The 69,544-nt window shown below is 30.9% G+C and overlaps 4 protein-coding genes across 5 annotated transcripts; 3 read left to right on the top strand and 1 right to left on the bottom strand.

Moving 5' to 3' along the window:
* The first annotated feature begins 16,315 nt into the window (after nt 1–16,315).
* LOC121113997 (integrin alpha-5) lies at nt 16,316–17,843 on the top strand. 2 transcript variants are annotated; one of them, XM_071887097.1, is made up of 5 exons: nt 16,316–16,582; nt 16,642–16,971; nt 17,038–17,406; nt 17,478–17,599; nt 17,656–17,843. In XM_071887097.1, exons 2-5 carry the CDS (start codon nt 16,676–16,678, stop codon nt 17,841–17,843), a joined length of 975 nt encoding a protein of 324 aa, XP_071743198.1. In that variant the 5' UTR covers nt 16,316–16,582; nt 16,642–16,675. The 2 variants fall into 2 exon arrangements, with proteins under 2 accessions (XP_071743198.1, XP_071743199.1); XM_071887098.1 differs by having other exon boundaries at nt 16,456–16,582; nt 16,630–16,971.
* Nucleotides 17,656–20,690, top strand: LOC121113996 (integrin alpha-PS4). The gene is made up of 10 exons (XM_040707804.2): nt 17,656–17,939; nt 18,004–18,250; nt 18,314–18,547; nt 18,604–18,788; nt 18,844–18,994; nt 19,059–19,297; nt 19,373–19,568; nt 19,641–19,977; nt 20,032–20,254; nt 20,313–20,690. Exons 1-10 carry the CDS (start codon nt 17,850–17,852, stop codon nt 20,478–20,480), a joined length of 2,070 nt encoding a protein of 689 aa, XP_040563738.1. The 5' UTR covers nt 17,656–17,849; the 3' UTR covers nt 20,481–20,690.
* An 11,666-nt stretch (nt 20,691–32,356) lies between these two features.
* On the top strand, nt 32,357–40,093 carry LOC121113998 (uncharacterized). Its single transcript, XM_040707806.2, has 14 exons — nt 32,357–32,773; nt 33,073–33,265; nt 34,400–34,652; nt 34,997–35,481; nt 35,547–35,811; nt 35,880–36,143; nt 36,205–36,504; nt 36,569–36,817; nt 36,867–37,100; nt 37,266–37,511; nt 37,582–37,833; nt 38,615–38,959; nt 39,033–39,247; nt 39,322–40,093. The coding sequence occupies exons 1-14, from the start codon at nt 32,692–32,694 to the stop codon at nt 39,575–39,577; spliced, it is 3,639 nt and encodes a 1,212-aa protein (XP_040563740.1). The 5' UTR covers nt 32,357–32,691; the 3' UTR covers nt 39,578–40,093.
* An 11,670-nt stretch (nt 40,094–51,763) lies between these two features.
* Nucleotides 51,764–63,991, bottom strand: LOC121114000 (uncharacterized). Its single transcript, XM_040707807.2, has 2 exons — nt 63,535–63,991; nt 51,764–52,558 (listed from the first exon to the last, which is right to left on the bottom strand). The coding sequence occupies exons 1-2, from the start codon at nt 63,638–63,640 to the stop codon at nt 51,882–51,884; spliced, it is 783 nt and encodes a 260-aa protein (XP_040563741.1). The 5' UTR covers nt 63,641–63,991; the 3' UTR covers nt 51,764–51,881.
* Between the last annotated feature and the right edge of the window lie 5,553 nt (nt 63,992–69,544).

The raw sequence follows: 69,544 nt of genomic DNA, 5'->3' as shown, positions 1-69,544 counted from the left end.
TAAGTATAAATGAAAATGACAAAAGATAATTAAATGTGCCAGATAGTTGTTCATTATTTTTGTGTTGATAATTTTTGATTGACTAATCGGATTTCACGGGCAACAAGCTACAATGCCTACTAAATGTTCTCTGCGCTCATTTGTTATGGGGCCATCTTGTTGCTAAGAAACAAGCTCAGGGCTCCCATTGATAAATCGTTATATGCAGTTAGGGACCACTGGATTAGATGTCTTTATCGGTAATATATACTAATCAAATAACTAATTAAGTAGTTGATTCAATTTTATATAATTCATTTATTTATGCATAAGGTTTTACGTTATGAGTTCATATTTTTCTCTTTAGATGGTGCGCATATTGTATATGAAACAATTTTAAATTGGAGTTAATCTTCTTATCTCTAAAATATTAAATACTATTACAATTAGTCAAATAAGCGACTTAATTTTATTTGATGTCAGAACATTTTCACGATCCTTATATTGTTTTTTTTTATTAGATATTAGGTATATAAGGAAATTTAAAGTTTAACTGAAAAAATCAATAAAGGATTGTTTTTAATCAATTGATATTATCTTTAATTTTCATTTAAATATATATTTATTTTATTTCAAAATATGCCTCTGAATTGAAATTATAATTAAAAAACGTGATTTATAAAAAGCTTCATAGGCCAAATCTAGTGCATTTGACTGCTTTAACGGTCATTTTCATGTTCTATAGCTAAACTAACAATAATAAATGTGAGTTTTAGTCAAAGTTAAAATGGTAAAGTTTCATACTGTAATGATTCCCCTGTGATAATTAACACTTAGTCATTCATTTTTAAGGCTTTATACTCCCTTTTGTTCTTTATTCTATCTTTTTTATTAGTATTATTATTTAGTTTTTTGCTCTTATCACACAGCAAAGTCCATTCCTCACTAAACCTAATAATAACGATATGTAGGGATCCTCCAACATGCTGTTGAAACTTTGGGAGTGTCGTATCTATATATTACTTTATCTCCGATCTCACCCAACAGTGAAATTGTGTATTTCATGGTTGTGAATATTCTATATTTTTTAAAAGGACAGCACAAGTAATAAGTTTATGTGATAAATATGTTCGATAAATTGTCTTTGAAAACATATTTGTAAATTTGATTAACTTTCGATGTAGATATTCTGTATAACTGTATAATAAAAATAAATTTATTTTATTCCTATGCTTTATATTAATGTTGTTCTTATGCGAAATATTTTAAATAATTTGTTTCTGACAATAAGATAAAGTATCCGAATTTGACTGTATACTAGAACATTTCTCACCAAGGCCAATTTTACCGTGAGAATTTGCCTGAGACATAAGTGAAGAAAATGTATGAGACATTTTCTTTCTTTATTTAATTTTTAATTCAATTCCAAGGTTAATAGAAATAAAAGCTCATACCCTAACGTGTTTACGATTGATGTTTGACTTTCACCACGCTTTTAATATTGACGTCATAGTACATGAGTGGTTGCGTGTTTTATCAAAATCTGTTTTTCCTGCACAACAGTTGGTACGATACAATAAATTGAAAATTCTAGCGATAGTGACGTCATAGAGTATTAGTAGTTGCGGGTTTTTGTCAAAATCATCCTGTCTTGCCCAGTAGTCGGTACAATACATCAGATTGAAAATTCTACCAAGGCTGATTACATGATGGTCTAACCTTGTATTTATATTAACCTTGATTTAATTCAAATTTTTTTACGAAAATAAATTTCGAGTTTATTTGTTAAAGAAAATTATTTCAAGTCCTTGTTTTTCTAGAAAGTAATTTCGCACAGAGTCCTCCTTTTTTTCGTTTATTTGTGGGATAATGGACGACGTAGCTCAATGGAGAACTCGTTTGCGAGAAATTATTACCTTGACTTAATGTGTGTTGGTTCGCGCCTTGGTTGTTCCAAGATAAGGAAGTATGCTGGACATAAAGGGGGTTTCAATAGGAACGCTTACGTTTTACGTTGATAGGTTTCGAAAACGACGTCATATTTGTTATTGTTTCTTTGACAACTGTGCTTAAAAATAATTGTTGTTTCATCCTGGAGCAGTACACACTCGAGCAACGCTCGCAAATTATTAAAATTTATTACAAAAGTGGTGAGTCTTTGATCCGAACTTTAAGAGCGTTAAAGCCAATTTATGGTCAACGTAATCGACCTGCAAAATCAACGATTCAACGTTTGGTGAAAAAATTTGAGTCCACAAACTCGCTACATAATGTTTCTGTGCCAGTGAGACAAAGAAATGTACGAAGTGTAAAAAATATTGCTGCTGCAAGTGCATCAATTCAAGATGCCCCAAAATTGTCTCTTACGCGCCGTTCTCAATCGTTGGGCATCTCTGTAACATCGTTGTGGCGAATTTTGCGAAAAGATCTTGGCCTACACCCGTGTAAGATCAAGTTGACACAAGAACTGAAGCCACTTGACCACTTCAAACGTCGGGAATTCGTAAAATGGGCTGAAGGAAAATCCGAAAATGATCCTGATTTTCAACGTAAAATCATTTTCAGCGATGAGGCACATTTTTGGCTCAATGGCTTTGTTAACAAGCAAAATATGCGCTATTGGGCCGGAAAAAACCCTCACGTCATTCATGAGGCGCCATTACATCCCCAAAAAATTACTGTTTGGTGTGGATTGCATGCTGGTGGTGTCATTGGGCCTTACTTTTTCGTCAACGATGACAATCGCCACGTTACTGTGAATGGAAATCGTTACCGTGCCATGATAACCGATTTTGTTTTGGCCTGAATGGAAAGATATGGACTTGGACGATATGTGGTTTCAACAAGACGGTGCCACTTCACACACAGCAAATGTTACAATCGATTTATTGAAGAGTAAGTTTGGTGAGCGTCTTATCTCCAGAAATGGACCAGTCAATTGGCCGCCTCGCTCATGCAATTTAACACCTCTAGACTATTTTCTTTGTGTTTACGTGAAACCCCTGGTCTACACCAATAATCCGTCTACGTTAGAAGAGCTCAGAACAAATATTCAACGCGAAATTGCTGCAGTTTCAGTCAATTTATGCGGAAAAGTAGTCGAAAATTGGGTTCAACGATTGGACTTCGTAAAACGTGCACGTGGTGGTCATTTAAACGACATCGAATTTTATTCATAAATTAACTTGAACGTATTTTAACGGCAAATAAAGAAATCGTTGATATTTCAAACCGTTTTTGTTTTATTTAAAAAAAAAATGTGAGCGCTGTTAATGAAAAACCCTTTATATGGAATTCAAAGACGATTTTTGACAACTACGTCAGATGGATTAAATGTAATGCTGTACTGTATGCTTATACTTAATCAGTGTAACTCCATCTGACCAATTAAAAAAACATTAAACAAAAATAGTGGGGCATGGGCGTGGCTAGTTTAACATAAACAAAGACAAAATGCGTGGCTCTTCCTTACACAACTAATATTTTTCAAGTAATCTTTTCTTCTAAAACTGAATTTTTTTAATGTAATTTTATATCATTTTATTACAAAAATATAAAATGGGCGAGTCCCTATACATACATATATATATATATATTTGCAATAAACTACAAGGGTAAATCAAGCAAGTGCTCCTAATACCCCTTAAAACTGTAAACGTGTATCATTAATATGCAAATATTGTTTCATCTGTAGATAGTTACCTCTTTTTCAAAATAAATGTAAATAATTCTTCCACAATCACTTGGGATATTAAATATAAATATATATTAATAAACCAAAGTTTGTCCGTTTGAATATGTGTATCTTAGGGTTGCATATCTAGGACAATTTTATATATTTGATCTATGAAATCACAATGCAATCGAGCGTGCCCGTCATATTAAAAAAGGAAAGATATTTATACAAAAATATGAGAACTGTAGGTAAAAATGAATGAAATCTAGAATGTATTAAAGGCAAGTCATATTTTATGCTCATAGAGGTGTATACAGTTTGACTTGAGGACATCTTTTTAACAACCAGTGTGTGTAGCTAAAGTTGATAAAAAGAAAAGAAAATTGAATTATATTAGTAAATAAAATTGTAAATGCAGTTTTAGACGAGGTTTAGTAACGAGCATGTGGAGCTAAAGCCAGGCCTTGGAGTACTCTATAGACTAAAGTACTCCATGGCCCATCAGCCATAACGTCATATTAAGACCTATTTAGAGTTTTTCTAAATTTCAAAAGCTATTTATTGATTTGAAAAGTTGACGTAATGTGCGTTTGTCTCAAGATAACTCATTTTAACAACGAGATTGTGAAACTAAAGCTTAAACTAAAAAAGAAAAGAAAAGAGAAGTACATTATATAAAATAGTAAATGTAAGCTATAAATGCTAAAACCAGTCAGTGAGAGCTCTATAGACTAAAGTACTCCCTCGCCCATAAATTGATATAACATCAATTTATGATATATTTAGAGTTTTTCTAAATTTCAAAAACTATTCATGGATTTTTCAAGTTGACGTAATGTTCGTTCATGTTTACATTAATAAAGCAACGTTTGTCAGTTTGTCTCAGGAGAACTTGTTTTTAACAAAGAGAGTGTGTATCTAAATCTAAGAGCCTCTTATTAAAAAAAGAAATGAATGGGAGTATCCCTGTAAATAATAAGCAATCTTTAAAGTGCAAGGATTTTGGTTTTTCACATTCTAAACAATTTTTTATTTTTCAAGTAGTTATTTTCATTTTTGAGGTGAGAACACCTAAGTATTGAGAAACTTCGTGTGAGTGTGGTAATGAAAAACGAAGAGTAACAGTGATGATTTTTTCAGAAGTTTATCGTCCATATAAATACAGCAATATTTTTCCGTTCGTTGACACCTGCAAGGATTTAGGCATCTCAGAATAACCAGGATAATGAAATTAATTGACTGTATGAATTACTAGATAATAAAACATGACATAATAAGAACGCATGTTTAATGTCAGGGTGTCAGTAAGGGGAGGACTAGAAGTGCTGTACCCTCCCAAAATTAAGGAATTTTTTATAATTGCAAGAAAATTTAATATTTAATTTTTATTTTTTTAAATTTAATATTTGAATTTTAAATAAATTTTTCAAATTTTTTCCCAAAAAATTTAATTGTCTGTAAATAACTATAGATTTTTGAAATTTTTCCCTCAAAAATTTAATATTTTACAATTTTTTGAAAAAAATTTTAAATTAATTTTATTTTTATAAATTTTTTTCTAAATTTAATTTTGGAAAATAGTTATAGATTTTTGAAATTTTTTCCAATAATTTTTTTCTAAAATTTAAATTTTTTGTGAAAAACTGTAGATTTATTATTACAAAAATGCACTTTTTGAAAAAAATTCAGAAAAATTGAATTTTTTAAATTTTTTTCAAAAGAACTAAAAAAAAGCGCCCCTCAAAAAAAAAAAAAAATATATATATATATTACTGTGGATGCCCATGAATGTTAATATGTATTGTGTTCTAATTTTTACGGTTAATAAGAATTGAAAAAACTCCATACTTTTGGAGAGATGTATCGGGTGAATATAATCAGTGATAATAGGTGATTATATAAGCAGATATGCAAAAAACTCAGATTTTAATCGGGCCTAAAGACTGGGTAATGGCAGATACTACCACTACTACATAAAACAAGATGGAACGACTTAGCTCAATGGACAACGCACAGAGGATAAATTATTATGTGCCTAGGTTCGATACTTGGGTGTTCTTAGAGAAGGAAAAATGTCTTACAGGGCCGTGCACAGGAACATATTTTGAGAAAGGCTTGTTTTTTGGAATCTTTTTAAAGAAAAAATCAAAAAATTACAATTTTTAGTGGAAAGAAATTGAAAAATTAAATTTATGTAAAAAAATATCGAAAATCCACATCTATTAAGAAAATATTTTAAAAAGGATAGTTTTTCCGATAAAATTAATTTTTTGGAAATTTTTTCAATTTTTCATATTTTCAAATATGAATTTTTTTAAATTTTTTTCAAAAATAGCTATTCACAGACAATTAAATTTTTGGAAAAAAAAATTAAAAGTTACAATATTTTTCAAATATTAAATATTTTGAAAAAACAAAAAAATTAAATATTAAATTTTCTACTCAGAATCAAAGATTCTTTAATTTTTTTCATTGGTGTGTGGGGGGGGGGAGGGGGAGGTGTCTATAGCCCCTCCAGTTCTCTTATTGCGAACGCTCTTATATTATTTACATGTACTTAAAATACCATTTCTAGGTCAGATGGAGTAATTGTAATACCGAATATTTACTTATACTTAACCAGTGCAACTCCATCTAACCAATTACACGAACATTAAAAAAAGTTTTATTGAAAAGTTTCATCCGATTATATTTGAGTTGCAGAAAAACATTGAATATAACTATGGTTTCAAAATGTATAGAAGGCAAGAAACTAGAGGAGGTGACAAACCAACATATGAAGAGGGATTGAGAATCATCAAAGTTTCCTATATGTTCCTTAATATGAATGTATAACTATCAAAACGATTTTTTTTGGGAAAGGAAGTAGGATTTCCTTTTGGCATCAGGAACCTGCCATAAATCAACACACCATTTTCCTCAAATCAATTAGTAGGTTCTTTGATTGATAAATGCGAAGGGAACAACCGGTGTTACTCCACTTAGAGTTTACATACATTCTATTTTGTAGTCAACTTTCGATTTTTCTACTTATCCTTTGAACAATTCTCAGCAATTATTAAATAATAATTATGATATTGGGAAGCATTGCCTAATTACCAGCTGATTTTTGTTAAGTTTTTGGGGGAAAGGTTGTAATATTGAAAAAAGATAACAACAGAAATTATCAAATACATTAGTCGTCATAACAAACATATCTACACACCAAATAAATCATATAAATTTAAATACTTTCATAACTTTTTGCAATTGAAATCAATAATAATATTCATAATGAATTGTAACAGATAAAAAAAATATAAATGACTCGACATATTTGGGAAAATAACATTAATAGAAAATATTATTTAAGAATATAAGACTTATTTTTTATAAACTACTAAGAAATGCTGATAATATAAGATTCAATTTTGATATTTTTATCTAGTCAGGTGCACAATCTTTCTTATCAAAGTTTTTTCGCTTATTAATTATTACTTGTAATTTGATCCTCTTGTCAGAGAGAATTTTCCCAGAAATGATGTTTGGTTTGTTACAGAAACTAAGACCAAGTTTACATTTTCCTTTGAAACAATTTATTATGTCTTCTTCTCAATAAAGATTAACTGCTTATCAAATTTATAATTTTCTTCATAGATTTTTAAAAATAAGTTAATTAGAACATTTTGGACGACTTCTTCGGTTCTAATTTCTTCGGTTCAATTTAGTCTTAGGACCAGTTATATTAACTGCCAGTCTTGAAACCGGTCCTTCACTGTCGGTTTTTGGAATTTTTGATAAGAAAAAAATGGTAAAAACCTCAATGACATTGCACATATTTTTTTTCATATAAAGAATGTATTATAGATTTTACCTTCTTTAAGGATCAACAAGCGGGACTGGAAGGGATCTAACTGGACTGCGTTCATCGGTCCTAAATAAGGACTGACACAACACTACAGAGGGATCACCACCCTCTATTACATATTTGAAGGAATACAGCATTATAGTTTTCTTGGTATTTGAGGCCTAAGTCTAACCAGTCCTAACTTTATTTATGGCTTTTATATATTTATCTTTCCTGGAGATTCGATGCAAACTTATGTGAACATAGTACGTATAGATATTCTGTTTTTTCATATCCCAGTTTACCTGTTTTATATCCTGGGCCAATACAATGATCTGAGATTTCCACAAAATTTAATGTTTAATACATTTTAAAGCTCTTAAAAAATATATTTGCTTATTCAATCATAGTTCATTCAAGGGAATTAGTATATTGAGCTATAGAAAACAAGAAGGGAATGGTATGACGATTCATGTATAGAACGTAGAAAAATATTTTCCTATGCTTCTTTTGTATAATTAATGCATAAAAAATTAACATGACGTCATAATATTGTAGGGATGAATAACAACAGTTTAGCTCTTCTAATTTTTAAATCTATTGGAAGAAGTTTCTAAACATTTTGTTGGTAATTTTTGATCAAAAACTATATCTCCAACATGTTATTGCTTTCAGTTTATTTTGGAGTCTGTGGTATATTTGAAAACCCTCTATATAGGACATTTTATTTTCCATTTAGGCAACTTTTATTGTCACCTTTATTGTATTCTTCCCAATACCATAATTATTGATTAATAATTTTTGGGAATTGTTCATAAAATAACAAATGCTAATTGGAATTCAACCAATCAACGTTCAGAACACTGATAATGATACAAAAGTCGAATAATTTACAGTTGACAACAAAATAATACAAAATTGATTTACTTGGGTAGTAACACTCTGAACTCCCTCAACCTTTAAGGATCAACCAATAAAATGGCTTATATTTGAAATGGTTCTATCATCTGATTGGTCTATTTGAAGAAATCTAATTTCTTCCTTACTCCATAGTTACTCTAAAAAAATAAATTCCTATTTTTTCTGATAATAAAAAATAATCTTTTCTTCAACAAGATACGAATGATTTAATCATATCAATGATATAACTCCTGGAATTCATTAATATATTTAAGTAGTACGATACATATGATTGATTTGTTACAGTTGATTATTATCTAAGAGAAGATTTCATACTTGATTACAAGGAAACAACTAGGTTTACTTCCGTCCTTATAAATTAACGTTCTTCATTTAATATTCCTATTTTTTTTCAAGGATGATTGTTTTGGTATATTAGTATTGTTATTGTGATATGTTCCCTCAAAAACAGGATGTAAAGAAATTCTTTTTGAATAACTCAATAGGGCATGAGCAAACTGAAAAAAATATATTATCAGCAAGGTGGTGGGACTTTCTGTATCATAAGGTAATATAAGTATAGCTTTCTTGAGGGTGCTGGTGTCTAATCATAATTATTAGTGATGAAAATTCTGTCTATAATGGGCATGTTAAAAAAAAGAAAACCAAAAATCAAAATGGGAACCATGACAATTTGACGAATGTTTTGGAGGAGATAAGCCGCAATCAGCTGTGACAAGTGAGAAGGAAATAAACAAGGACATTGACAAGAATTACTCCGATGTCAATCCCAATTCTACAAGGACTCTGAAAAATAAAAAATAATGAGGGTTACACTCCGTCTTTTATGAGCGCAGACAAATGTTTTGTGAGGTTTTTGAATATGATTGAATCTATTTAGAAAAGGATGTTCATTACTCGGGAATGAAATAATAATGACAACTCATAAGGAAAAGAAAATTATTCTTCAGATTACCAATTCCCAAAAAACAGGCCTGCTAAAAATTTTTACCTCACTAATAATCATCATTCAGGGAGTTGTATTATTTTTGCACAATACGGCACTACCTTCTGTCCCTCATTTATAGGCTAATATAAGTAAACAACGGTTATGTCCTGTTGTTATTTTTACCAATTATAATATAATAATATTATGTGCAAGGTTAATAGAAATACAAGGTTATACCACAACGCTTTTCCTATAAATATTTTACTTCTACCATGCTTTTTAATAGTGACGTCAAAGAGTATAACTGTTACCAATAGTATCTATATATTGCCTTTACTGACTGCTACTGTTAGAGTATCATTGTTATAATCTATGACGTCATATCTGTCTGTCTTGCCAAATAGTCCATATGAAACATTAGTTTGAAAATTCTAGGAAGCCTGATTACACGATAGCATAACATTGTATTTCTATTGACCTTATTCATGCGGATGTATTCCAAGAACCTTGGAAAACATTGTTATCATTTGATTTCCTTTTTAAACGAAGTTTCAGTATGGTAACACGGTGAAATATAGGATCAAAGTTTGTAACATTGAATAATAGCTGTAACAATCAAATTTCTATTGTTAATTCCTAGGCTCACAAGTTTTGAAATCTTTTCAGCATTATATTTTTAATTCTAAAAAGTGATTTCATTAGTGTAATGACGTCATTCACCGGTGTGCTCAAGTTTTTAAATAATCTATGATCACGACTAGCTTTTTTATCCAATTTTAATCTGGACTGAAAAAAGGGAAATGAAAAATTTGAAATAAACAAACATATTTTAGCTTGACGTAGAGTCAGCTGTTTTAAATCATGCAAGAGTCATCTCATGAAAATTAATGAAAACAGATGAAAATAAAATACATTACATTTTTTTTATCTAAAAAAGCGAGCTGTGAATAGCTCACGGATTTACCCATAAAGATAAATATGTAGAGTGATAATATGGAAAAAAGTATTTGAAACCATAAAAAATATATATATGTATTTGAATAAAACATTCGAATTGTAATAGTTTAGTATGTTAAAAACATAGAAGGCACTTCAAATATTTCAATGTTTTTAAATGTTTATTGTAATAATAATAATTCAATACTATAATTATATAAATTTAAAGATGCCAATAAGTTAAAAAAAGTATTTTAAAGCAGATTATTTTATGAAATATACCTATTAATATTTTATTCCAATTTAAAGTTTAAATATAATTTTATTTGCCTTTCAAAATATTAAGGATCCATTTGGGAGACTAGTATCACAATAATTCAATTGAAGAATCATTAATAATTATCATTGATTCTTAAATTGAGTACGATTCGTTAGTATGCTCCGAACCTTGGTCCCGTGAATTCTCTCACTTTCACGCGTTCTCGAAGGATATAATTTTATGTCTGCATAACATTTTGAAATTGATTCGGGAGATGAATCAAGTCATGATCATTAAAAGATTGAAAGGCCAAATTATTTTTTATAAAACCGATATTTTGCAAAGGTTTCCACTCTGCAGGTACAGTTATAGGGCACACAAATCGGCATGTTCAACTATTTAACGTGGTACTATACATATAGTACTTGTTTAAATAATATTTATGCGTGTAGTAATGATGTGTAAGTTGATGTAATGTAATGACCAATGAGGTAAAAATATGCCTTTCATTTTATAAAAGTGTAAGAGCTTATACCGGGAAATACTATTTGTTCTCTATTGCTTTGTCTCGTCTGCTGTCGCGAGGTCAAATAATTTTGTTCCTATTACTCAGTATAACCACTCTATGTCTTTACCTCAGTAAGAGCATGTTTACAGTGTACTTTTTTGTCAGCTGTTGATGTTTCTGCTTCCTCTTTCCCCTCATTTATATTTAAAACGTTAATTGCTTGGTTTCGAAATAGCTCTTGTTAAGCTGTGAACAGTGTCCAATAATTATTCCTTAGCAAGGTTAATAGAAATACAAGGTTAGACCTTCCTGTAATCGGGCTTCCTAGAATTTTAAATCTGATGTATTGTACCGACTACTGGGCAAGACAGGCAGATTTTGACAAAAACACGCAACTACTAATACTCTATGACGTCACTATTGCTAGAATATTCAATTTAATGTATCGTACCGACTGTTGGGCAAGAAAAACAGATTTTGACTCACAACCACTCATCTACTATGAGATTAAAAGCGTGGTGGAAGTCAAACATCAATCGTAAACGCGTTAGGGTATAAACTTGTATTTCTATTAACCTTGATTCCTTAGTAGGAAAGAATTGGCTAACTACTAACTGATTATGAGCCTCTTTTCTGTTTCTTTTTAAATGAAAGATTTGTGAGATACAATTTAAAGACGTGATAAATAACACAGGGGAACAATTAGGGCGGGGGGGATTAAAAAGCCTTGGGGATGAATATTTTTTAAATAGATATTTTTTACAATTATATTTATTGAATATTTTTTTATAAAATAAGCTGTGATATTATTCCCAACTATGTATTACGAATAAGTTATAAAGCTCAAAAGAACATTGTTGTTTTTCATTATTTTTCAGTCAAAAAGGGAAATATATCGAGTTCAGAACAAGGTACAGAATCAATAAAAACACTTTTTAATCATCAAAACACACTTTTACATAATTTTTATTAGTGCTGCTTTTAATTTAGGGATTGTTTTAAGGATAAAAAACAACTCTGAACGATAGTAGTCCCGAATTACTATAATCCCGGGTATTTAAGAATTCTGATGAGTAAGAGAAAAACTGAGATTACTTTTTGATTCTGCACTCAAAGATAAATTCCTTTTTTAGCTTGGATTCATTTGCAAAAAAATGGGTGTACCCCTGTGTAATTAATACAAATAAAAATATATATTGATTTCAGATTGAACAATAAACAACACTTTTGAGTTATTTTAAAGCCTTTTTGAAAAAGATGTGGGACTTTGATTTGAAACATTTTGGTTCTAAATGAGACATTTTGAACTTTTTTGATTGATGTTGGAGTACAAATGCGCCAGAAATACAATTTGGGCGTGAGATTGATTGGAAATGCGCGAGTCTTACAACAATTGTCTTCACTTTCATTTTAATTAATACACTTTTTAAATTTTGAATCTTACAATTGGTGTTTTCTTGAAACAATCTCAAAATATGATAACGAAACAAAGTTTTTATGACAAAACATAGGTATAGACTGTAGATATAATGGCCATTTTAGTTTTCATGTCACGTCTCAAGTAACGATTTGAATAACGAAATAAAGTTAGGAGGGGGGTTTACAACTGATTTGTTATAGACTAATCTTTTAAAAAACTAATAAAAACACAGTTCATTTTAAAACGGAATTTTAAGCCAAAACTAAGTGTCAAAAGTGGCCTTTTTCCACCCACTTTTTATAGCTCTCTGGACAGTCTGGTGTGAAACACCAAAATCTCTTTAATTGACCCACATCGACTTGAGTGGATTGGTCTGGGTTATTTTCTTTAACTCTTTAACGTTTTGGACTTACTATATATATCTATACTGAATTCATTCAATTTCAAAAATTATCTTCAATCTTCCATTTGAATAACTCATTTTCCACAAGACGAAGCATGTTATTGGAGTATCAATCCTTTTTAAAAATAGACATGGAATTATATACCAATATTAAATATTAATTAATTTTTTTTTTAATAATCCCATGAAATAAAGCCTTTACAAGTTTTTCGGAGTCACAAAGCTCAAACTTAATCTATCCTGGAGGACTGTACGAATACTGAAAATATTGATTTTTAAATATGGTCTATACAACGGGTTTTTTAACTAGCTCATGAAAAAAAGAAGATTTTTTAAAGACACATTCTGGGTCACTTGCAAATATATTCCGGTATTCAGATGATTAATGCAGAAGAGGATACAATCAATAGGCACGCCCACAGGATTGAATTTACGGGGGCTGGTTTTTTGGAGTTTTTGAAAAAAGTTGTAAAATTAAAATTTATTCTCAATCCTAGAATTTGATCGAATTCCCTTTTTTTAGGAAAATAAATCTTATTCATGTAACTTTATATTATTACTGCTTTACGAAAAGTTGGGGATACTCAAAGGTTAGGTGAAAATCCAGTGTGGAATGACCATGTTAAAAAAAAAAGAAACCGAAAATGAACATGGTAAACCTAACAATTTGAACAATGTTTTGAAGGAGAGAAAGAATAATGTTCATGACGTTTCATTAGATCAGCTACAATCAGCTGTGACAAGAGAGGAAGGGAAAAATGATATAAACAAGGACATTTTCTAGAATTACTCCGATGTCGATCCCCAATTATACTCTGAGTCCAACAAGAACTTACAATTATAACCCCGCTACAAATCCTCAGGGTTATGCTCCGTCTTTTATGAGCCCACACGGACGTTCAAACAGGCTATTAATATAATTGAATCTATTAAGGAAAGGATGTTCACTAATCAGGAATTATATAATAATGAAAACTGATATAGAAAAGTAAATTCATTTTTTATACTACCAATTACAAATTAATGGGACATTTTAATGAAAAAAATTGATCCTCTTAAATTTTGATAGGTTTATATTTTTTTAATACGTTATGTTCATCCTTTGTCTCGTGTCATTGTTAAGAATTTTATTTCTTATAAACAGCGTGCACTATAAAAGTACCATCCTAGTCATGTTTTGATCGAGGTTGTGTGCTTGATGAGCATAATTTAGGTACATGTTTTTGATAATGTAAATGATTCTGTCTTCTCTTTCCTTAAAGTCTCTTCAAGGCAAATCGTTACCTTATCGTATCACCCAACCTTTCTTCCGAAAAGTAGTTAGCCAATTCTTCCCAACTATAGAATTATTATTTAATAGTTGTTGAAAATTGTTCACAGCTTAACAAAAGCTACTTATAATTTAATTGCTACTTTTAGAATACAGATTAGGAGAAAAGAAGCAAATACAAGGACAGGTGACATCAAAATACATAGTTACTAGTTAAACGATAAATTTTTCCAAGCTGTGGAACTATTCTTCAAGTAAACAAAATTTGACTTTTCAAAAATATTTCAAATTCCATATTTAATTACAGTAGTACTAGACGCACTCATTACGAATCTGTAATTATTTTTTTTCCCCATCCAATCTGGGTTTCAAGAATTTTCAAATTGAATTTTTTGAGTATTTTTTACCCTTTTATTGGTTTCAACCTACTTTTTCGGGAAAAAAACCAGAAAGAATAATCTACATAAGAATTATTTATTTTCAAAACATAGTTTATGTTGATTTCAAATATGTGCTTATATTTTATATGCCTCAATCCAATCTTGAGAAAATACAATTTAAAGGTTAAAAAACCACCATATTTTAAGAGTTTCGTTTAAATAGAAATGCCACCTCAAACATGAGCGTTGTTTACTGATATTAGTTTGTAAACAAGGCCACAGTTAGTAGCGCCGTATTGCGGAAAAATTAATACAACTCCCTGAATAATAATTATGATTATCTAGCCAAGGACTATTAGGTACTAGCTAGAGAAAGATTTAAGACAAAATACAGTCACCTAATTATTGTGGTTTTTTTAACCTTTAAATTGCTTTTTCCCAGGATGGGATAATCTCATATAAAATAAAGCTCATATATTGATAAATATAATATCAACTTATAATCCAATTAGTTTTTATTTTTTTAAACTTGAAGCCTGTTGGAGGGGATGTATGATGATTCTATAAACAAGGGCAACTCAAATATTATGAGTAAAAGTCTAATTACTAATTAGATAATTTCCAATTTATTTATAGGTCTAAAAATCTGCACCAGGTGATTCATTCTACGAGTTGATTACCTTTATTGTATCTCACAACCTTTCCTTCAGAAAGAAGGAGATAAAATCAGTTGAGATTTAACAAATTGTCCAAAAATATGGGCTTATTATTCATAATTGTTAGGAATTGTTTACAACTTAAGATGAGTCAATTTTAACTCAACCAATGAACCTTAAGAACATTCATAAGAGGAAAAAAAACAGAAAAATCGACAGCTGTCAACAAAGCACAGTGCATTTTTGTATTAGTTATTTAAGACCATGTCTATTTTACTATATTTCCCCTTTTTGAGCCTTCGGTTCAACTATAACTCTCAAAAGGTCCAACCACGAGCCACCAGTTGTGCAGCCTTGCTATAACCACTCCCTCCATTATTTACGGCAAAGTCTGTTTCTATATATTGAGTTTCTTAGAAATAACATTATCAAATATTTTCTTGTAAAAACAGAAAATATTTATTATGAATCATTATTTTTGAATTTGTAGAAGACATCTGCTTGATTAAGAATACTGTTCCTTATAATTCATTAGTTTTTCCTATTAAAAGTGTGACAAATTCTAACTCTAACCTCAAAAATAACTAGGAATAATTTCGTTATTAATATAAATATTAACTAATATCAATAAAAACTCATTAACTTAGTTCTCATTAATTTCAGCTGAAACATTTCGAAGGAAAATTATGAAAATGATACAAGTTAATTAGGCATTTATATGATTATTTATGTATATGTTCATAAGTGAAGTATGTAAATTGAATCATTATATAAATTATACGTTATTCATTTTAGAGTTTTCTCAACGTATTTATCCAGTCTTGCCTCAAAATATTTTTTTTTGATCGTATAGTTTGTATTCTTATACCTTGTACCTCCAATATTAAACAGTACATATTTAATTTTTTTGTTAATAGATTTATTTCATAGTAAAAATCATTTGATGGGTTTTTACAAAATGTAAGACTTTTGAAAGAAGCTTCTTGAATTATAAACATTCTAATGGGTGAATCCAACTATTATATTTATAAAGAACCAAGGACAAATGAACAATAGATCTTTTAAAATACACAGATTGGTGGAGTCTTTAAACTTTTATAAGCTCGTAAAATTTACAAACAAAATACCACACAACCTTTTAGTGTTCTAATGAGATTTCTCTTCTTCATAATTTTATATCCATGTTGAAGTGTTTTTTCGTTGTAGTTATAATCACATGGAGCTTATCTATTATGTATATCTTATCAGTTTCCTGATAAATGAGTAAAAATATACACAAAATGAATGAACAATTTGCAAGAAAAATGACGTAGTTCAAAAACTAACAGACGCCAAAATAACCTCTTGGAATATAATGTGAACCATTTTTTAGTATTTTGAGATCTTTTCATTATTTCTCAAGTCGGCAAATTTAATAAATGTAAGTTTTCAACTAATTCTAAAAAATATTTTTTTATAAAAACTAAGTATTTTCTTTAGGTTATTGATGAGTGAATACCTATCTCTAATATAAATGAACTCCATTCTCCAATTTTTTTCATTGCTCTTTGCAACTTCTTTTCAACACATTCATTGCATCCGTCATGCCTCTGTCTTTGATGATCGCCATCCTCTTATAGTTTCCTTACCCCAAAACAATGAGGCAAATCATTTTGGTTATAATTTGGATTGGGTTAAAGAAAACTCTAATTTAGTCTCCATTTTTGTTGGAGCACCCAAAAAGGAAGAGGGCGGAGGTTTATACAAATGCTCAGTTGATTGGGAAATAGAAACAAAGGAGTGTGTCGATATATCACCAAATAATATGGCGTATGTTTCACATGGAATCCTGAATTAATTTTAGTTTAACGTATTATAATACCCTTTGATCTTTAGAGATCAATATAATGAAGATTGGAGTAACCAACTTTTAGGAATCACAGTTTCAGCATGGAATAAAGACTTTTGGTCATGTGCTCCTTCATTTCAGCGTCCACATGTTCAATCTTGGGATTCAAATTTAGTTCTTAACTATTCATCCTTAATTGGACATTGCTTCGTCTATGATGAAAGTAATGACTATAAGAATCCTCGCCGGGTCATCCCTCTTGAAAACTCTACCATGTTCTATGGATGGAAGAAATTCAAGTCTGATTATCCATATGGAGCATTATATGCTCAAGCAGGGATGTCTATTTTTCGAGATAATGAAAGGGTTTATCTTGGTGCGCCAGGAGCTTGGAATTGGACTGGATCCATAGTAACGTAGTAGATCGATATAATATTAAAACCATTTACCTCATTCCTGATATACTAACATTAATATTATCACTTAGGGTGAATAACAATGATTTTTCAGCCTCAACTTTACATCAACCCTGGTCCACATGGAATGAAGTAACTTTGGAATTTGATGGTCCGACATTAAATGATTATTCGGGATATGCTATTGATTCTGGTAAATTAAAATTAACATTTGTATCACGAATAAATATAACATTTCATAAAATTTAGGTTCCTTTTCAAAAAGAAACTCAGAAAAGTTAGTCGCCATTGGAGCTCCAAGGCATGGAAAAACCAGAGCTGGAGCTGTATTCATTGGCCATTACACTTCAGGAAAAAAGATATTGACTCACGATATCAAATTGATGGATATCAATTGGGAGAGTACTTCGGAGGATCAATTGTGTGCATGGATTTAGACGGAGATGGCGCTGATGAAATCGTTATTGGCTCTCCTTTGTATAATGGTCGATCCAGTAGAAAGAAAAGGCAGTCTTTATCTTATTTTTTTTGAGGCAAATTACATGTTTCCAAACATATTGACTTAATTGATGTTTTTATATAAATCCTTGAACACAGATGGAAGAACAGTACGATGTTGGGAGAGTATCCATTTTTACATTTGATGAACAATATAATCGCTTTATACGCGTTGCTAGCGTTTCGGGAGAGGTGAGTAGAGGACGATTCGGATCATCATTATTAAATGCTGGAGATCTAAATGGAGACGGAAATGAGGATCTGATTGTTGGTTCTCCTTATGAAGATGAAGGAAGGGGGGCCATACGGCTATATCTCGGGAATTCTAAAAGGATAATTAATCGAGGTAAGGTTGAAAATGACTATTGAAGCATAAGTATTTTAATTATCGCCAATTTTCAATGTTTAGACTTTGTTCAAACAATTAAAGCTAACTCCATGGATCGAAAACTCTTTGGCTTTGGTATTAGCTTCGCAAAAGCATTGGACATAGACGACAATTCCGTCAGAGATATTGCTGTAGGTTCAAATGGCAAAAGAGGGGAAGGAGGAAGTGTTGTAATTCTTCGTGGCCGACCCACAGGATATATTAAGCTCTATGTTGAACCTTCTGTAGATGAAATTGACTTTTCTACAACCAAAGGTAATGTTCGCAACTAAATAACGATTTGATGTATGAAAAATTCTTCGTATTTGCAGAACTTTCTCTTCTAATTTGTGTTGAGTTAAAGTCTCGTATTCAGTCGGATATGAATTATATATCCAAGGCCAAAATTTCAATTGAAGGTGATAGCAGAACTATCTTAAATAACAAACACCCATTTTGGTCCTCCAACTTTATTCGAGTAGAACAAAATTTAAAGCAATGCTTTCCGAAAATAACAGTATGTTACATTTTAAAAAGTAGTAAAAAAAGTTATATTCTCCTGTTGCTAACAGGTAAATTTATCTCCTTCATTAAACCCTGGCCCGGATGAGGATTCTCTTATATTTAATATAAGAGCTGAAACGGAAGAATGGGATGTATTTTGCTCACACTGTGGCATCACTGAACCGTCAAGAGATGTTTTAGAAATTCCATTCATAATGGGTAATAATGATTATTTAATTATTGGTATTTTAAATTAATATACGTTGCTTAAAATTGTTTTTAGATTGTTTTGTGGATGATGGGGGTACAATGAGATGTTATAATGATTTAGGTGTATCCGCGTATATTACAGAAATACGCTCAGAGCCTACTACCTATATAATGGGCTCAACAGATATTATCACATTGAATATTGATGTAACAAATAATGAAAACTCCGATCCTGCTTTTCAACCAATGGTGAAAATTTTATATCCTAAGGAGCTCTCACTTGTACGAAATTTAAATCAATGTAAAAATATTGTAAGTCTATATATCTTCATAGGATATTTATTTGATGTTAATTTTTATTAATATTCATCCTTCACTTTATTCAAGAAATCGACACACAAATTAGTGTGTTCTCTTAAAGGACCTATAAGGCCCGGAGGCAAAAGTTCATTCAAGATTGAATTTGATACTAAGAACTTAGTTGGAAGTCCATTTGATGGGCCTAGACAGTTGGTGTTTCCAGAAATATCTGTATACAGTAAAAGTTTGTATGCTGAAGACAATAATAATTCTAATAATCGAGGTTAGTTTACATAATATAAAATTCAAAGTTATTTTACTATTAAAAAATGATACAACCTTTATACATTTTCAGAAAAGCTAAGTATCGACTTAGTTTCTGAAGCTGATTTTCATATCCTGGTTGAAGATGAGGGGAAACTGACAAACTCATCAGTCTATTTTAATTCATTTAATATAAAAAAGAAACTCCAAACTCCCATGCATGAAATTCAGACAGAGATCTTAATTCCAGTGTCAGATGACAAAGGGAACCTTTTCGTATACGATGAGTTAATTAGGATTGAGAATCCGCTAGGAGAAAAATTGCCCTGTGACCAAAAGATTATAATGCAGAAAAATCCCGATTTAGTATCCAACAAGGCTAATACAATATCCTGCTATCAAAATTCGATTCGATGTCTTCAAATTAAGTAAATTTATTTTAATTTATCAATATAAAATAAAATATCGTTATTGAATTTTAGATGTCCTGGAATTAGTATTCACTCACAAGATGAGAGTGCTCATGTCTCGTTAAGATTTTCATTTAATGAACGTTTCATACGGACAATAATTAACAATCAACATGAAGGAAGCTCTCCTTTATATATTGAGATAGAAGGAAGAGTTCTTAGCGGATATTTAAAACAAGAACTAAATGTCTCTCCGGATACTGCGATCATGAAGGCTCTATTAACACCTCAAAAAGTATTATCTTGAATCATATTATTTATTTTTGTTTTCTGATTGATACCTTTATATTTAGACGATAAGGACCATGTTTCTTCTAATGACTGTTGGAGTTTGTGTATTTTTGAGCATTCTCTTTCTAATTATCATTATATTCATACTCTATAAATGCAAGGTATTTGATAGAAAGTCAATTGAACAAATGGAAGAAGAGGATGAACCCATGATGGATGATTTTAATTAGAATTTTTACTTACTTTGTAAATTCAGTTGGAAAGGTTTAGTGACGCAATAAAGTTCCGTCATCTTTAATATATGGATATAATACATATTATTTATTTAATAGAAGAAAAAAAAAAATACCTTGTTTAATTCTTTGAATCAAAATTATATATTTTATGTTGTGCAATAATTGATGTATTATATTTATTTGAACTATACGTCTCAAATATTACATTTTTAGAGGGTGATATATATTTATTATGGTACAAGGAAAATATCCCGCAAAAATATTGCCATGCGCAATATTGTCATCGAAAAATTGTCTACCAAAAAATTGCTTGCAATTATACTAAATATATCAAAATTCATATACCGAATACATATGTGAATGATCCATCTAAGGTTTCGTAGATAGTTTCCCCATTTGCAGAAAACCCTTAGAATAAAAGTAACGACCATCGAAGCTGCCATTGTAAAAAGTATTAGGAAATTAGAAGGAGTCACAGAGTCTCCCAAGTGTATTGCACAACCTGTTGACCTGGCACAGATGCAATTCTTTATTTTTTTTCTTGAAGTAGCAGCGGTTTTTTTTTAAAACTGTCTCTTTGCCCCACAGTTAACCTACACAGATCCCATGTACTTAGGGTGCAATTAAGTTAATTGGGAGGGCTGTTTTATTGCCGCTCATCTGCAGATGGAAAAACTATCAACGAATTAATGGATAGATCAGACCAATCTAATAATTCATTGATCACACCCATAGATCCCATAGATGGAACATATCGGTAGATGAATCACTATATATATATAATTTAATAACGGGCAATGTTTTACTGATGGTAATATTCCAGAAAGAAATTTTCTTGCTGACTATTCACTGCCTAGGATTTATTATACCCTTTAAGAGTAATGTATTTAGCTTATACTCAAGCAGAAACATAATTATATTTAATGCTTATTTATATCTGAAGTACACAGTGGAGTTGATTCACATCTTACAATCAAATAATAAACTATATTAGTGAATAATTAAGAATATTAATTAATCATTAATCGTCAACGAAGAGGTAGAACTTTTTTTCGTATATTTTTTTTTTTGCTATTTGGATTCACCTCAATTACACGAATGAAAATGCATTACAGTCAAAACTATCGAGAAAAGAGAGGTAAATTATCTTTAAGATTCTAGAATCATCTTCCACTTGTTTTCCAATGACTCAAGATGCACACAAGTAATAATAAATAAAAAAATCAAAGGTGATTTTCTTGAAGCGTCCAGGTAATATATTTATCAATTTAGAATAAACATCACAAACTACATCGTATAAATGGAATCTATATAAAATTCAATGTCATTGAGGTGAGTTATTTCTGCGTTAAGAAGAAAATGACTTCATAATTTCAACTAAGGATCAGTGAGTGAGAATGTTAACCCTTTCTGTTCCTCACTGGGTCTTTCAGTCAATAAATTTGTCTTTTTATATAACTCATTGGTTATTATAGAATTATATGATGACTCCGTAAAATATCTGGATGATTTTTGTGTATTTTGAACATAGAGACAATAACTCACGAGGTCAGAAGTTATTATGATAGACCTTAATGGGAAGGGGCATCAGCAAATGAACGATCCTTCCCTTCAAGAAGAGGAAATCCACCGAGTGATGCATCAAGAGACGAGATCCCTTGAACAGATCATCAAGAAAGAATGAGGAGGCGTGTGGCTAGGATATCAAAGTGGAAAAATTTGAAATCCTTGGAAAATTAATAGATGTAGATCCTATTAATTACAATCCAAGCGGAGGGGGAACTTTTTAAAGGCATTTGACATAAACTATATTCAATATTGGACTACCTAAGCGGCAAACTATAGTATTAATAAGAGAGAGATGTTATCATAAGAATGATTAAAAAATAATTAATAAAGAAGGATGAAGAGAACACCCAACAAAAGTTTTCCTTTTCTAATCTCAAACCATTTATTTATCGAATCTTGAAGCCAGCTTTACAAATGCAGGAAGGAAGAGCTGTATTCAAGTCCCCCTTTATGGAATTCCAGTCAAGTCAAAGTCCATAAAAAATAACTCGAGTAGATTACTTGCAGTTATGAGTAGATATAATGTTAAGTACACATATAGTTCTATGCAAAAAGATAATAACTTGGTGAATAGTGATTATATTAAATTGAAATTTCCTATGAATGAACGGGATTCCTAAAAGTAATCATATTGTCATGGCTCATTATAGATGCAAGAAACAACCGTTAGTCCCTCAGTTCACGGATCGACTACGAGTCTTATCTCTCTGATACTCCATAGGAGACAAACTCAGAACTTCCTCCACATCATGAGACCTTCCGTCTATTTTCAAGATCCTCCAATTTGTTCTAATAACTCGAAAAAGTCGATATCCCTCTCCTCCTACTACAATAATAATATATAATCGTCTCCATAATGATTAAAAGGTTGAGGTGATTATATTATTGAGATGATTATATTTCAAGTTTCCGTGACATGTTCTCCAATTTCGAGACAGTAACAAAGTAACGAAAAACGACCGTTAGCTTGTTGTAAAAGACACTAGGGAAAGAGCGGTCAAGGGGAAAATAAACAATTCCATCTAAAACAAAGGGAAGAATTTGTTCCTAACGTAGTGCCCCTTATTCATCCATCTCTTATCCCTGGGCGAAGACTCAGGGTTAATAGAAATACAAGCTTATACCATCACAACGCGTATGACGTGATGTTTGACTTCCACCACGCTTTTAATATTGACATCATAGTAGATGAGTGGTAGCGGGTTTGTTCAAAATCTGTTTTTCTTCACCAGCAATCGGTATTATATATCAAATTGAAAATTATAGGAATAATGACGTCATAGACTATGAGTGGTTGTGTGTTTTGTCAAAATCTGCCTATTTTGCCCAGCAGTCGGTACAATACATCAGATTGAAAATTCTAGCAAACCCGATTACATGATGGGCTAACTTTGTATTTCTATTAACCTTGGGGGGAGACTCACTTTTTCACTCCGCCCCGACCCCACTGGCTGCATGCCTAGCTGGAGGAACATGTAGCAGCTTCTAATTTTAAGCCAACCATAATAGAGAACTACTAAATCCTACCTTCCTTGCCTTGAGTTTCCACTCTTTGCCTAGAGTCTCTTACAATGGTGCAGCATTTTAACATTTTTTCGCAAGATGTCACTTTTCATATCACGTCACCTCTGTTATTTTTCTTACCGCTGTTGACGGGGAATAATTTATAAATTATAATAAAGAGAGATGATTGATGTAACACGGCTGACACTCAAAAATTGCTGTGGGGACCGAAAAAATTATTTTAATCTTTGATTTTTCCTTTTTTATGATCCCACCAAAGAGAAGAGGAGTAATCAATTATACATATATAATTTATTAATTGCCATTATAATAGTTATTATTATAATAAAAAATGTACAAATTAAGGTGCAATAGTCAACTATTGTCAGTGGTGGGAACTTGGACTCCATAGTTTAATTATAAAGAATAAATTTTTACATTAATAGTTTGAAAAAATAACGCAGAATAAACATCATCATCTTCAAACTTGAATAAACAAATTAGTGGCATAACGTGGGTCCTCATTTCGCTACTTGGTTTAAAGCTTTAGGTCAACTACAATAAGCTGTGACAAGGGAGGGGATGGAAAGAAAATAAATAAGGTTATTGGCTAGAATTACTTCGATGTTGATCCCCACATCTACTATGAGTCCTAAAAGGACTTACAATTATAACTCAGAACAAATCCTAAAGGTTATTGTCCGTCCTTTATGAATTCAATCAAGTTTTGAATCTATTTAGGAAAGAAAATTCTTTCTTCAGACTACCAAATCTAAAAAAAAAAAAAAAAACTGGCCAGCTAAAAAATACACCGGATTTTCATCACTGCTTATAGTTAACTCTTTTGAAAGTTTAAACCTTATACACTCACTTTTTATAAAGTATAGTGTCCCTATATTAAGAAGGTGGAGTTTTTATTGGTATTTGAGGCAATTAATTGTTAATTTCGAATGCAACCAAGTTAAAATCGATGCAAACATTGAAAATCGATTGATTAATTAATATAGACTATCTAATATAATTATACTCTATCCAATATAATTTAAATTAAAGAAATACACATTTGCATTACAAATGTCAAAAAGTGAAATTAATTTGTCAAATTTTAAATTAAAACATGTAATACATGTACAGTATACAAAATATTATTGTAATTTTTTTAATATCATCACTTCAAATTTTTTTTCTAGTTATCCCCCATAAAAAATTCTAGGCACGCCCGTGGAAGGGCTCCACAATTTGTCTTTGTATCAAGTCTTGCTCCCGGTAAAACTTGCTTTAATTTGAAGGAGGAAAATCCATATTGTACATCCCTAAATTATATACAAGAGAGTTTAAATAATTTTGTGTCAAAATGACCAATATTCCTAGACGACTATATAACCAAATCCCTGTTAGTCTTGTTTATTATGGACTCCTTTACATGAAAATTAAATTATTAATAATTTGTAATTTCTTTTTTTATTTTCTTTACTAATTAGTTGGGAACATTTTAATTACCAAAAAAAAAAAAAATTAATTAAAATTAAGTTTAATATACTGGTTGTAATTTTAAATTTACAAATTCTAAACCTATCTGAATGAAAGGTAGTAATCATTTTTTTCCATTTATATGTTTGTTGTAAAGACGAAAATACTCTATGTATTTTAGTTGTTGATTCCTTTTTCTCGCTTGATACGTCATTGCTATTTCACAATTTATCATTTTTGATAAATAAACAAATTAATAAGTTATCATACACTAATGCTCCGTTTCCAAAGGAACAGGAATACAATTTCTTGTTGATCCTTCGTTGTTTATATAATATGGTGACATGCAGTTTTCAATCATGTTCATCTCGCACTCTTTTCCCACTAACACCCTCACCAACAACCTTTTTTGCCGTCATATATACTTGCCGCCCCGCATTTTTGCCATCAAAACTTATAATAAAATATCTTATACAGTAAAATCAAGTTTACTCGTCAAATAAATCCAAAATTCACATCACTAGTATGAATCTTAAAACTAAACATGCGCTACATTCTGCAAAGTGCTAAGCCTCTCGTGGATGTCTTTGTTGGAACGTATCTTCTAGTATCTTCAAATACTGATGGAACGGTAAAAACAAAAAAAAGAAATTTCAACCTTATAAAGATTTATTTCATTCAATTGAAATTCGTTATTTCATACTCAAGACTCGACTTCAATTGAGAACTAAATAGTATTTATTTATCTCTTAAAATACCAGTAACAAGTCAATATTTACTGTATAAGATCTAGTTTATAACTTTTGACGGCAAAAGGGCTGGGCGGCAAGTATATACCACTGCAAACATTTTGGAGGCAAGTATGTATGAAGGCAAAGAAACTTGACGGCGAGTTCGCTATAGGCAAAAGGGAACGAGGCCAACGTGTTTGAGGCATATTCTCCTAGAACCATATAATATATATATATATATATTGTCCATTTTATTATGTCTATGAATTTTTTTTGGCCATCATGCACAAATACTAATGTATAACTACTCTTTTAATAAAATATGACTACTTTTACCAAAAAAGTAGTATTTGTGTAACACTTTTGTTTAGCGCAAGGAGAATAACACTGTGATATTTATAATATATATATATAAATCATGTGTTAATTAATTCTATGTATATTTTAATATTACAAAAGGTACTATTTACCCATATATAATTCATAAAATGGTGAAAAAATATTAGGAAGGGGATAGTCTGGGATTTATTTGGCTAACTACTAGATGATTTCGGTTAAAAAAAAGAAAGAAGTATAACATTCAATTAAATTATGATTAATAATTATGCAACCCAGGAACAAATAAACCAGGATATTGCAGATCCTAAAATTATGATAAAAAAATCTCTTATATCGTATTATATCTCGTTGTACTAATTCCTATTAAATCAGGGTCGTCGGAAGCTCTCGGACAAAATAAATGAATTCTTTTTTGGGAAAAAAAGAAGAGTAAATTTGTATATTTATTAAATATCACTTATTGGAGGGCTAAATAACATCCCCCCCTCCCTAGAGGGAATCTTAGGAACGAGTTGACAAGGCAGTTGAAACAATAATGAAACAAAAAACATGTATGTAAATGATCATTTATGTTGATTTATTCGCACACCCTCGATCTAAAAATTTTTTAAAGTGGTAACACTTTAATAGAACGCGAGAGGAATAAATCTGTAATATTTAAAGCTATATGTAGTGATGTAAATCATTTGTATTTTTTGGCTGTACCCTTTTTTAGAATTGGTAATCTGAAGAACGAATTTTCTTTTCTTTAGCTGTTGTCATTACTATTTAACATTTAACTCTTGAGTAGTGTACTTCCTTTCCCTCTACATTCAATTATATTCAAAACCTGATTGAACATTTGTGTGTTCTCATGAGAGACGTAGAGTAACCTTAGGGCTTTTTGTTGAGTTATAATTTTAAGCTCTTGTTTGACTCAGAGTAGAATTGTGGATGGATATCGGAGTCATTGTCCTCGTTTACTTCCTTTTTCATCCCCATCCCTCATCAAAGCTTATTGTAGCTGATCTAATGAAAAGTCATGATAGCGAAGTTGCTCTTTCCAATACATTATTCATGTTGATTTTTGTTTTCTTTTTATAACTTGCCCAAAATACACACGATATTCATCAATAGTTGAATGGTAAAAAAAGAAGCCAAAAATTAACGTAGTATTGATGACAATTTGTAAAATATTTAGAAAGAGAGTAGCTTAGCTCTCATGACGCTTAATTAGATCAGCTCCAAACAGCTATGAGAGGAGTGAAATAGACACAAGTTCCACTCGATGTCTAGCAAGGATATTGACAGGAATGACTTCGATATCTATATTCAATTCTACTCTAAGACTAACTAGGTGGTACAATTATAAATCCCCAAGAAACCGTAAGTCTTTGTCTCAATAATTCGCATGCAATGATTACTTCATATATATATGTTTTCTCTTCAAGGAAAAAAAAAAAAAGATTTCTAGTTAGGAAATATTAATATATAAGCCCGCTCAAGTTGCAACTACAAACAGTATCGCACGCGTTCTAGTTCATATTTTATACAACTGTAATAATTTTCATCATGAAAAAATCCTTTTCCACTCTTTTCAAAAGATGAACGTAGCGTATTTAAAAATATTAAACCTATCAGAATTCAAATTGGTAATGTTTTTTTCTACTTATATATTTCCTTGTCTTTCCTTAGGGGTATATTTATGACATCCTATAAAAGTACAATTTTTGACCCACCCTTTCCCTATCTGAATGGGTCTAAAACTTGATACTCCCCTCGGATTAGACGTCCTAAATTTTAGGCCTCTCTCCCCCATGTTAATGGCTCCTTAGACTCAGTAGACTCTGAAATATCACATACCACATGACGCTGAATTGAATTGGATGTATATTTTGAGTAATATGAACACATGGAAAACAAATTATTATCCAGCACTTCACTTCAATAATAAACAAAATTAAACAGAAGCCTGTCTTGCATACATATAGTTTTATACATTAAAATAAAACAATAGATAGAAAGTAGAACATCCAACCTCACATTGTGCATATTTTTATTGCAATAACATAAATTCAAGCAGAACGTCTGCTAAAAACATTGTCAATGTCTGAAGTATGCTACTTTGTTTATCCCCACTATCTTCTGCGGGCCCAACAGTACGTCAAGGACCATTGAAATGAGCATATTCTGTGTCATCGAACACCTGTATAAATATGCCGTCAGCTCATTGGTCCCGGAGCAGGACATGGCCTATGAACACTTTTTGTCGTAAAATTCCATAAAATACACATTGTTATTCATTTTTCAGTGGCATTTTACTTACCATTTTTTTTAAAACTCACCGTATTACGGGAAAAAGTGCATCCATTTTAGCTCAATACACGACGAGTGCTTTTTTTTCTAAATATGGGACGATTCCGTATTTCAAGGGACGTCAACTCCCCCGTCAACTGTATGTCATAAATGAAAGCTATAATCTCTTTAAGACTCCAGCCCTCTCCTCTTATGCGACAGTACTGGAAATATTGTGACGTCATAATTTCTAATTTAAGTTGAACCCAAATGTTTCATTTCCGTTTATTCATTTTGAGGCACATATATTTATTTTCTGACATAAGGAATGTATTTTATGTATAATTTAAGAACAGGAGTGTAGAAATGAAGACTCTCTGTTTCATTTCATCTCAAAAGGTTACGCAAATGTGTAGAATAAAAAGGCAAGGATATAACATTTAATTAAATAAATATTTGCCAACAGGATACTTTTTTCTCTAGCACTCATTTTTTTTATATACACATATGGATGTATAATAATTGTATATATAAATATATACAGTTTCACCTTGATTTTAAGATCTAGTTTACATTTTTAAAAGAGAAAAACACTTTTGTACATATTATCTAGAACAATTATATATATTAATTATAAAAAAAGAAGCTTATTTGCATATATCTATGTAGGAGGTGTGATCAAAAAATAAGGTGACTTTGTATTTTTATAAAAAAATATTTATTTATTCATCAATATTTATTTTGTCCCCTTCAAAGTAATTCGTCTCAGATACAGTTGGTACACTTGTAACCACACTTTTTCCAATCCTCGAATCACTTTTCATAGGCACTTTTCGATATAGCCTTGAGCTCTTTCAGCGATGCAGTCTTTATCTACTCAATCCTTGCAAATCTCCGTCCTTTCATATGTCTATTATTCAGTTATGGGAAGAAGATAAGGTCACATGGTGCAAAATCCCGTGAATATGGTGCCTAAGGCATGATTATGGCGTTATTTTTGCCCAAAAAATCTGTCACAAGCTAAGATGAGGGAGCATTTTCCACAATTACGTATGTTTTCTTCGTATAGCTTTTCGCAAGCGGTGCATAACTTCTGCGCCATCTTGATATATTAATGTTTTTTAAATTTGTTCGGACCGCTACCACATTGCCACAGTCTCATTTCTAATCGATCCCGTCTTTTCCACATTCATCAGTGTTAAGGACTGATTAGTCAGTACTAAGGTCCTAGCTATCTTTTTATTTTCTTCATTCCTAGCTAGGATTAAATAAGATAAAAAGGAAGAACGATAGCTTGAACGTATACTACTCAGAGTATTGTCTGTTCTACGTTTCGTCTTTCGACCTTTTGTCTGCGCGCCCTTTATTAACTACGTTATTTCAACTGTTGTAGCTACCATAAAAGATCAATAAGTACCAGTCCTAGTACTGACAAAATTAAATGGTACCAGACCGATAGGACTGTAGTAGTTTTTTTAGACCGATCCAATATTACTTATTAGTAGTTATGCAGAACTAAATTAATATTCAAAAATTCTTGGAAATTGTTCACAATTTAACAAGAGCTAATTTGAATCCAACAACTGGAGCATTCTTTCTATTGAATATCGATATCCCCATGTTACAAAATTTATTTATCATGATATAAAAAATATAAAGGACTTCCATTTTTTTCATTATTTTCCTTTAACTGGGTATGATAAAGTTATTTATTCTTCTACTGAATATTAAAATGCCTAAGAATTTTTTAGAGTTAATTCTTAAAGAATTTTTAAAGACAGTAAATACATATGTATGAATATTGTATATAGAAATAATTGTCAAATAAATGTAGATTACCATGAATAACTCTGGTCTAGTTTTTTAAGTATTTAAAGAATATATATTATTTATTAATTCATTCTTTCTTTTAACAAAATATTGGGCTTTTAACTTAGGACATATAAGTTTCCCTCACCCAACATTTCATAAAAAAACCTAATATAGAGTAGATCTGTAGATTTTAATGCCCCATTGTAAATTCTATGAATCTAATCAAAGTCAAAATGACAGTTATTATATTTTCTAAATCGGTACTTTATTATGTGCCTCAAAAGACAAAAAATTGAACCATTGTTTGTTGTAAGATATCGGTTTTCTCCCAAGCTTTGTTCTGAACGTTGATTAGTTGAATTTAAATCAGATTTTTTTAAAGGTCTGAACACTTTTCAAGAATTGTTTAATAATAATTTAAATGTTGAGTAGAATTGGGTGACAACTGCCAACTGATTTTGGCCCTTTTTTTGGATTATTTTCGGAGGAGGGGTTATAGGATACAATAAAGCTAACAAGGTGCAGGGACATGAGGATTATTGATGAAAATCTCGTGTATTTTTTAGCTCACCCTGTTTAAAAAAAAAAAAATAGTAATCTTGAAAAATGAATTTTCTTTTTCTCAGCTGTTGTCATCATTATTTAAATCTGGAGGAGTGAACTTTTTTTTCTACTAGATTCAATTATATTAAAAACCTAATTGAACATTCCTGTGTACACATAAAAGATGAAGCGTAACACTGATGATGATTTGTTTCGGATTTTTAATTGTAAGTCCTTGTTGGACTATGAGTAGAATTTGAACTCGACATCGAAGTTATTCTTACCAATGTTTATTCCCTTCTCTCTCTCCCCCTTTTTACAACTGATTGTAGCTGATCTAATACAACGTCATGACAGCTAAGTTGCTTTCCTTCAAAAAAATTTCAAAATGTCAGGGGTACCATGCGGATTTTCGGTTTCCTTTTTTTTAACATGCTCAAAATGCTCTCTCTCCTAAACTTCAACCGCCACTGCCTATAAGAAGTTAATTTATTTATTCTTAAATAAGGATAAATACTCATGAAAGTCAAATAAAATCATTTTCCAAAGAGTACAAAACATCTCCTAAAACAACCATTCAAGTACAAAAATTTTTTCAAATAAATATATATTATATAAATGCATTTGGAAATATGAAGATTGCAGAGGTCAGTCCAGCAGGTTCAAATCTGGCTAGTAAGGGGAGCATATATCTTTGAACCATTATCCAGCCATGCTTAATCCCACTTTAAATTATCTACTCTAGTTCCTACTTTCCTGGAGAGGTATTCTCCCTCATTTTTCATCTTAGCTACCTTGAAAACCAGGTTCCTTGAGCATTTCACATTGTCCATAATCCTCACCATATCAACTTCAGCATCTAGAAGATCTGAGATGCACTGCCTTTTTGGCTTTTTTCTCACTCATGATGACGATATGCTTATTATAATTTATTTATGCACAAAGGACGGTTGAACTAGAATGTCAAAAAAAAAAAAAAAAATCATCCGATATTAATGAGAAAATTAACATTGATTAACAATCCACGTTTTACTACCCCCCACTGTATATTTTTTGTTTCGAAATTTACACTCACCTCAATTTAGGTAAACTCCCATTTCTACTCTTTTACCTAATTAGTGCAACTCCATTTGACCAATAAGGGAAATTAATAAAAACGACTGACGAAATTAACATTGACTTTTACATATATATGTACATGCCACATGGACAGACCGCCCTATCTTACAAAAAGAATGCCATCCAAATTATGAAGAAAAAAATAAGTTATTTAAAAAAAATACAGCTATAAATTATTTTGAGTAGGTAGATAGTTTTACCATCTGTTCAAGAAAAAAATCTTTATTTTTATTTTTCCATAATTTAATTTTTATTTTGAAGAAAAGAGTGAAAATATATCATAAATGAGAGTTCTTATGTATATGTACCTAGAAATATATATATTCCCAAATGTTAAATATATATTTTATGTCTAATGAGAAAACTATGTAAGGCACATAAGTATAGTTGTACACATACGCATTGTGAAAGGCCAGCAAATGATTGCTAGAACAAGACTCATAAGATGAATAGATGAGCATCATTTGACATTTAAATTTTTCTTATTATTTTTTTTTGTTGGACTCATTCACTTCACCTTTTACATTTAATAGAAATAAAAATAATATCCTACTCTTACTCCAAGTCTCTCATCTCTCCTTACCTTTCCAAAAACAAGTCAGGCTCACACTTCATCACCAAACACCCCTTGTTTTAGTGTGCTCTCTTTTAATTATAAATACATCCAAGTAGTAAATTTGAAGGAGTGAGCGAATCTTTAGACTCAATTTTTTTGAAAAAAAAAAAAAAAAAAAATTAAAAACAATAAAATGAAATAAATAATTCGTATTTAGTCTGTAGCTCCAATTTTGTAGAACAGAGTCATCACATAGGAGAATAACATTTTGTATAGTCCCTGAAATTGAATGAATATGACGGAAGGAATAGAGCAAGAACACTGTCCTAAGTGCGAAAAAGTTGTTTATGATGCTGAAGGCTTCCCTGCTGGTAAGATATTTAAAAAAAAAAAAAAAGTAGTGAAAAAGGAGTACTGTTTGTAAATCATTTGTTAGAGAATATAACTTTCTTAATGGGGAAATAGGTCCACTCATTCATAACCTTTGGTAACTTTAACTCTATTGAGTTGAAGAAAAAGAAAAATACATTCAATTCAAAGTTTCTCTCCGAAAAATTTGTTTCTCCTGGGATGATTTCTCAGTCTTTGGACATGAATTGAAAAACTGGCGATCATAGCAGGGAAATAAAGATCAAATTTTATATAATTACTTTTCTATTTTGCCCCTTAGGTGGAAAAAGATTTCACAAGAAGTGCTTTAAATGCAAGACTTGTGATCGTAAACTGGACTCCACATCCGTACGATGCCATGAAGGATTCATTTATTGTCGTCCTTGCCATTTGAAAGTCCTTCCTAATGAAAGTCCTAAAATATACTTGGATACGTCACTTATTCAGCCAGAGGATGGAAAAGGATGTCCCAGGTAAAATTAAGCTATGAATACATTTTAAATACTCTTAAAAAAATAAAAAGCGTTGAACTCTTTGTCAATGTCTTTTGATTTGTCTTATAACTAACAAATGTGGTCTGCCAAAGCAAAAACAAGCCTAAATGATCATATTCAAAAGTGAGGGTTTGTTCTTTGACGGATTATCGTCAGTTTCTATGATCAAATTATTCTTATGAACCCTTTGTGTGTGCTGCAAATTGAACTTAAAGTAGCTAAAATTGATCTTCACAATAAAATTATGATACATGGAGTTATTTTATTAGAAAAACCATATCGGGTTAAATATAAGTTTTTCCTATCAAATAAATATTTTAACCTATAGTTATAACTTTTGGGGATCATAACTCATCCCAGAAATTTGAATACAAAGCCTATAATTGACTCAAATATGTCTATTAAATATTGGGTATATATGAAGAAAAATAATAATTTTCTCCTTCTTCTTGATTTTTTTTTAAGACTGCTTTTATGTTGACACACCACAAATAAGATTTCTCTCTCTCTCTGTGTATTTAAATCCTTTGTCAATAATCTTTGAAATTTAACAAGTATAAAATAGTTTATTTAGAGTAATACTCATCTTATGTTACAAAACAAACAAACTAATATTTATACGTATAAATTTGGATATATGTACCTAGATATTTGTTCATAGTCTACATAAATATATATTTTTTCAATTATTATAAATAGTTTTTCGTATGGAAATTTACGAATTATATTATTTTTTGTTTAATATGGATAATCCTACTTAAATCGATACATGTGTGCCTAGGTTCAATGCAGAAAATCAAACACCCGTACACAAAAAATTGCAAATAAATCTCCAAAGAATAGTTCTTTGTAGTGTTGTGTCGATCCTTATTTATTGAGTTTAGTCCAGTCTTAGGACCTGTTCTATCGGTCTTTAGGACAGTGAGTATTAGAGCGAATTAAAAAAGAAAAAGAAAGACAGTTGAGTAACGTTATCAAGGACCGGACTTAATAAATTTTTAGAACTGATGCAGGACTCAACTGGACTGCAGTCCTAAATAAGGACCGACACAACACTAATTCTAAGTGTGTTCTGTACCTTAATCACATATCTTTATTTTTGTACTTATTTAGATGTGGAGGCATTGTCTACGAGGCTGAAAAAGTCACTGTGAAAGATGATGTTTACCATAAACATTGTTTCAACTGCAAAAGATGCACAAGAGCTATTGATTCTCTTATTTCGTGTGTTGCTCCGGATGGGGATATCTACTGTAAGGTCTGTTACAAAGTTGTGACTCGACCCGATCGTCCACAAATTATTACGGATACTGGAATGATCCCTGCTGATGAAGATAAAGTGGGATGTCCACGATGTAATGGAAAGGTGAGTTCACCCCATCCGTCTATCCCCCCTTTCTTTCTCTTACCCCCACTCTATCTTCTTATTCACTATATCCTTGAAACCGGTTTTATATAAATGTCCTTTTATTGTCTCTATACATACTAATAATCAAATGAATTAATGTCACACCATTCTTTCTAGCCTAGCCTTTACACTCTCTTGTCCGATGTAATTTCATTCGTGTTTTCGTCCTAGTTTAGTTCCATTTCTCCATTATCACCACCACCACCGCAGTCACCAACGATTTAAGGAGTGCAATAAAAGATACCAGTGAAACATGAAAGTTTCGGTGGTATTTCTAATCTGTATGATTTTTCGAGTTTTAGGTCTTTGAAGCCGAAAAAATGAATGCTAAAACTGGGAGCTATCATCGAAGATGTTTCACTTGCTTTCATTGCAAGAGACCTCTTGACTATCAGCTTTGTGCACATGGTCCTGATGATGAAATATATTGTCGTAATTGCTATGCCTTTACTCATGGCCACAAGGCAAAACCCAATTTGAACACAGCGGATGTCGAGGTTATTCAAGGCTCTGGTGAAGAATTGAATGTTTGTCCTAGATGTAATGGCCTTGTTTTTGAAGCAGAGAAACAAATTGCCAAAGATGGAACATATCACAAGAAATGCTTTAATTGTTTTAAATGTAAGCATCAAATGGATCCGTCAAATTTTATTAACGGTCCAGATAAGGAGGTCTATTGTACTCATTGCTATGGGGTCACTCATGGTCACAAGGCTATTACTAAATCCATGCCACTGGATACCACATCTATAATGGGGGAACCCGGTGAAAAGGAACGCTGTCCCAGGTAAATAAAAGACACTTTTAAAGTTAGGGAAATTGCCTCTATTTACCTCAACTTATTTACCACAGATGTGAAGGTAAAGTATTTGCTGCTGAGAAAATGATTGCTGCTTCTGGATGGTATCATCGACATTGCTTTAGATGTTTCGTTTGCTGTGTTCCCCTTGATTCAACATCTGTTTGTGATGGACCAGATTCAAAGATTTACTGTCGAGTTTGTTATGGGAGAGTTCGAGGAAGTTCCAAGCCATTATATTTTGATGAATCAAAAATCTTTACAACAACCATTCCCTCTGATGATTCGTCTAATCCTTGTCCACGCTGTGGTGGGAAGGTAAATTGATTTATTCTTTCTATTTATGGAACTCCAATTACTAATTATATTACATGTAATCCTAATAGGTTTTTGCTGCAGAAATGATAATGTCTATGCAAAATGTATATCATATGAAATGCTTTACATGCAAAGAGTGTTTACGCCCTCTAGATAAATTCAGTGGATGTGACGCCCCAGGTGGCGAAGTTGTTTGTCGTACTTGCTATGATCGTTTGTTCAGTTGCTCTGCATATACTCTAAGCGGTGGAGATATGCTCAAACTATTGGATCCCTCTATTATTAAAGGATCGCCATCTGATGAAAATACATGCCCTAGATGTTCCGGAAAAGTAAGTTAAATAAAAGTAAGTAACTTTTATTTACTCTTTTCCCTTTTTCATTAAAAAAAAGGTCTTCCATGCTGAAAAAATAAGTGTAAAGGGAAAATTGTATCATAAGAAGTGTTCAACTTGTTTAAATTGTACCAAACCTCTTGTACAATCCGACATTTTTGTCGGAAAAGACGAAGATATCTACTGTAAGGCATGTTATTCCCGAAAATTTGGAGCACCTGGTTATCGAGGAGCTGGCTGTGGGGATTGGACGGACCATGACTCGGCGAAAACAGTCAGACCCGTACAGGATAATGATGTTTCCATAATTAAAGGAAACTCTGGTGACACAGATACATGCTTACGATGCAATGGAAAAGTAAGATGGCTACATGTTTAGGCCCTTACAGAAATATGACTTTAATTCAATTGATCATTTATAGATATTCGAAACGGAACGGAAAGCTTCTAAAAACCACTATTGGCACAAGAAATGCTTTAATTGTGCAAAATGTCATAAATCATTTACTGGAACTTTGGAGTATGTTTTCGAGGGCTCAAATGATGAGATCTATTGTAAAACTTGCCTTAAAAAAACATTTCCTGAGAATGAAACTCCTCTTGTGTACTCGGATACAACCCTGATTAAATCAGAAAACGGATGTCCTCGATGCGAGGGCTCCGTGTTTCAAGTAATCAGTAGCCTTCCAAAACTTTAATTTATACATGATTTCCTTATAGGCAGAGGAGGTTAACATCAAGGGAAGAATGTACCATAAGAAATGTCTCTCGTGTCGAAATTGTCATCGATCATTGGACATTTCCCTCCTTGACATTGGCCCTGATGATGATATTTATTGTAAAATATGTTGTAAAAAAATATCTTGGCCAGGACGCTACTCTGGGGTTGAAAATACTGCTGTGATCCCTGGCGAAGACGGGGAACCCACAAATTGCCCCAGATGCAATGGAAAGGTTTGATAAATTGATAAGCCATTCTTGATTCATTCATTTGATCACCGGTTTTAAGTATATAATAATATACCATATCTATAAGAGAAAAAATATGATTTGGCCCATCTTATAAAAATAGGTGGTGAGCTCCATTTTAGATAACCAGTTTTTTATATATATAATTAGGTATTCGAAGCTGAAAAGATGAACACAAAACGTGGACTTTATCACAAGAGATGTTTCAATTGTATTAAATGTAAGAATCAATTGGACTATTTCAAAGCCATTGAGGGGCCTGATGATGAGGTTTACTGTAGAGTTTGTTATCTTCGTCATCATGGACCTGGAGGAAAGAACATGTATGGAGATAAGACTCATGTTGATGCAGTGGGTGAGGAAAACTTGCAATCCTGTGGAAGATGCAAAGGAAAGGTAAATGAATAGAAGTCTTGGTTAGTTGTAGCATCTCTCATAGCACAAACAAATTGTACCTTTCTATTAGGTCTTTGAAACTGAGAAAATAGCAACCAAGGGAGGCTGGTTCCATAAGTTTTGTTTGAGCTGCAACGAATGTAAAGCAAATATGGATGCATCCTCATTCTTCAATGGAAGTGATGAAGAAGTCTACTGCCGTCATTGCTATGCCGTCAAGTTTGGGCACAAAAAGAAGTCTGACTACAAGGGATGGATGGATGTTCAAGCCATTGCTGGGGATGCTGGTGATAAGAATTCGTGTATCAGATGTAAAGGAAAGGTAAGTGAATTGATTGTATGCGAGACAAATGAATCTTCATTACAGTGATTTAAAATATACAACAACTAAGAAATACCCGTATTGTGTATAATAAAATATCAAGAAAATCAAAGGTACTGTAAAAATATGTAACAAAAAATATTCATGCATAAAACTTCATTAAATAAGACAAATGAAGTATATTTATAGCTGGCATTTTTTCCCTATCCTGTATGCATTTATGTATTTTCTTATTAAATTTGGAAATCAGGTAAGTATCAACGTACAGACCTTTAGATACATTCGTGATATGTGAGTCATTGTTTTCAAGACAACATATGACAAATCACTTTATAATAAATTATCATTTGCATGCCTTTTTGAATTCATATTTTTCATTTCTATAATATGTGGTTCGTCAACACAGAAACAATTTATCATAATTTTTTCAAAATTTAGTTGGATTACATTTGTAAACTTCCACAAACTATCGTTCATTTCTATGAATAAGTTAATACTGATTAATCCTTCAGGGGCATTGCAAATTTCACAAAAAATAATCGTTTTATTTGAAAAGGGGTCAGGCTCAAATTAAGAATCAAAAATCAAATGATACTTTTAAGATATAGCTTACATTCTTGGATATCTTAATTCATTGCCGAAATTTGATTCCAAAATCTATAATTGAAAGAAACATTAAATATTGGATTGATTTTTGACTAATATTGTTTCTGTTGTAAAATCACCACATATACTCACCTACACTTATACTGACTTTAATAAATTTGAATCTCATTGAAAGGTCTTTGAGGCCGAGCGAATGGTTACACGCATTGGTAGCTACCATCGTAATTGCTATAGCTGCATCGACTGTTCCAAGAAATTGGACTCTGTTACCTGCTGCGAAGGTCCAGATATGGAGATTTATTGCAAATCTTGCTACTCATTTGAGTACGGTACTCGATGCCGAACCAAAAATAAGGCTCGTCATTTGAGCTTTAGACCTCGAAATACTCATAAGCAAGAAGATACACTTGCACGCTCCACTGTTGAGACTTGGGTTATAAAGGCTGAAAAAGGAGATCAGGACTGGTGTCCTAAATGCGAGGGAAAAGTTTTTGAAGCGGAAAAGATGACATCCGCCGCTGTAAGTAAAAAGCTCCTCCCCCCCTCCCAATATTTATTTATTTGTATTATAATACTCTAAATAACATTTCTAGGGGCTTTGGTATCATCGTAACTGCTTCCGTTGTGTGGAATGCACTCGTCTCTTGGACAGCTTGGTTGCTTGTGATGGCCCAGACTATTCCATCTACTGCAACAAATGCTACAGTGTCAAATATGGACCACAAATTCGCCCTGCTGCAGACATTGATGTCAAACTCTTGGACTTAACTTCTTTAAAAAACGAGGATCCAGAAAAGAACTGTCCACGGTAAGCTTTCTAAACACCTCATTTTGAGCAAATATACTTACATAGTATGTATTTATGTAATTATCTTTTGTTAGCTGTGGTGGAGATGTATTCAAGGTTGAGGCTGTCAACACTAAAAATCGCAGCTATCACAAGAAATGCGCGACGTGCGCTAGTTGTGCAAAGCAATTGGAGTCATCTACCACATGTCTTGGACAAGACAAAGAAATATACTGCAAGGGTTGCAACTCGCGAAAATTCGCTTCTGCTGGATTTAGAGGAACTGGGTGTTCAACATGGGTGGATAATGAGGCAGGCAACACTCTTCGTCATAGCTTCCAAGCCTTTTAAGGCTTTAAACACTTTGCCTACCACAATAACAACGACTACTTGATCAACAATATACAGAAATGAAGAAAAGGAAAAACTCCACGTTTTTTTGGTGTGGAGATTTGTTGTAATTTTGAGGAAAAAATTATTTTAAATGTACATAAAATCAAAGGAGTTTCGATTTGTTTTTATCTTTAATTTTTGCATATATTTCAAAACATGTTTATTATTTATTATGTCATAAGGAGTATTTTGTCCCCCTTGTATGTGTAGATACAATCACCATCAATCCCTTAAATAGCAGGAACCATAATTGTCAACATGATGCCCGCATTGCCTGACTCTCTTACATATTTTTTAAATTCCTATTTTAAATATTATCATTACTTATCATTTTTTTATGCTTTTCTAGTTAAGATTATTATGTATGTGAATCTTTATTGTCCCTAAATTGTACATATTATATTAGTTTATATCAAGCGACTTAGAAATCCAAACAAAAAAAAATACTAATAAGAAGACAAAAACTACATTAAACAGCTGACCTTTTTCTTTAGTAAAATAGTACTCACATAAATTTTAGAGAGATTTATCCATCTTATGTATGTATATTAAGACAGGGGTTCTCAACCAGTGTGTCACAGAGCGCCATCTAGTGGTACAAGATAATTCTTATTCTTATTTATCAAAGTGAATATAGCTCTTTCTTTTATATTGGGAGATGCACTGATAGAACTATCAGCATACATCAGACTCAAGTTTCAGCTCACGTACTTAGACCTTCTTGTGATGTGACAAAGTATGAAATCAAATTAGACTGAGAGAGGGAGAGAAGGAAAGGCGTGGAGGAGACTTCAGTACTATTTATTATTATGATAATCGTGTGTATAATGGACATGTTAAAAAAACCGAAAATCAACCTGGTAACCCTGACCATTTGAAGAATGTTTTGGAGGAGATCAGCTACAATAAGCTGTGACAAGGGAGGGTGGGGAGGAGGAAATAAACAAGGACATTGGCGAGAATGACTCCGACGTCAATCCTCAATTCTACTCTGAGTCCAACAGAGACTTATGATTATAGCTCAGAAACAAATCCAAAAGGTCATTTATGAGCATATATCAATGTTCAATCAGGTTTTGAATATAATTAAATCTTTTTGGGAAAGGAAGCTTAATACTCAGGAATTAAATAACAATGACAACTGCTAAGGAAAAGAAAATTCATTCTTCAGATTAATCATTAAAAAAAACAAAAACGGGCCGGCTATTAACTATTCAGTATATATGTAATTTGTTACCTTGGGGCTGGTCCTTAAGACTGTCGATCCTTCGACTGTCAGTACTAAAACTAATAATAAGATGAAATATTGTTGAGTGACGTCATCAAGGACTGAAATTTATAAGTCTTAGGACTGAACTGGACCGGACCGAGACTGAATTGGACGGCCTGCAGACCTAAATAATAACTAACACAACAAAAACAAGACACAGCTGCTGCACAGTTTGTTATTTGTAATATAAACTTATGGCAAAGTGTGTCTCAGAAATGTTTTGACAGTCACAGTTTGCCTTCAATTAAAAAAGTTTGAAACCCCTGCATAAAGGTGTCTCACAAAATAAAATAACGATCTTTCTTCTTCTTTGACCTCAACTGCGCAATTGTTTTTCTATACTCTCTAAAATACAGGTTGGCAACTTCCGGCCCGCAGGCCATATTGTTGCGTGATTGAATTTTGACCGTTCCACCATCTTATCATGTACAATCATCTAAGCATAGGCATATTAATCCAAAATGACAGTCGAGAGCCTTAAAAAATTTCTTTTTTTGCACCTGGAGAGTGCAGATGATACGGTTAAGAAATAATTTAACAAATCAATCTTCCTTTTTTACTAACAAAATGAATAAAGTGACCGACACAATCATGCTAGCAACGTGATATCAAAATAAATTACAGAAAGGATGAAACCTTTAACAGATTTTTAAATAATTATTGTTAAAGGTTGCAAAGGTAGTTTGTCCAGAAAAAAAGGAATTATTTTCTGCTATCAGATTGTCGGCAAGAAAAGTACCAGGGCGAGTTGAAGATCCGGCAGCAAATATCAGAAGTGCTTTAAGTGGTATTTTTTTTCATTGCTATTGATGAATCAACAGATTTGAACGATAATTGTCAGCTTAAAGTGTAACATCAACATTCGAAATTGTGAAAGAATTTCTTAATTTGATTCCTATAAAAGAAACTATCACTGGTATGGATATTTTTCGAAAAATAATGAAATAGATTACCAAAATGAATCTTGGTTTAACAAAATCTTTCAAGAGTAATAACAAATGTAGTACCAGTAATGATTGTAAAGAAAAAAAAAGGGATTGTTTGTATTGCTTCAAAATCATGTAGGTAATAAAAAAGAACATTGCATTATTCATCAAGAAATGTTGTTTGCAAAATCACTAAAATTAAATGATTGGGGTCGTAAAAGTAGTTAATTTGATATTGTCATTGTTGTAATAGAAAAAAAAAGGTGGAAATCACTTTAAATTAAGAAAAAAAAGGCTTTATATGCCTTGGGGCAGTTTGATGTATATATTTCATGAAAAAAATTATTTGTCAAAGACAAAAACATGAATTTTATTATCATTTTTATAAACTATATTAAATACATCCATTTTTACTATGTCAAAAACTTTTTGAGATTATTTTGTAACAAAGAGCCATTAAAAAACGGAAATAAGCAGATATTGAGGTACAGAGTCGTTAAAAAAACGAAGTCTGTTTTTATGCATATCATAAAATGCATATGAAATTACTCACTTCTATAACATAGACAGCTCTAACTATAATTTAAGTATGGGAAACATTTATGAAGATATAAAATATTATTCGAGGGATGATTTGTTAATGAGGATAGTATTTTTATTTTGTAAAAAGTCTTAGGGTAATCCACACGGCGGTTCTCTGTAATTTCTTCACCGGTAATTTTGTCTCTTATAGATTTTTACACATGACATACTCGCCGTCTTCTTATGTTGTTTTTATTAGTGACGAGACGATTAATCTGAATTGAAGAATGTGGTACTTTTTCCTGGGTATGCAGCATCGTGAAGGAGAGACCTTAGATCTGGGAGGAAGACAGGGCACCCTGTCACACCAGCAAAACACTCGATTTTCTTGATTATGATTATGTGATGTACGTCCCACCGAGTTCTTGACCTCCTAACTCGCCGGAATTAAACCCTTTAGACTATTTTGTCTGAGTCAATTTGCACAGGTTCGCAATGAAGTTCCCTACAGCGCCAATAATGAGGACATTCCGGACTTTATCTAGTGGGACGGTCAAGAAAACAATTTTATTGATTGAATGTCCAATTTATTTCATAATTTTGATTTTTGTGAAAATTTTAATAAAATCGGTTTAGAAATACCGATACTTTTAAGCTCTGTGTACGAAGATAGAATATATTTGCAATATAAAAAAAATGATATAAATGAAAATTCTACATGAATGCTACTTCGATTAAACATATTCAGAATTGGAACAACGCTACTGAGCTTCTTATTACGGAAAAAATTCCTCAAAGTCAACTTTGAGAACTAAAAATGAAGAAAAACATGAAAATATATGCGTCTAATAAGCGCTACGAAAAGAATATTTATTTACTTGGACATCTTCAGAAATAAAATACTCATAATGCGTGGTAAATTGTTCGAATATTGTTAACAAATATGCATATAATCTACAATACTTAATTTAATATAAATTATGTCTCTCGATTGAACTCGATAATTTTAAAGAACAGCATGGAAAAATTATGTTTTAATTTTGATTTTAAAAATAGCTCGAATTTTTGCTAATTGTTATAAATATGTATTACTTTTTCTGTTTTCTGCATCTTATGAGATAACATCAAAAAATTTGAGAGTTAAAGAATAATTTTAAAGATTACAAGAAAAGACAGTTAAAGTTATGCCCCAGATATGCTAGGATCTTTTTTTTTTCCTATGATGTATCAGTGGCTCTCTATCTTCGGTTGGTGAGTTTGCCTCTCATGTAGGTACCCATTCTAAAAAGACTGAGACATAAGCTCCCTCAGCGACATCGTCATCTCGTTGGAAGATAAATCTTTCTTTTTTGTAAACGAATTTTCTTATTTAATATACGTTTTTTTTTAATATTTTTATGAAGTAAATTGACATAAGATCTCATAATATATGCATTGACAATTTTTTCGGGCTTCAATCCAAGCAGAATTTTTATTCCAAAAAAGATGGAGCTTCACGAATAAAATAATTTTCAATTTTGAAACGGGTAAACAGTGTCATGCTTTTAATCTTGTAATATATTTTTCTATCTGAAATCAAATTTCCTATAATGATAGACGAGTTATTAATGAAACGATAAATAAAGTTATTACTAGATTTAAAAACATTCACACACCCAACCAAGAACCATCAAATACTCCATTCGATGCAACGGATTTTTTACCATGTTCCAAGATATTTTCATTATTCAAATTTTCGACCATTTTTTCTTTAGCTTCTTGAACGACATCATCATTAAAGAATGAAAAGCCAGCAGCTTCATCAGTCAAATACCATAAATGATGACTAAGTTTCTTTCAGGCAGCTTTTGATATTGTTTCGTCTATTTTTTCGTAAGCTTTCAATGGTTTTAACAATCATTATATAACGCTATTTTATCGTCTTTATTTATTTTAAGGTGGTAACTTAATAAGGATATTTTCAAAGAGTATATTTGCTCTGGTTATCCAACGAGGTTGGCGCATGGCACCGGGAGGACTATATTTTTTTTATCATTCTCTCCAACTATAAATATAATACGTTGTTCTATAAGCTCAATGTAATCATCTCCCACAATTTCTTTTGATAGCTTACTGCGATAATATTCTTTTAAATCTTTAATTTCCTAATATCATAAGTTACTTTGTACTAATTAATGTAAGGAGTCTATTTTTAAGGAATCTATATTTTTACAATAATCTTTTAATTTTTGAAAGGAAGGAATATTTGGATTTTTTGTTACATTTTTGATTTTCACTTCGAAAACACTTTTTAAAATCAGTTTATAAAGATGATGCCGACAAGCTAATAAAAGGCATTTCTCTTTCAAATTTTTTCTCCAGCAGTATAGCAGTACCATTAAAAGGTCCAGTATTTGAAGCTGTGGTATCACAGCAGAGAACATGCGCAATGTCTTTGAGTTTCCAGTCCAGGATTGCTTTCCATATGTAAAGACAATCGTCAAACTTTCTTCTTTTATCTTCCAGTTATTCAATTTTCCATCCCAAATTAAAGGTACAACATCCGTTACTTTGTCTTTAAAATCAATTTTTAGGGTGTTCCCCGATCTTTTCTTCGATCACTCCGTATCTTTTGGATAGAAGACTTACTAATAGGCAATTCATGAATATTCAACCCCAGTGAATCAATTGTTGCTTCAAGAATACAGACCATTTCTCTCATACTTAATTGACACTTATCTAATGCAGCTACTAAGTTTGGAGTAATATAATCTTTCTTAATCCTTTTTAGGTTTGTTATTTCATGTGAAATTAGTTTAAACTTGTTTAGATATAAATCAGAAAAAAATTAAAACAGATTGTATATCATCTTGGAGCTCCTAGTCTGTAATTACCTTTGAAGTTAAAATCAAACAATGTCACAACATTTATCTAATTTGAAATTTAAAATGTAATATGTAAAACCTCACTGTCTTCAAAATATACTAAGACTTAATGGAATACTATTATGATGAATAAAAAAGGTATTATTTATCAATTCTGAAAGATAAACTTAACATCATCACTTTATATAGAGTTAAGTGGACCGGAGAAAGTTGAAACACGACTTACTGAATTACTTGGAGATTCTTCAAATTAGACAGACCAAAGTTTTACACAACAGTCATACTTCTATATACTATGTATGTACAGTTATTAAAATTAAGATAACACAAGTTCGTGAAAAGAAAAAGGCTGATTATAACAGGGATGATTGCTTTGATCATTTATATACGTTTTTGCGTATAATTCGTTGAGATTTTTAGATAGTTATATATATTTATTTTGAACATTTTGAATATGTAATACACTCCATTTTGGGGATTAAAGTTGATATTTTTATCAATTTTCTATCAGAGCATGAGAGAAGTTGGTTCAGCTTTCGATATTTTGGAGCTCGTAAATTTTCTATTAGATTCAACCAAAGTTCTGGTCTGGTAGGAAAAAACCAAGATATTTTAATATATTTATTAAAAATTTGTTATCTTTCAATCCTCTTACATTTTTTTTTTGCTATCAATGTGGTATGAGCGTTGTTTAATTGTATTTTTGTAAACGCATCGGGAGAAAAACTTGAAAGCCCTTCAATGATAGTATTAATATGAAAATATAGGTATGTTACTCAAATACTATGCAGTGAATTTTTTTGTTGTGCTCCCAAGCTAAAGACTGTAACAATACTTGCGGATGTTTTTTTTTAGTTTGCTCATGTCCTATTGTAGGACCCAAATTAACTGAGCCTTCTTTATTCACTAACTTGATGCACGTAATGCCGCACAACCTGGTCAAAGGCGTGCCACAAATGAAAAAATAGTCAGAAATGCAGTTAAAAACACTAAAGGTGAACTTGTACATCTCTTACCCGTCTAAAGTTCCAGCCTGAATAATTTTGGAGCTGACTAATGGGCAATTTATCTCTGGGTACTTCCATCTCAAATCGACCAAAATAAAAAAAAATGTCATCCGATCCTCTCAGATTTGGACGATTTCTTTTTTGTACACAGGCACAAATTCATGAGTAGATTAAGTGTCAAAAATTTCAGGACATAATTTTGAGTCGTTTCTTAGATACTCGTCTCAGACCAAAGTTTTCAACGTTGCTTTAAGGTTTTTTTTACCGGGCCCTACTTTTTCTTTTTTGACCCAAAAGAGCTAACCTCTTGTAATTTGGTACTGAACTATTTTAAAGTGTGAGGATTCCAAAAATGAAGTCAAAAGTATAACTTTTCAATTTCTTATCACTTCAATTTTGATTTAAAAATAATCTGAAATACACGAGTAGGTACTTGATCAACAATAAAAAAAATTGCTCAACTTTTGTGAATATGAAACTTTGGCAACATTTTCTACATATGTAGGGGTTTCACTGTGCCAACAATCGTGTTGGTTTTTTTATGATAGCACCCATGGTGGGATCTCAAGGTTATGTAACTTTTCTCCGGAAATTTGATCAATTTACTTACGTATTTATAACTTCAACTTATTTTTTGATTTATATAGACTGATAAAAAAATTGAACTACACTAATTTATAATATTGATTAGAAGTTGACAAATTAAAAAAAAAAAATAATAAGTAGTTTATAGTATATCACTTGTTTTAAAGTTGGACATAACTTTAAAATAGTTTTTTCAGTCTTTGAGACTTGGAACTTTCGTCCCTCCTTTTTGCTGTTGTTATCACATAAATGTCACAAGCCCCTTTTAGGAGTTTAAAGGTAACAAATTGGAGCTTGTGTGCCAAAAATTATCCAAATCTGATAGGTTCGGATGACATGACCTGAATCTTTAACACGTCGTTATCTTTAAAGTTAGCCAGATAAGTAAATCATTCCAACTGCTATTTATCACTTAGGTATTCCCTGACTTTCATTGACATATTATTTATCAACAATTTCTAAAATCAATTACATGTATACATTACATAATATTAAAATCCTATTATAGTATTTTATTTGGTACTGTATCATAATTAGAGTTGAGCAGTTTGTAATGAAAAAAGTACTTTTAGAAATTAAAAAAGGAAAAACGTTTGCCCTTTTTTAATTTTGTTCATTTAATTGGTCGTCGTGGTATTAACTTCTTTCTCTGAACTAACTTTGTTGTATTGTTTTAAAATTGTATAATAAAATAAATATATATAAATTTAAGTATAATTATAATATTTTGCCTGCAGTTTTGCTAATTTAAATGTAAAAGGTCTTAATTCAGTAGAGTCATATTTCTCACATGGATAACAGTTTCACTGTCATCCATCATATTAATTATTTTTTCTCAAGAAGAGGCATATTTGATATGAATTGATATAGTTATAAGTATTGAGTAGTACCGTGTGAGCGTGCTCATAAAAAATATCAAATAACACTGAGAATTTCTTCGGGAGTTATCTTCTATATTATTAAAGCAAAGTTTGTCTTTTAGCCTACGCCTAATTATTCCAGGGAATACCGAGCAGAAATAAAAAATTAACTAAAAAAACACTAGGGTTATAACCCTAGTATTTTTTAAGTTAATTTTTTATTTCTGCTTGCTCTACATACATAAAATAAAATTGGACAAATATATAAGGTAACGAACACGACCACACAACAGGGATTTTGTGCTACTACAACAGACTCCGAAACCTAGTTTACATTAAAATTTTGTTCAATAATATTTTTTTATAATTCAAAAATTTTAAAATTCAAATGTCTTCGTTTTTGTTTTCATGGCTTGATGTCTTTTGTGTGACAGGGTGGGGCATCTATTGATGAGATCATATGTAGTTTGTAATTCTTATATACAGACATTGTACGTATGGCTTATGTCCTTCCAATTGCTTAGGTGGACCAGAAAAGAGCCATGTCCAGAGTAGGCCTGTACAATGAGCTCAATTTTTCTCTTTCGAGCTTGATACACTTTGACTTTTCCTTATTAAGTATAGTATGTGTGTGTTTCATACTTTGATCTTTTTTATATCGGTCAGACCAATATTGAACAAGAAGTCATAAATTACCTTTTTTATGTAGGTTGGAGGTGTTCCAATAGCGAACTGGTTTTGCCTCTCATTACGTCTCTTGGCAAGACGGTCTCCAAATTCATTTCCTGTAATGTCAGAATCGTTGCTACCATTCTAGATTTCTCACTTATTCCTTTGATATTTTTTTCTTTACATTTTAAAACTTCTTTACTAGTATTAAGTGGGATAAAGATTGCAGCAATCGCTGATTGGGAGTCTGATCGGACTATTATATTGTTCAGTGTTTTTTCTTACTTAAAAAGAGCTTCTATACTTTGTATTATGCCAAAAATCTGCTTGACATGCACAAACCTTTTTATTCAATTAAGTTATTGCATGAAAAATTGATGCATCGCCTTTGGTGATGGTCTATCCAGCCCCTGTGTTTCCGTCTTCGTCTTTAGACCCGTCCTCCGTATGGATAATTGCGTCCGGATTCTTTATTTAACTATTATCTATCCATATGCGATTATTTTTTATGTAGTCACTTGGTTGGTTCATTTCGACTCGTATAATTATTTATAACTATAGAATCAATGCCCATGACGTTTTGGAAGATTACTAGTTCTATCCTAGGTATAACCTAAGTAATGCTTCGTTCTCCATCTTGATTTTGTTGCCTTTTTCTTAATGTATATGTCCAGAGAAGCAATACCTAAAATTGCCTCCATTCCTGCGGTTGTTGTCGATCAAAATGTATGAGTATTTCCCAAGAGTGCTTTCCTTTGAATGGTGTTTGATATTTTCCTTAAACTTTTCTTTGTAGTGATTACATGTCCCCATACTAGACATCCATGGGAGAAGATAAGTCTGATTATAGCTTCATACAACCAGAGAACCTTATCTGAGGTAAGTCCCCATTTTTTTCCTATGATTACCTTGCCCATATTCCATGTCTGAGAACACTAGGAGGCTGTTTTTTTTTCTTCAAATATTCTGTCCGGGTAAGTCCTTGAGTACGCTAGGTACTTCATATGTGTGGCATATTCCACTGCTAGTATTCTTATAAATGTATATTTTAGTAAGTCCTGGAATGTTCTATTTATAAAATAACTCAAATATTTTCGATTTGAAGTTGAAAAGAGTATTTTATACTTTGTTGAATATTTTAATAGAACAAGGCATACTTCATTTGTGATTTGAAAAAAATTAAACAAAGCTTGTAAATTGACCTTTAAAATTTAAGAATAAAAAAACCCAAAATCACTCGAACCAAAGCAAACCAGCATGAGCATGAGTTGCCAACAACTTTATAGGCATAAGCCATAAGGAACGGTGGAACTTGTTACAGGATGGCCTTTAAAAGAAATTTAGTTTAGACGCGTTAAAATTCAACATTGCAAACCTACATATACTTGCTATTGTTTGAATTTGTTTAAATATTATGTTTCTGGTTAATTTTTCTACAAATTGCATTTTGGTGTGACTCGTTAAATTCATCACTTTTTTTATAAGACTCATAAACAATGAATGAAATTGAGTTAATCTCATTTTATTTCGTTAAAAGAATAAAAAGTTCAAGTTTGGCATATTAATCATGCTCATTGTTCTTGCAAAATACCCCCTTATGCAACAGTTGAGTCAAATGGATGTTTTAAATGTAGTACTGTTTCTGACAAGGCACAAATGGATAACATAATTAATGACTCAATGTAATGGAAGAAATTGCAAAATGAATTAATAGTACATCATGATTAATCATATGTACTCGGGACGAGCGTTTAAAAAAAACCTAAAGAAAATATCATTTGGTAAGCTAAAAGTAAGGGATACACTAACAAGGGATGTAAGAGTAAAAATAAACCAATAGTCCTTGTAGCTTACAGCTAAGACCACTAAATGAGATCAATAATAAGGTTTGATAATGATTTGTAACAAATCAAAAAATATAAATGATTTTTAAAAACTGGGTAAACTACATTAATATAAAATATTTTATCAAAGAATATTATAATTATCTTTGATAAGCGAGTATGTACTAATGTACCCTTCAAATTTGATATTTTTCTTTGGTCAGTAGTATAATCTTTCTTATGAAAGTTTTTTCGGCTATAACTTTGTAAAAAATAATCCCTCTTTTCTTTAATAAAATTTCTCATGAATTTTAAAGAGTATTTTCCGCCAGATTATGTTTGTTTTGTTACGGAAACTAGGACCAAATATGTATTTCTCTTTGATACTATTTATTAAGTCCTCCACCTCCTTTTCCTCAGTTATGACAACATCAAATAAAGATTATCCAACTTTATTATTAGTCTTGTAGGTCATCGTTTTACCAAATATATTCATAGAAATTGCTTAAAAAATGACTACTATATAACAAATGGGGGGGGAAATGTACCAGCCTTAACCGAGAAAACACTTTTTTTTTCCGTTCAAAATTGGTTTTTTTTAATAAGCGAAATATTATTCTTCATATTATAGGGACAAGTGGTATCACTTCTATCTTTTCTAAATGATTTTATCTATTTGTATCTTTTTTTAAGATTCGATGGGAATTTATGTGAACATAACAAATTTTATATGTATATGTGGAAGGTTATTGCATGAAATAAATGATATCATTATCAAAAAAAAATAATTTAACACTAGTGACAATCATTTGCTGTTCATTGTTCAAACAAAAAAAAAAAAAGACCATAGGTAAATGAAAAAACATAATAACATCTTAACGAAAATCTGTTAAACTATTAAACTAAAAAACAAAACTATGAGAAAATTCCATTCCTATCAAACCTTTTCAGCACTTCGTGGGATGTTAAGAGAAGTCTGTCCAGCCTAGTAGGTATACAAGAGTTCTTACTTCTTGCGGAGTAGAGAATAGATAGCACCTTTGTTATTAAACATTCTATTTTGTAGTGAAATCTATGTTTAGGTGATGACATTTACCACCCTATCCCAAATCTTTATTTCTGAATTGAAGTATTTCCTCAAAAACTCAGTGGTCATGTGCACAATGTTAACCCCACTTGGGCAATCCCAAAACAGATGTCTTGAAATCTCAAAACTGGACTTACAGAATGTGAAGTCTCTTTCTGTTTCTTCGACTCTCGATTTATTTGTAAAAAAGGTAAATGTAGCCATCCAATTCTGGTCGATATTTAATTATTGTATTACTTGATCCTTTGATCACGAAACTGATATGATCAAATCTGGTTTTTGAGAATTTTTGTTTGGAATTTGTTCAGTATGTTTACTCAATAATATTGGTTTAAGCCAACTTTTGAGAAAGAAAAAAAATCCGTAATCAACATATTTGAAATGAACATACAATTTTGCAAAGAATAAATTAATTTTCATGCGGGTTATTGACTTTTTCCTTACTCAAATGCTGAAAAAGCCGAAAATTTAAATTCAATTGATCAACGTTCAGAACACTAACAAGAGGGAAAATATGTAAAAGAAAGAAAATACATTTAGATTATTTATTACATCAACCAATGTATGAGTTATAAATATGTCCAATAAATTAATTTATGGTCTACATTTGTACGTGCCTTAGTGAGAAATACATCAATAAGAAAAACCACTATTCTAAATACGGTTTTACAGTCCTATAAAAGTCTATGGCTTTGGCCACTAACTTCAGAGCAAGCAGAGCAGTTTCTGCAAATGTATAACCAGAGTCTCTGGTAGAAATTTTTTCATATAGGCCATTATCTATTTGAGGCCTTAGTAGTGTCTTTGAGTAAGTTTTTGATTTCGAAGATGGAGTAGGCTCAAACCAATTTTGAAACACGGACGGAAAGAACGAACTAGGCGATCCTGTTTCACTCTCCTCTCCTTTCCCATAGTTTTCATTCATTTCATTGAAGTCATAGTCGTCATACTTTAGAATATAGGGATGATTTGATTGTTTAAAAGTCTTTGAAGAAGATGGCTGTTCATAGGCGAGGTTTTGTAGGATAGGACCTGTTGAAAATTTAGATATGCTGAGACCGTTACGTTTGAGAATCTTTTGTAAGGAAATGGGTCGTGAGATGGGACGGGATCGTCTGGGAACTTTGTACTTTTGTGGATATTGAGGATGTTCCATAAGTTGTTTATAAATGTTAAAATGGTTCTGTTCAACAAGAGGTAGAGAGTAGTAGAGTTCCTCAAATGTGGGCTGTCTATGTTTGAAGAGATTTGAAAAGGTATCGTTTCTTTCCTCAACAGGATGGAGAGAAATCTTTGATCTTTCACGATAAAAGTTGGAAGGAGTCTCTATAAAACAAATAAATAGGTTTTTATTCTTAAGTCGTTCAAATATGTATATACTATCAATTTATATTTTGAATTGCAAAAAACCTTTAAAAGCAATGAGCTAACAAAATATTAATTAAAATTCGGAGGAAAGTCAAATTAGAAAAATAACTTTTTGAAAAATGATAAACAAGATTGATTGTATGCAAAATAAATAAAATTGAGGATTTTATGTGAAAGTTAAATCTTATTAATAACTCCTCTCTTCATTTATGGCTTAATGGCTTATGAATTCAATGCTCTAAGTATATTTAAACTGAAGCTATATAAATCCTTACTCAATTCAATTATATTTCCATTTGGAACTATATAAATGTTATATGAAAATTGGAGACTTTTAGGGATACATAAAAAAAAATATAATGAGTAACACAATTGGCAATTCTCTATTTTTCACAAATTTCCTATTCATCTGAAATTAATGGCCTTTATGAGGCCTATATAATAAAAAAAATCCCATTATACAAACTAATTTAGTCCAATAAGTGTATAACATATATCGGATAACATATTAGGCATTAAAATACAGGCTTCTGTGAATCTGTAAATCTATGGCTTATAGAGTGGCAAGGCCTGTTAAGAGTTTTTCAAAATTTCAAAAGGTATTTGTAGATTTTAGAAATTGAGCCAATGTACGTTCACATTTATATTAATAAAGAAAATTTTGTCTGAGAGGGACTCATTTTTTACAACTGGCGCATGCAGCTAAAGCTCAATGCCTCATACTAAAAAAAAAAGAAAAAGAAAAGAGAAGTACATATATTTCGAATTGTAAATCTTTGGCCATTTTTAATGTCTAAGTTTTTTTGTCGTTGGCAACCTGATCAATGTTTTTTTTTATTTTTCGAAGCTCTTATCATTTTTATTTCTTTGTTGAGGAGAGAACATGTAAATATTTAGTAACTACATGTGATTTTCTCATTGAAAACGGAGTCCCACACTGTTGATTTATTTAGGAGTTATCTTCTATAACAATAAGCAAGGGTTGTCTGTTAATTGACGCTTGATAACTCCGAGGAATGCTGGGTACGATCGCTATTTAGAAATATAGAAATTTTATTTAGTTTGTGTCAACTAGACCCCTCTCTTCGTTACTATTTGACTTCAAACACTAATGTATCACTAAACATTTATTTGATTAACTCCATTTAACATTTTAATTAACTTCAAATAATCATATTATCATAAAATGTAAGCTAAAACTTGAATTGCGGTAGAAAATGAATTAATAAAAAAAATAATTCCTAGGACTATCAATTCAGCAAATATCTCACAGCTTAGGTTTAATATAGCACAAATAGCGTGAGCCAACATTTTTGCTGAAGGACAATTTGGGAAAGATATTTCGCCGAAGGACAATTTACAGTCGAACATTTTGCCAGAGGACCATTTGGACGAAAAACGATATTTCTATTATTATTATATGTGATTGTTTATTTTAATTCAATTTAAAATGATACTATGATTAATAGGTATTTTTGATATACTATATATATCATATTGGTACATCATTTAATGTTATATTTCAGAAAAATATTTTTTTATTAATTTTATCAATTAATAATCAATATAAACATAACACAGTAGGTTAAAAGTTATTCAAATCTTTACCGTTGTAGTCCTTTGAATAAATTAACTAATAGACCCTTACGGAATATATTAATATAACAAAGATTCTTTTTTGGTCAAAAGTCCTAAATGGTCCTTCGGCAAATTGTTCGTCTATCAAAAATGTTTTGGGCCAATTGTCCTAGAACCCCCTCATAGATAATTGTTTAACAAAACACAATTCGTACAAATTGAAATGTACCAACTTGTTCGTGATTATGGATTGGCATTTTGCAGAGTGCGGGGATAAGAAAAAACTAAGATAAAAAAAACTTAAACTAAGATACTTGTTTACATAATTTACCTGTTATTTGATTTTGACTGGAGAAAATGTATACAAATACTATATAAAAAACAACCTTCAGAATTTAAAATATAATTAGTCTAGGAAAAATATTGTAAAATTATATTCAAATAAGCATATCATTATGCATAAAAAAATCATCCAAATTAGGAGGGATTTCATCATTCATTTTTATAGTTGGCAACCAGATAAATGTTTTTATTAAAATATTGAGTTACTACGTGTGAGAGTCCTGATAAAAAAAAGGAGAATTAAGCATTTGTTGAGAAGTTATTTTTATATTAATAAAACAAAGTGTTGGTTCATCGATGCCTAATAAGATGAGATGATACAGAGAGATGTTATTTTAATCACGTTATTCGACACTTTATTGTATCACATAAATTTTCTTCCAAAAAGAAAAAAAAAAGAAAAATACTAAATCAATTAGTAATTAGCCAAATAAATCAATCATACCAAATGCTATTTATCACTAAAATACTTCGAAACAATCGATTCACAATACTGCTCACATTTAAAAAAATGAATTATATATATATATATATTTCAGAAAAGTAAAGTTCTACATAGTATTTCATTCGATACTGTATTATTAAATTTCTTAGTAGTATTTTATTAAAAGTGTACTTATACATTTATATTTTCATATAATAGCCAAAATTTGTTCATAGAAATAATGAAATGGCCAATATTTATATATATTATGTACAAGTTGTAACCAAAAACGGATTTACCGTATATGGGAAAAGGATAATGCAATAATTGAATATTACATAAATGATCGATAGGTGTAATTTTCGACTATTTTAATATAAATTACTAAAATATGAGTAATCTGTGGCAAATTATAAAGTTGAAATGCTCACAGTTATATTACTCAGACTAGGTAATTGTATCTTTACCTTAAAGCCATTTTGCCTCAAGGATATTTTTTCTTAATGTATAATAAATAAATGAGATTTATACGTCGTTTTGTTATTTTTGGTTAAAATTGATGTTGCCTTCAATTTTTTAATCAAAATATGTAATGTGAATTACCATAAAACGTATTAAATGATTGTTTTCTCTTGAAAAAATGATGGAATCATGCCCAAAAATTTCAATACATACACCAAAAAAATCTTTTTATGTAGTGAATTTGAATCAGAGATAAAATATGTAAAATAATTAGTATAATAAGACAAAAAAATGAACAGGCAACGATTCAAATAGAAAAATTACAAATAACTTCTACGTTAGTATTTATCATTAGACGTGATGGATAAAAAAATCTTAGAAAAGAGTCAGTGATAAAACGAACATCCATGATATGAGGCAAGAGTATAATTCTATCATTATTCCAAAAGAAAACAAACACTTAATGTATTTGATTGTAATAAGTATTGTATATTTATTAGTGTTGGGGTTTGGTCTGGAAATCCTAGACATTCCTAATAAATCCTAAGGCAGAACTGAAAAAAAAGTGGGTGCTGGATCAAATCTTAACACTATTATTTAAATTTAAAAAAATTAAAGTGGACATAAATTTCAACAAAAAAAACAAACAGTAACGACATATAAACCTCATTTATTCATCATATTTAGGTGAAATATTCTTGAGGCAACATAGTTTATGTTAAAATTATCGGGCATCATTAAATAATAAATACCCCCGAATTTTAATTGATCAAAATGAAATGATGGTATCAATTAATATTTATTGATTAGAATGATCAATGTTGTAGTTAAATAATGTATATTCAGACAAATAAATAGAAACTTGTGCAATGTGTTTCTACAAGTTGCAACTCGTTCAGACATTGCAGCATCTACAGAACATACATATATACAGGGCTCGGAAACAAAACGTAGACTGTTAATAAATGCTAATTAATTAATTAAACTAGAGAGGTTTTGTGGTTTTTCATGCATATTCCGAATCTTCTCTCCTTTCTGCATAAGTAAATAATAATAAACACATCTCAAACCTTTCATTATGAGCGAGCAAGAAGTAAAAAGGAAGACTATCTTAGACCTTCTGGATGCCAAAATTGAGCTTTCAGAAATTATGGACATTTTGAAGTGTTCCAGGAGCCTCATTTTCAAGGAAAGAAGGAAGTGGGTGACAACTGAGTTTCTGGGGGACCTGAAGAAGAAGATCAAGAAGGGCACCACAAAATCCATGAATCGCCTCTCTAACGAGTTTGACGTGGACGAGGGGACCATCAGGAAGGCTGTGAAGGAGAACTTAGGGTTGCCATCTTACACAAGAAATCACGCCTCCTGTTGACGGACAATCTGAAAGGAAGGAGACTGCAGAGGTGAAAGAAAGTTCATGCGTCGATCAAGGCCAATGGATCCACAGTAAAATTTTTCTCTTGCAAGAAGATTTTCACCATGGACTAAGTCTACAACCATTGGCTTAGGAAAACACCAGAGGAGGTCAGAGGGGTGTTCCGTACAAAACATCCGCCCAAACAATGGTTCTGGGGGTCGTGGCGTCTTAGTGCCAGAAGATGCCTCCCTTCCTTTGTAAGGCCGGGAAGAAAATCGGCCAGGACACCTACTACAAGGTGCTGAGGTTCACCATAGTGCCATGAATCAAGGCCACCTACCCAGAGGACAGCTATGTGTGGACCCAAGAGGGTGTACCCTCACATACAACGGCAATATACCAGAAGTTCTGCACCGGCAACATGGATGATTTTTGGCCCAAGGACATGTGGCCATCATCTTCGCCTGATTTGAAGCCGTTTGGAGAGGGAGATTAACCGGACATCTCACCCGAACATGGACTCTCTGTAATCCGCCATTGTGAAGGAGTAGAACAACTTGTCCGAGAAGTTCATCATCAACTCCTGCAAGGCATTCCGCTGCCGTGTGAAGGCTGTGATTGCTATTGAGTGAACATGTTCACAAAGATCTTGTCTCAAAGTTTTGTTACAAAAAAATGTCAAAATTATTTATCATCAAACAAAATTATTGACATTTTTACAAAATCAGTCATTCAGTCCACGTTAAGGTTCCGAACCCTGTATAGTGTTGGGTCAATCCTTATTTATTCGGTCCAGTCTTAGGACCACTCCTATCAGTCCTTGGCTACAGTCCTTCGGACTTTCAGTTCTTGAACTGATTAAAAAAGAAGAAATACATTTGGGGTGACGTCATTAAGGACCAAACTTTTAAGCTTTTAGGGCTGATACGCAGGACTGAACTTGACCAGATCGAGAGTGAACTGGACAAGACTGCAGTCATCAGTACTAAATAAGACACAAAACTACATATACCGATATACGACGAAGGATTAACAATTATTGATTTCCTGTATTTTCGTTTATAAGTCAAAAGGATCAAGTGATACAAGGGAATCGACGGCTATCAATTGAATTAATAGGTTATTTTTGTGCTAGCAAGTAATGCCCTGTAATACCACGACGATTTGTCAAAAAATGATCACAAAAAGAAAAAAAGAAGAAGAACGATTGCAACAACTGTTATTCCTTTTCTAATATCAAAACTGTTATTTTTCTCAACGTCTTGCCCATCCTTATCCCTAAATATACATCCACTTATTTCTTCTTATGTTGATTAAGAAGAACGGGAGAGATAGGGATTTTTAATTTGTTTCCATGTGGAACCAATAAACAAATTAATCATATGAATGAATGTCTTAATTTAAATTCATAGATTTAAATTAATAGTTAAATTTTCATGTTTTCAACTAACTTGAAATTAATATTAAATGAGAATTTATAATACAGGGATGTAGAATGCATATATATATATATATATATTGTTTAATAATAAATTATTATGTACTACAGCAACAAAAAAAAAACACACATAACAAGAAGTATAAATATTACAAAATGGATATAAATTAATTCATAAGCAAAATACAACTCTCCGTTTTATTGCTTTTTTTTCATTCTATAAACACATATTTGCAATTTATAAACACACCTATACCTACACATATATATATCATATAATTGAAAATTGTAATTTCTACTTTAATACCATGCATAAATATTTAATCATCCTTTTTAAATAATTAAATCATTCCCATACCAATGTACCATAAAGAAGCAAAATATATAGAAGAGATACTATGTTTGTGTAAAAGTAATCATTTGACGTTCACTGAGGAAAGGGATATCTGAAGAGTTGTACAAATATGACCGGCTATATATATATGTTTTGGTAATACCGGGTGTGTAATTGAAGACTAGTCATTTGGAATCTGGAATTTTAACCAAGTTAATTTCGAAAACTAGGGAAGGTACATGCCCTAAACTTTGTGAGGGTGTTACCACATGTTGTTGACATTTCTAATCTTCAATGTAAGCTCCATCAAGTTATATAATTCCACTGATGCGCCGTTGGAAGGTCTTTCAGGTGGTCTAATTGGGTCTTATAGAGTTTCCATACTCATCAACAGAAACCCTGAGAGCCTCAAAATTCGGTGACCTTGTCCAGATGGCCCTGGCCTCGACATGTGCCCCAAAAGAAACAGCTGAGCACGTTGGAATCTGGGGAGTTTGGTGGCCACTAAACATGGGCTGTTTTTGAAATATTTGCCGATTTGATATAATTGAAAAAATAATTTTTTATACCATATTCCAATCTGATCTGAAATTTACAAATAATTCAATGTACCCAAGGTTAATAGAAATACAAGGTTATACCATAACGCGTGTACGACTGATGTTTGACTTCCCCCACGCTTTTTAATAGTGACGTCATAAAATTGCCTGCTTTTCCCTACAGTCAGTGAGATATATCAAATTGAAAATTATAGTAATAGTAACGTCATAGAATATGATTGGTTGTATGTTTTGTCAAAATCTGCCTGTCTTGCCCGGCAGCCGGTACGATACATCAAGTTGAAAATTATAGCAAGCCCGATTACATGATGGTTTAACCTTGCATTTCTATTAACCTTAGATACCCCTGTATCCCTGAACGAATTTGATTTGCATTGACAGAATTATTTTTTTAAATATGATTACAATGATTTACTTTTCTTTTTTTAGCTTTACATCTGACTTTCAAGACGATTTCATGTAAAACATATTCCAAAGTTTTTAACACAGTGACATCATTATGTATTAACAGAGTTAAGCATGATTGTTTTCTTTTCGACTAGATAGAGTTGTAAAAAATATGACTTTCCGGTGTGTAAAGGAACAACAACAAAATTTAAATTAGTAACCCAGACAATTTGAAGCACGTTTGAGAAGATAGAAGTATAGCTGTTATGACTTTCTATTAAATTCGCTACAAGCAGCTATGAGACGGCATAAATACAAATGCCACTACTTATCCCGTAAATGAATAGGCAGAGGAATTACTCCAATGTCAATCCTAAGTTCTATTCAGAGTCCAAGAACAGAGGCGTCCGTTTTTTTTTAATAAAAAATCCAAAAATTAAATTTTTTACAAAAAACATCAAAAATCCGCAGTTGTTCACAAAAAAATAAATTTTTTAGAAGAGAAAAATTCAAATACAAATTTTTTTGGAGAAAATTATTGAAATGCATAGCTTTTCATATGAAATTAAATTTTATGGAAAAAAAATTCGAAAAATTATATTAAAGTTCAAATATTAAATTTTGTAGTAAGATCAAAAAATTCCTTAATTTGGGGCAAGATGCTACAGCCCTTCCAGCCCACACTCTACGGACGCCCCTGAAGAATAATTACTTTATAACTATCCCACAAATTCTACAATTTTCATTTTCAAAAATTAAAAAAAAAAATAACAGCGTTATTATATAAAATAAAAACACGCAAATTTCACCCTCCCTTTTTTTAGGTCATATTTATTACAATTCTAAATATATATCTTGTGCATGAAACTGTTATCAACAGTGGACTAAGTTTTTTACGTCTTGTTTTTTCTCTTTTTGTTTGAAAGGTTGAGTGATACAAAAGAGATCACATTTTATCTCTATATTTTTCTTTTTCTATATGAGTATTCCTCCATTAACTTAGAAAATCGTCATTTACAACATTTATCTACACATTTTCTAAAACCACAAAATATACTGTACTCACAACACACAAATTAGAAGAGAACATATAGCATAGACAAAGAAGCCACACAATTATTATTAAATTATATTTTTCTAAGAGCCACAAGAAAAGATTTTCTCATAAATAACGTTTGATATACATACTTCATCATTGCTACGAAGATTTTAAAAATATTGATTTTGACATTTTCCTCAAAGAATTTCTTGTTTTTGACAAATTCTTTTAATCATAAAAATTTGCAAAGGTTTTTTCCCCTCTATACTTATTGAATGACAGTCTACCTATAATTTTAATTATTTACAAAGTGTATAAATAGCTTTTTATTCCGGCAATAATAATATTATTTAAGTAATTAACTGTACAAGTCAGTAATTACTACATTGTATTAATAAATATTTATGGCATATGTTTAACTCATCAACTATTTTACTAATAACAATTTCGTTTATAATATGTAGGTATCTAAAAAAAAAAAAGAAGAAATCTATGCAAATATTGACCACATGGTGAATCTAAAAATGTTCTCACAATCATTTATAATTTATGATTATTAAAATACTCTTTGGTTACTACATGATAGTTGTAAATTTCTTAAAAGTGGGGAAGTCATGGCCCGTCGATTGAGTGGCCACTGAATTCATATAAAAAGTCTGACAAAATTAATTCATTTCAGTCATTTTCTATTTCTATTTTTAGTTATATATAAATTTTTGAATTCTAATCAAATTCAAGGGACACCATTGATTGTATTAAATTTTTCAACGACTCAGAGTTGTATCTGCCTGTTTTGCAATGTAATGAAGCAATATCTTCTGGAATTGTAAAGTTTTAGAGGAAGTCTTATGTGCGGATCTCACATGACCTGCTCGAGAATTTTGGGGGCACCACTAATAGAGATTTAAAAAAGTCAGCAAATACTTTATGCAAAATGGACTAAAAGAAAAACCTTAAACTTAGAGACATGATTTCCATTAACTTAATTTTATATCAAAGTTATTTAAGGAATGGACTAGTTCTTTAGTTAACAAAATACTCTTTTGCTTATAATATTATTTTATTTTTAATTGTTCTCCAGTTATTTTTATTCTTATTTTGGATCTTTTTTATTTGTATCATTGCTTTTAACTTGAAGTTTTTTACATTTTGATTATTCTTTTAATTTCTTTGGCTTGTTTTTTTAGTATTAAAAAACTGTGTTCTGTGATGTACTAAACTTTTTGCTATCAAATAAGTATCAATGTTTATATTTGTTGGTAATAAAAATACACCGGCTGACCGAATAAATTTTTTGACAATTTTTAATTATTTTTACTTCTATTTAACCTTTAGAATTCAAACCGAACTATAGGGGTGCAATTGATTATATAAAAACAACGCTCTTGGGTCCTAAATACAATACTATTAAGGAAGTTCTACTACTATACTATAATGAGCCGGCTCTGTGAGATTTCAACAAGAGAAAATTAATGAATCTGTATGCTTAGAACAATATCTGTTTTTTATCTACCTTTATGGTAATATAAATCCATATCTAACATGGCTCTGTATGGTAAATACAATATACATTAAAGTCCCCTATTTTTCGACTAGTTTTATAACTACTGCATCAACCTATACTCTATTAGGGGCAATCCGAATAAATATAGTATAAGTTTTAGCGCCAGTTATCTCATTTTTGGTTTGATAATTGCCTAAAAATAGTTTTTTAATACAAGAATCCATGATGTTTTTTTGTTGAATAATCTTTCTTTAGATTTATGGAACAATTTAACAACAATATTTAATATTAATGCTTTAATTTGAACACAGTATAAGGTGTTTAACCCTACGTTACGTCCCTTCAAATACTAACATGAGTACTTTACTGGATTAAGCCACTGGATTAAAGTAAGAGGCGTGTGGCTAGAACCATTACAACACTACTCCTACCCTTCCGTATTTATTTTTTATATATTTATTGTTAGGGTAGATAAATGATCAGAACGAATAAAAAACACTCATCAAAACTCGACATTTATTAATTCCTGAATTGCGTAATAATTCCGATACTAATACAATATAATTCCCAAAAAAATGGATACAGGAAGTTATTAGATCGGCTAAAAAGTATATATATACAATAAATATTTTTTTAATTATTGGAGTTGGAGTAAAAATATGATACACACAAGATATTTCAACGGTATTTACTTTCTTGGATGTATAAATACTTAGGAAAAGTAACGGTATGCTCAGTTCTATCATCAAAAATGCTCCGATTTAATAACAAAAATCGTTTATATTTTAGTTAAAAATGGTTGAAGTGGTATGCATTAAATTTTGTTCAATAAAAAATATTTTGATTCTCTAATCTCTTCTTTAAAAAAGATACTCTAAACTGTACATAATTATTTTGAAAATCAAATAATTTAAATGGTAATCCTTTATCCTGTAAGCTAACAATGATATATTTTGTACAATAATTAACTATTCCACCAGTGTTGAATATATTGATAAATCAGAATAAAACAGCCCAAATGGCAAAATTAATAGATTTCTTTTTTCTTTGTAAGAAGATATATTTTAATTACAATAATAGGTATTTAAACACCGGATTTGAATCAAAACTTTGAATACTTCCCCAATAAGTACATCCTAAAACATAGAATAAAGTGTGGAGATTACCAAACGTAAGAAATATTAATTCTTGCTTTTTATATTTCATTACTTCTTTAACATTTAAAAAAAGAGTATTTAAACTTCGTAAACAAGTTAAAAATATGAAGTAACAAATTTATTCAGTTAATTATCAAAAGATTTGCAAATATTTTAACATCCAATTCATAAAACAGATTTCTATCAGTTCATTATTACAACATGTTTTATAATGTCGTGTTTATCTATACACTACGAGGCTAAAAGAGATATGGTCTGTTGACTTTCAGTTGATTTCAACATACTTACGAGTACATAGGTATTACAAATTAAATCACCCCTTAAGAATAAATTATATAAAACAAAAAACTACCTCTATACTTTCGTTCTCTTTGAAGCAACTCTTTCCAAGGATCTGTTAGCCCATAGGTTTCTTGGAACAAAAGGAGAACAACTAAAATCCAACTTTGCTCCGTCATCCTCTCTACATTCAATACGTAATAATATCCGTTCACTTTAAGACGACAATGAAAAGTTTTTAAGGTACAACATTGTTTTAAAATGGAAGTAATTATTCTTTGAGAGAGAAATAAAAAACAATATGCGTCATCTGGTTGCTGTTGTTTAAAAAAAAATAAAACAAAACCAAGAAAATAAAAATAATAAAAATTATTTGAAAAATAAAAAAATGACTATTTAATTACAAATTTTTTTCGCAAAAAACTACAAAACAAGCACACTTTTTTTAAACCATATGTCTAATGGTTTAAAGAAGTGAACACATTGATATTGAAACTAGGACTGAATGGTATTTGAATTTTTAAATGTCTGTATAACGTTTCACTACAGTCTATGTTACGCATTTCTTAAGCGTTCATGGAAAGTGTGTTTTTTTCTTGTCTACATTAAGATCAAGGAACAAAAAGGTCATTTCATTTAAGAAATTGAATCTATGTATACTTTTGATGGCCTTTGCGATTAAAATTATGCTATGTACATTTAATAATTGCTTGTACATATATATTATATAAACATGAACTAAATAGTAAAAAAAAAAATGAAAACATGATTTAATGTTATTGCCTGTTGAAACGACTAAAGCACTCATATATAAATATAGTATACTCGAAGGTTTTACAAAATTCATAACTGACTTTTAACATTAGTAAACATTAAATAACAAACATAAACAAACAAACATAAGATAAAAATTATTTGTGAAGAAAAATCCTAATAATTGGCCTTATTTTCAAAAGAACACTACTCCATGGGACATTTTACATATATCAAAATAAATTTGATTAGTTCGAAAATTCCATTTTTTCATTAATTCATCTAATTAAAGTACATTTTGGATTTTGTCTCTCGAGATATCGTTTTTCCGAAATTTCTTATGGTTTTACAACTACGGAAATTTGCCGGAAGTTAATTTTTCCCCGTAAAATCCAGCATTTAATTATTTCAATATACCTATAAGTTTTATTTAATCCTATACAAGGTGCAGCAACATTATTTCCTTTTTCCAAGAGGCAATAAAACGACGTTTATTTTATTTTATGTTCTTATAATTGGTCAGATGGAGTTGTACTGATTCAGTATAGGTAAATATTATACAATTAAAATTACTTCATCTGACTTAGGAATGGTCTTTGAAGTTTATGGGCATTAAGCATATTTCCATCTACAGGAAGGACCAAGAAGAGAACCTACACACATTGATTCAAATTAAATAATTTCTCCCGAGCGTGTTGTCCATTGAGCAACGTTGTTCCACTTGAATTTGACTTTGACTCCAAGCATTTGGGATTTTATATATACTAAATATATTTTTTTTTCTAGAAGTTACTGTGTATGAAACATACAAACATTGAGTTCAAGAAAATAATTTTTCACGTGCACATTGTCCATTGAGCTAGGTCGCTCCATTCATAAAATAAATTTTATAAATCCAAAATGCTTTGTTTTATAATGATAATACATATTTTAAGCTCTGTTTTCCATAGTTTTGAAAATCATATAACATAGATGGCGTCCCCATTGCCCATATTCTGAACTTCAGTATTTTAATAGCTCATGATTTTTCATTTACCTGTGAATAACTGTTCATTAAGATTGTTATGTTATACAAAAAGATGCAACATTTAATTGGAAACATATTTTATTTTATAGTTATGGATGATGAGATGATTGGGTAATTAGTTATTGGCGATTCTGCAAAGGTCTTAAAAATGTTGGTTTTACCAGAATGAAAACTTTATTAAATTGCATTAATTTAGCATCCTTTCATGACACCAAATTTAATGGTAAATACTTATTTTCTCTGGCATGATTAATCGTGGAGTTATTTGCGTTCAAAGAATTTAGCAAAATTCAAATTATGAAAATGAATTGAGAAAATCATTTTTTGTATATTAGTAATTAAAGTAGTGGGATTTATGAAAATCAGTTAATTGAAATAAAAACGCAGGAGTTAAATTGCAATTAGTTCCATATTATAACTATTATGTCAAATCATTTTTGGCAATATTCATTTTCAACGGCAAACGCACGTTCCTCACTACACCAAAACATGATATCAAATGACTATTTTTCCAAGAAAATTGTAGAGTTTCGTCTCTAGAATGACTCCGCCACCGCTCCACTACTAAAGGAAAGTTGGGTTGCTGTACCTTGTATAATTTATTAACATGTTTCCATATCTGCTAAAAAGCACAGTATTTTGAATATAACTTTTGTTTTTGAAGCAGTATGACTTGTGAAAATAGCAGATTGTCTCATATTTTTATCAAAAAACTTATATAGATTCTAGTCATGTGGCGAGTTGATGTTTAGCCTGCAGGTTGAGTTGTATATTTTATAATTATGCATACTCTATCAGAAATTAATTTCATTTATTATTTTTTTTTGTTGTGGGTCGGATCAGGTTACGGAATTCCAAACAAAAAAAACCCAAAAAAAACGGGACCTGCGGGCTCTAAAAATCCCCAACCCTATTACTGATAATGATAAAGTGAGAATAAGGATGATTGATAATATTTGGTTAGGATTAAAGATACTCTTAGGAAAGAGGCGACACACATACCAATGAAAAAAAAATCACTTTGAATTCTGATTGGTTTAAATATTTGGTTTTTTGTAGAATTTTGTAGATAAATATAAATGCTTTTCTTTTTGCATTCTACAAATGTTACATCTTTTGGCACTTTTTGAGGTACATTTTATTTACACCGACATGTTGCCTCTTTCCTTGGAGTCTTTTTATAAAAGACTTAATAAAATCTATTCTTCCTTCTTAAATTATAAAAATAAATACTTTAATTTTACTGCACTCGTAACTGGGGTATTATGAGACGTTTTTTCAAAATCACATTTATTTTTAAATCTATTAAATTCATGTAACTAGAACTTTAAGTAGATGCACTTTCAGGCTCTAGATTAAACATTATCGGCAGATAATCTCTAATACAAAGAATATTTCAAGTTGGACACCTTTTTTTGAAAAACTACAATTAGCCCTTATTACCCCATGCTCAGCGTAATACCAATGCTGCATGAGTATAAATGAAACTTAATTGGTTTATTATTTTTATATAGCTACTAATTAGCTAACAATGAAAGCATAGAAAGTATTATATGGTTGATAAAATGACTTAGACTACACATTAGGGTGATAATTAAATCCTTTTTTTTTTTTTTTTGAAAAGTAAATGACTTTCTATGGTTTCTAACTGTAAAAAAAAACATTTATGGAAAGTTTTAACAGTTTAGAAAATTATTTAGAGGTAGCTCAACGGCACTAAAGTTGTTAAAATTTCACTTTTAAATAAAAAAACGGAATATTTTCTTGGATACTGTCCATATACTTCAAATTATAATTTATTTTTCGTAAAAAAAAAATTGAGTTTCTAAATTTACCATAAAATATATTTATAATTATATATACAAATATAATATTTATATGTTCAAAATAACGTCAATTGTAGTTTTTTTTGGTTTAAAAGTGTAAATTTTCAAAATTTTAGAACTATTGAGCTACCTCTAAATATTTTTCAAACTGTTGAAGCTTTATTAAATGGTTTATGTACAATTAGAAACCATTTTTTAACCTAAGCCATTTACTTTTCCAAAAAGATTGAATTTATTGTCATTCTACTGAACATATAATGCCTCATGGATATATCAGAAACATCTACAAAGCGATGGTCAATATCACCCAAATTAATATGTATCATATTATCCCAAAAAAGTCATTTAATATATTTGATTATGTTACGAAAAAAAATTATCGTCTAAGAAACTAATACTTATTAACAGATGATTCTTTACATTGTATGGTATATTGACTATTTTATCTTTCTTTGCACAACAAATTTAATCCACTAATAGAGCGGAATAAAAAAAAATCTTTTTAAAATAGGTAAAAATAATAAATTAGCTTGAGTGCAATAAGGCTGACATATTTTCTCATTTACTGTCATGTAAAAAAGAAAAGTATCCCTAGAATGTATAGTAGAATATCTCATAATATCCGTGTTATCCGTATTTATTACTTTCCAAGCGAATGCCAATCAAAGGCAATTCTCCAGGAACAGAGAAGTTTTTGTGTATTTAATTTGGGGTTCAATCATTTTTAACCTTGAAGGGAACCCCACAAGAACTGAAAAGTAGGTTTTAATCGATAAATTCACATTTTTATACGTATGAATGTATACAAATAAGTTATTACTTGGAAAATCGGATCTTTTTAAATTTAAGTTTACATATGTTCTTTTTTTATATAATAGCATATGTTTATTTTTTAAAGAATCGTCGTGATGATAAAATCTTTCTCATAAATAATAGTTCCCATCTATTTTTGATGTTACATTTGATAAATAACTAATAAAATTATAATATAACTTATATGCTATTTAAACATAATTATAATATTATCCCTGTTCTAATGGTACTATACATTAAATGGTTCTCTTTCTTTCAAGCAGTAATACCACAAGGGGTGAAAAGTACCGGGCTTAACAAAGAAAACATACTTTTTCTGTTCAAAATTAGTTTAAAAAAAATCATTATTATTATATTTATTTTGCTATATGGAGCTGAGTCCTATGTTTTTTTACACAGTTATAAAAATTAGGACCAGCTGGTGTGCGCCCCCTGGAAAATTAAGATAGTAGCACTGACAATTTAAGAATCAAAATCTGTTTTTTTTTTTTGTTTGTTGACATGAAAGTTTGATAGGCGTATCTTCGATAATAGACGACAGATGATTATCTGTGGCATAAAAATAGAAGTGTACACTTATGTTTTTATGGGTTTATTTTCTTCTTATTATTACTGGTGTATTCTAATCTAATTAAACGTCATTCCAGTTAAACTTCTCTCCTCTCAAACATTCTTAAATTATCCGTGTCACCATCTTAATTTTCCATGGGAGGGTGTGCATACCGGTAGGTTCTATTTCTTACAATTACTGTACTTATATACGACGTTATATTTTTATAAAAAACTACTCGTGCAGGGATGGCATTTTGTAGAGCGCCCGGAGAAGGAGAGAGTGATACTTATGTAACTACTGTATTAAGACCAAAGATTTCATTACCTTTCTAATTCATAATTTTTAACAGAGAGGAAATGTAACACATGGGCTAAAAAATCCCAGTCTTTACATGTAAATGGTACTATTTTTTTAAATTCACCTCATTTCCGGTTAGCACCAACCTTCAAAAGATAGCTCTCAAATTTATTGAACATCTGTTTTTTTAGCTTGTGAGTTAATGTGCTATATGGGATCTCTACTTTTGTAATTTCCAAAGTATTTATTTATTATTTTTTAATGTTCCTTTAAATGGTTAGATCGAATTGTACTGATAAGTATATTTAAACATTATAGTATTACATTAACTCCATCTAACCTAGGAATCTTCTTTGAAGTCCATATACAAGTAGTAAGTATATTTCCTTCTCTAGGAACGACCAGGTCACGAACCTACGCACATTGAGTTCAAGAGAATAATTTCTCTGGAGCGCGTCATTCCATTAACAATTTTATATTTTAATTTTAAACTGATCCTTAACGGGAAAAATAACGTTCAAGCTAAGTAATGCCTTGAAAAATGTTATGGGGACTCAGATCCATAAAGCAAAATAAATATAATAGTAATAATTTTTAAAAACACCAATTTTGAACAAAAAAAAGTGTGTTTTTTTGTTTAAGCCAGGCACTTTCCTCGAAATACATAGAACAGGACAAAGGTACTCTATAGTTATTTACAAGATAATACGCATAAGAAACAGAACAACAATATAAAAGATGAAGGGCCAAACCACTCAGGATCTTTTAGTTTCCCAATAATAATATTCAAATTTAAATTTTAACACAAAGCTTT

The sequence above is a fragment of the Lepeophtheirus salmonis genome, chromosome 3 (assembly GCF_016086655.4).
Source record: "Lepeophtheirus salmonis chromosome 3, UVic_Lsal_1.4, whole genome shotgun sequence".
NCBI lineage: Eukaryota > Metazoa > Arthropoda > Copepoda > Siphonostomatoida > Caligidae > Lepeophtheirus > Lepeophtheirus salmonis.
Note: the sequence above shows the minus strand (reverse complement) of the source record. Positions and strands in the feature narration are given on the sequence as shown.

What these genes read in the sequence shown, in the direction of transcription:
- LOC121113997 (XM_071887097.1), top strand. Translation starts at nt 16,676, where the DNA reads ATGAACTCCATTCTCCAATTTTTTTCATTGCTCTTTGCAACTTCTTTT. An exon ending in TGGACTGGATCCATAGTAAC is followed by an intron (nt 17,407 to 17,477) that starts GTAGTAGATCGA and finishes ATTATCACTTAG; the next exon opens with GGTGAATAACAATGATTTTT. An exon ending in GGGATATGCTATTGATTCTG is followed by an intron (nt 17,600 to 17,655) that starts GTAAATTAAAAT and finishes CATAAAATTTAG; the next exon opens with GTTCCTTTTCAAAAAGAAAC.
- LOC121113996 (XM_040707804.2), top strand. Translation starts at nt 17,850, where the DNA reads ATGGCGCTGATGAAATCGTTATTGGCTCTCCTTTGTATAATGGTCGAT. An exon ending in AATGCTTTCCGAAAATAACA is followed by an intron (nt 18,789 to 18,843) that starts GTATGTTACATT and finishes TGTTGCTAACAG; the next exon opens with GTAAATTTATCTCCTTCATT. An exon ending in CTCTATTAACACCTCAAAAA is followed by an intron (nt 20,255 to 20,312) that starts GTATTATCTTGA and finishes CTTTATATTTAG; the next exon opens with ACGATAAGGACCATGTTTCT.
- LOC121113998 (XM_040707806.2), top strand. Translation starts at nt 32,692, where the DNA reads ATGAATATGACGGAAGGAATAGAGCAAGAACACTGTCCTAAGTGCGAA. An exon ending in GTCCACGATGTAATGGAAAG is followed by an intron (nt 34,653 to 34,996) that starts GTGAGTTCACCC and finishes TTCGAGTTTTAG; the next exon opens with GTCTTTGAAGCCGAAAAAAT. An exon ending in GCGAGGGCTCCGTGTTTCAA is followed by an intron (nt 36,818 to 36,866) that starts GTAATCAGTAGC and finishes ATTTCCTTATAG; the next exon opens with GCAGAGGAGGTTAACATCAA.
- LOC121114000 (XM_040707807.2), bottom strand. Translation starts at nt 63,640, where the DNA reads ATGACGGAGCAAAGTTGGATTTTAGTTGTTCTCCTTTTGTTCCAAGAA. An exon ending in AAGAGAACGAAAGTATAGAG is followed by an intron (nt 52,559 to 63,534) that starts GTAGTTTTTTGT and finishes TTTGTTTTATAG; the next exon opens with AGACTCCTTCCAACTTTTAT.